A 65,802-nucleotide genomic window follows, 5' to 3' on the forward strand; every position below is an offset into this window, starting at 1 on the left:
AGATCAGATCTCTGTGTGGAGCACTGGCTGTTGTCAGACTCCTTGTGCAAACAAACATCTCACTGGATTATTACAATGAATGGCAAAATGAATGTTTGGAAATGCAAACTGATTTACTGACACACTACAGCAAAAGATAGAAATAACTGACTCAAAACCATTTTTTAGCTGGTGAAAATAGCTTCCATAAACACTTTTAAAGATAAAAAAAAGAAAACAAATCATCACATCACAGTATGAACTATGGCAGTATCAAACATCTTGATGCAGGGTTGAAGTGTGAATTACGTACTGACTCCAGTAGATGGAGACAAAATACCACAAATCTACTGTGCGTTCAACATTATTGTTACTGAAATTTTCCCAGCAGGCCAGCACTGAGCACTCCCAACAAGAGCTGCGTGTCATTCAACTCATGGCCAACCTGCTGCCATAAAAAAAGTAACACTTATTTTATATACTTTTACAACGCACAAATCTGTCTATGTTTGACCTTTAACAACTAATGTAAGTTTATTTTTCCTTTAAACACTCCTAACTTGCTTGAAGAACAAAACAGCTGGAGGGTTTTAGTGCAGCTTTACGGAAGCCGGTGTTACTTTGTTAAACATGGCTGACGACTTTGGCTTTTCGGCCTCCGACAACGGAGTTCATGCAGAAGAAGATCCGGCCGCGGCGTTTCTGGCCCAGCAGGAGAACGAGATCGCCGTGCTCGAGAACGAGATCGCCGTGCTCGAGAACGACAGCGCCGGGTTCGGTGCACTGGAGGACGGCGGACCTCCGCCCGCGAGCACCTACACGTCGTTCGGAGGTGAATGTGTCGCCGGCCTGTTGGCTTGCACTTCATCATTACTATTATTATACGATTTTTATTATACTGTTATACGATTATTCAAGTTTGTGTAAACGTAATGCAAATCTTACTGTATTCTTACATGTAAGAATACAGTAAGATTCTAATGGTAAATACCATGCTATACGAATATGGTAGCCTACTAAATGAGTGCCATATATCACTTGCCATAAAGTACCATGGTTTTTGACAATTTCTTACGAAAAGTAATGTGGCAGTATTGAACTTACTGTACCATGATATTTACAAGTACTTTTACGAATCCCATGATACATGTCCAAAACATATTATATTATATTATATTATATTATGATATTATATGTGACCCTGGTCCACAAAACCAGTCATAAGTAGCACGGGTATATTTGTAGCAATAGCCAACAATACATTGTATAGGTCAAAATTATCGATTTTTCTTTTATGCCAAAAATCATTAGAATATTAAGTAAAGATCATGTTCCATAAAGATATTTTGTAAATTTCCTACCATAAATATATCAAAACTTAATTTTTGATTAGTTATATGTACAATTTTATAGGTGATTTTCTCAATAGCCTATTTTGATTATTTTGCACCCTCAGATTCCAGATTTTCTAATAGTTGTATCTCAGCCAAATATTGTTATATCCTAACAAAAGCTTATTTATTCAGCTTTCAGATGATGTATAAATATATAAATAAAAAAAAACTGACCCTTATGACTGGTTTTGTGGTCTTGGGTCACACATTATATTATATTATATTATATTATATGGAAGTACAATAGTACTGCTACAATACTGTTTAGTAAAGAATAGTGCGCATTAATTCAATGACTTAAAACAAAAACAACCACAATTACAAGTTTACAAAATAATAACAATATAGCAAAGATCTAATATGAATTGTGTGGGAAGTGACCTAAACTCATCGTCATCATCATCATCAAAATTATCCATAAGCTGACAGTCGTGGAGAGAGATTAATCATGATTGACAACAACCATGAAGACTCTGATTTGAATAATTTATTGTTGTTAAGTGAATTTCAGTCTGATACCACCAAATCAATGTTTTTCAGTAGTCTAACATCACATATTCAGCTTTAATGCTGGAGTTAAAGTCACACATGCCACACTGTCAAATTAAGACAAGCAAGCAAACTGGAAAAGTGCACTAGTAAAGGCTATTTGTGTATGACAAAAGAGTAGAGACAATCAAGGTTGCTGAACTAAACCGCTTTGAAAAGTGAACACACCAGCCCACCTGCTGACTAGATCCAGAAATTGTGAGAGAGGTCTTTACGTACTCACAGTCCGACAAGGTGTGCTGCATTCCAGTGATGCTTGTAATGTTTCTATAGTCAACGTAGCGTAGAAACTGTTGCCTAACGAGTGCTTAAACTCGTGTTGTTTCTGCTATTTGAGTGCAGGTGACTTTGGAGACGAACCAGCTACTGCTGTAAACGGAGATATGTTTCAGGTGAGTGTGGTTAGAAAAACAACAAATTTTGTCGTATTAAATGTTCTTGTTTGTTTTTATGTACTACAACACAATTGGCAATTGTGCCAGGAACGGACGTTGTTAACATTACATCATTTGTAACATTAGGACACCAACGGCACAACTGACAGCTACTCAGCGATTGCCCAAGTCGACATGCAGAGACAAGAACCTGAGAGCCTGCGCAAATGGAGGGAGGAACAAAAGGCTCGTCTGGAGGAATTAGGTACTGAATTATTTCCTGTATAATTATAAATAACCTTCAATAGGAAATTGTGCTTTTTGTGTTTGTGTGTTACAAACTGGATAGACTGCCAAGTTCAATTAAGACAATTATCTGGCATGTCATAATTTTAGATGGGACAAATTTCTCAGGTAAAAGCCTTGGTTCTTAAAAGCTGGTTTAAATCTTTTCCATTTTATCAATTTAAAACCAGTCAATTAATAGTGCTTTTGACAAATATGTTTAAAATTATCCAGGCTATTCCACAAAAGGCTCGTCCCTTATTATGGTGGCCGACATGTTTAGATCACTTGGCCAGTTTAATTCTTGTTTTGTGAAACAAATGAATCATGGGCGATGAATATGGTGCTTCTACAGTGGCAGCAGTAATCGAAAACTCTTGAAGTTATGCTACAGCCACGTAATAGACATCAGTACATATAATTTTGCTAGCAAAACATAACCAAAAAGTTAGAAATGAGAAAAAGAACACTTTAATGGAAAAACAGTTTAAACACCTTTATTCAAATAGCTGATTTATAATAGAAATATGAATTTTAAAGACATAAATGAAAAAAGCCAAACGTATTGTGGTGTCAAATATGAGGATACATTTTGCTTGCTTGCTTATTGTTTATTACTTAAAAAAAAAAATAATTTGTGTGTTGGGTGTGAACTTTCTCTGTTTTTATGATGTGCAGATGCAGCCTCTAAAGCAGCTGAGGCTGTGTGGAGGGAAAAGGCCCGAAAGGAACTAGATGACTGGCATGTACACCAGAATGAACAGATGGAGAAGAATAAAGCCAACAACAGGTATTTTCACTCTAACATCCAGGCTTTATTGAGCTGTATGTATTTGTTAGTGAAAATTAGGATGCAGACAGTTGTGAACCACCAGTCCATACGAGAAAAGACATGTAATGGAGAACTTCTAATAAAATGGTTTGCCAAACTCTAAAATACAGGCTTACTACTGTCATTACTATAATTTTAGCAGATTTTAATTTCTGAAATTGTTTTTGTATTTATAATATGTTTTAGATGAGGTCTCATCTTTCTCATACGCATAAGTAAATGTAATTAATCCATTATAAGTCTTACTGCTGAGATACTAATGCCAGCCACCTCTTACACATCTCAACAGACACTTGCATGATGATATCTGATTGTCTCAGTTTTTTTACTGTATTTTTTCATGTGCACAGAGAAGACCAGTCCTAAAACTGTCTGTATGCGCTTTTAATTCTTGATAGAAATCACATGGACTTTGACTTGTCATATTGCAAATAGTTATAATTTTTTATTGGGTGTACCATCCCTTTTATTCACGTTACAGTGTTGTGTGTGTGTGTGTGAATTTATAGCAGAGAGAGATACAAAGACATGTCAGGTTAAATATTCAATGGAGGAATGTTCCTGGTTCAATGCAGGTTAAGCTCTTAAAAAATGTTGACTTTTTCCTCAGAAACAAGATCGTATTTACAGTAATGCATTTAGAATTTGTACTGAAGGGATGATCAAATTGATTTTCTATGGTAATCGACAGCATATGGTGTTGTATCTTTAGTCTTCTTGGTGTCATGAAAAACTGATTAATGTACTTTAACACTTCTTTTCATGTGCAGTTTGTGTGAGACTGACTTTCATCTTATGTATCTCTCTCTCTCTTTCACTCTCTGGCTCCCATTTTTCTCTTCCTTTCATTTATCCTCTTTTCTTTTCCTCTTCTACTGTCCTGCCTGTTTGTGCATTAGGATCGCTGATAAGGCTTTCTACAAACAGCCCAACTCTGATGCCATAGGCTTTGTGTATGTTTAATGCAAATCAGTGAAATTGCACATAATTGCACTCAGTTTCTTGCTTGCATCACATAGACAACCATTCAAAAGTTTGAGGTCAGTAAGAGTTTTTAAATGAAAAAGTGTCCCATGCTAACCAATGCTGCATTTATTTAATTTAAAAAAATACAGTAAAAACACACTGATGTTGTGAAATATTATTACAATTTAAAAGAGCTGTTTTCTATTTGAATATATTTTAAAATGCAATTTATTCCTGCGACGGCAAAGCTGAATTTTCTACAGCCATTATTTCAGTCTTCAATGTCACATTATCATTCGGAAATCATTCTAATATGCTGATTTGGTGCTTCAGAGACATTTGTCATTATTATCGGTTAAAAAGTTGTTGCTTAATATTTCTTTTAGAAATGCTTCTTTGATGAGTAGAAAGTTGAAAAGAACAGCATTTATTTAAAATAGAAATCTTTTGTAGCATTATAAATGTCTTTACTGTGACTTTTGATCAATTTAGTGCGTCCTTGCTGAATAAAAGTATCAATATTTTTCAAAAAAATCTTACTGACCCCAAAGTTTTGAACAGTGTAATTACATACATGCTTTATTTCTCATTTCATGTAGAGATAGACCAATGATCAGTTCCACCAACATTTTTAATGATGTTAATGCTTAATTTCTTATTAACAGGTCTGTAACTTCCACCTTTCATTCATTCTTAACAGTTAGACATGCCGACCCAAAAAGATGAAATATTAATATCAAATGACTTCTAAATTGGCTGTGATTGTCAATTAGTGTTTAGACCTGGTTAGGACAGAAAATAATGCTGGTCGATCTCTAATTTCATTTGATGTCTCAGATGATGACAAGTAACATGGCTCTTACCTAAGCGTCTGTGAAGTGCTGGTTCTCATGATTCTCTCCTCTCCGTCCATGTAGAGTGTCAGAGGAGGCCTTCCTCAAGGAGTGCGATGATGACAGTCCTGGAACAGAATGGGAGAAAGTGGCTCGTCTATGCGACTTTAACCCCAAAACCAGCCGTCAGACTAAAGACGTCTCTCGGATGCGCTCCGTTCTTATTTCTCTAAAACAGACGCCTCTGGTTCGCTAACGTAACTCCCTCTGGTATTTCCTAGGCTTTCTTTCTGATCCCTCTTGCACTTTATTTTAGTGAGGCTGAACACTTTAACAGATTTAAGCTTTTATGTTTTTCAAAAGGGTCATTGAATGTGTACGCTTTACTGTATTTAAACTTCCTATTTATGTACCCTGGTCTTCGGCTGTTCCATATGTTAAAGAACATATTGTAAGTGTGCCTCGATCCATTGAAAACAAGTCAAGTTTTTCCCTTAATCCCAAGCTACATGAAAGGCGGCAGATGTAGCCAAAAGTATTTTGGTTAGCTTGCGAGTTATTTTTGTGATTGTCACGACGTTTGCAGAGCCCACAAACCATTAGACAGCATTAATTCACTGGAACCAATAAGTGTCTTTATTGCCTCGTTACACAGGAAATGGAAGTGTTTGGTTACATTCTACACATGAACACAGTTTAGTTACCATCTCTCACCCTATATAGTATTTTTTTGACCATTTATTTGTCTTTCTAAGTTGAATGTTGTGTTGTAATCAGTATCTGGGTTTGGCATTATCTGCGTTTGTGTATTTCTGTTCACTGCCAAGAGGGACGTTACATTTCTGAGCTTGCTAAGGTTCTTGTTTTATTATCATTTACACATTACCACTTTTCAATATTCAAATAGTTATTAGTTAAGAGTGCAGTTTTCAATTCAATGTGCATGTTGCCCATAAAAGCTTCTATTAAACTTAAAATAGAATAAATATTTTACAGATGAAGGAGAAATACTCCCGATTTAACCTGCTAATATGCACAGAAATCCTTAATGGCACGTGCCTGTGCTTACATAGCGGTTAATGTTTTCTGTTATGTTACTATATACATAAGGGACTAATAAGAAGTTTGAACCATGTGCTTTTCTAGTGTACAGTTTGTAATTGTGGCCTCAGTCTACAGCAATGAATCATGTGCCTAAACCTTTTCTCACTGTGAGACTTACTGTCTATCTGTAGGCCTTCATCATTCAAAGCTGCCAAAACCACTAGAAATAGAACGTAGCACAATAAGATAATGCAGGTAGTTGTATTTTTACATAAACATGCTGGAATTAGAACAATACCGCTTTTTATAGACCAGATTTTAAATTTGTAATCCTACTTGTTACTTAATGGCACATATATACATGTTACAGATGTTAGGAGGCCTTTGTTCTATTGCAAATTAAATTTTAGTTGGCTTTTAAGATAACTTTCGATGCATATTACAACAAATGATGGTTAATAACCAAACAAATAATCTGTAACTTTGGGTTCTAATTCAACAATCTAGTGAAAATTCATTTGTAATTTAAAATTGGTTGGATTTCTCAGTCCCCCTTTTATAGATCTCTTAGCCCTTACCCTGACTCCAAAATGTGTGTGCACCAGTGCAGACCATGCAATAATTATTCTGTATTCAATAACACGTTAAATAAAATGAGTTCATTTGAAAACATATGCATTCAGACAATATTTATTGTGACTTTCAAAATGAGACTAATATTTATAACACTTTGAGATTTAAGTTAATATCAAGAATTCCCATTTTCTTTGCATACAATACGCAGCACCTTTAGTAGTCCATCTAAATACATACAGATAGGCCTGTTGCAATAATCAATATATCGACTTATCGCGCAATATATGTACATGACCTCAATTTTTGGTGACGCAATATATCGCCCATTATATTTACTTAAAAATGAATGTCACCATGTTTTGTACATTCCACTTGCGCCTGTGTCTTTTGCAGCTTCTCAAACATAATGTGGTGTAGTCATGAGGAGCTAGATCAAATTTAAAAAATGCTTCTACAAAAAAAAAGTTTCCCTTTCCCTAAAAATCCTTAATTTACAGAGAAAAGAAGATCAGGGAAAAAATCTGTAGATGGAAAAATCTCCATACAAGTTTTTTTTGCATTTTTCTTTTTTTCTACTTTACTACTTTTTAGTTACTTTGCACTTTTTGTTAGAAAATGTTTATTTATGTGTTATCGTGACAGGCCTACATACAGAAAATTGAGGTAAAAAAAAAAAAAAGCAATGCAATGTTTCAAGCAAAGGTCATCAACATGGAAAAACGGGTACTATGCCTGCAACCAGGCAATGTTGTGACTCTTTAAATTAAATAGTGGGTAGTTCACCTAAAAAATCAAGTTGTGCCAAACTTGTCCGAGTTTCTTTCTTCTGTTATGCACAAAAGATGATATTTTGAAGAATGTGTGTAGCCATGCAGTTGACGGTAGCCAATGACTTCCAATTTTTTTTCTATACTATAGAAGTCGATGGCAATCGCCAACTGTTTGGTTACCAACATTCTTCAAAATATCATCTTTTGTGCTTAACAGAAGAAAGAAACTCGTACAGGTTTGGCACAACTTGAGAGTGAGTAAATGATGACAGATTGTTTTCCTTTAAAGTGTGGCATATTGATAAAGTTTGCAAATAGTGCCATCTGCCAACAGTCGATCTATAATATGAGTTCTTACACTGGGCCTTTATCTAAAGAAAATAAAAATGCTAACAATTGGCATTTAATGTTCAGTACATTCCATGTTCACATCACATTCCACCCATGGACCGTATAAGGCGCTTGTCAGTGTGGTCAAACAGGGTCTGCTGTCTCGTCTTCACTGCTTGGGCTTCAGTGCTGTGGCGGCTACACCCACTAGAATAGCAACGACGGTGAAGCCTTGAGCGAAGATACGGGCTCTCATTAGCAGCTGCGACTGTCGAGTTTTGCCCCGTCTGAAGGCGCTGAGGCCGTAGATCAATGCTCCTGCTGTTCCCAAACAACCTGAGAAGGTAGACCACCAAAAAAATGATAGCTATACAACTTATCTTATACTACATACAACAAGAATTATGCATATACCATACATACACATTTATTATCAAGTGGTTTGCTCACATTGAATCTTTCTATGAAAGATGTTAACATATTAAGATGTAGTTTTATTTGTTCTGGCGCAACAGTCTTTCTGTGTAAGTCACATTGAAAGCTCACAGCTGGAGAGAAGGGTGAGTTCAGTGGAAAATCTACTGTGCACTGGGATTCTCGGTGATGCTTACAAATTTACTCAGTCAGTGACCAATGGAAGCAAAGAAAAGAATGTGATTTAATGTCACTTACTACCCACCCAAAACACTACCATTCAAACGTTTTTGATCAGTAGGGTTTTTTTTTTCTCAAAATAAATTATTTAATGGTGCATTAAACTGACCAAAAGTGACAGTTTAAGTAAAAAATTATTTCCATTTCATGTAAATACTGTCCTTTTAAACCTTCTATTCAACAAAAAAAATGATCATTAATATTAAGCAGCAGAACTCTTTTCGACACAGATAATAAATGTTTATTAAGCACCAAATCAGCATATTACAATGGTTTTTGAAATATCGTGACAGTAGGATTGCTGAAAATTCAGCTTTGCCATCACAGGAATAAATTATATTCTGAAATATATTAAAATAGATAATAGATAAATGTTTTTTTTTAATTATAATAGTATTATAATATTTAAAATATTTTTATTTGAACTATATTTTGATCAAATAAATGTAGCCTTGGTGAGCATAAGAGGCTTTAATAAACATTAAACAAAAATCTAATAAATCTTTCCAGCCCCAAGTGTTTGAACAGTAGTATATGTTTGACAAAATATGTTCTTTAACTTGCTATCAAGAAGGTAGCTATCAAAATGTACGAATATTTATTGTTATTGTTGTTTTGTTGTTGTAACAAACTTGTCAAAAGCGACAAATAACAGAGAGAAAGCGTTCTACTTTTTATGGTCTTAAACATTCAGCTTAAACACCAACAACGCGTTTAGTTTGAATCACTATTCCTCTGAAAAACACTAGCTGTTTTTGTTTGTTCCATCCTTTTTTCCCCCTTTCATTCTGGCTCTGACACAACAAAGAATGTACACTGCAGCACTTCCATAACACAGAGGAGGGAAATCAATTCAGTGTTTCAATTGCTTGTTACTTTGACAGGGGTAAACGAAAGTCAAACTCTGCACATTTAACTTTTGTCAGTGCAAAAATCTCAGCTGCATGGAACATGCCATATATGTTGCAAGATGATCACCTTGATCTAAAATGCATGACAAGGTTTCCATGCAATAACATTGTACGAATAAAATTATATTAAATCTATTCAAAACTCTCTGCATTCTATCTTCAAAGGCGTTTAATTGTTGGCAACCAAAATCATATGAAGCTGCATTTTGGTGAATCATAGAACTTAATTATGTTTTGCAAGTCACTGTTTACTGTTTTACGTAACTCACCTATAGGGACGAATGGATTGTCTTTGGTCTTTCTGATGAATTTGTCTTTAAAATTCTCCTCCTTTGCTCTGGGCAGCGGGGTGAATCCCTCGATAACCGGAGGCTGAGACAAATCAAACACGACGGGTGGAGGATCTGCTTTGGTCGGTTGATCTTGGCCAACCGGGGTCATTGCAGTTGCCATGCTTAGCTAGAACTTCAGTTAACAGGAAGTGGAATAAACAGAGAGAACAGGGCATTTCCGCCAGCTGTAAATCTTCTTCTTCTTCTTCTTGAAATTTTATTGGCGGTTGACAAACAACAAAATGGTGTATTTCCGCCACCAACTGGTATGGAGTTTTTTTAAATTTTTTTTTATTGAAGAAATAACATTCACAGGGGATACAGTCATAGCAATAAAATACATACACAACCAGAATACAAAACAATAAATACATAAAGAATAATAAAAATGAAATATAAACAGAACAAAAACAAATAAATAAAAAGTTAAACAACTTTTTTTTATTTTATTTTTTTTTTATAAATAAATAAATCATAAATTAATTAAAATAAAAAATACAACTGCTATGGAGTGTGGATCAAAAAAGTGACTTCCTTCCCCCTTTTTTTATTTTTTAAGTTCTCTCCCACAAATTGGTTATTTTAAGGAACTGAAAAATAAAACTATAGCATTCATTCCTTGAGTTATTTTGTCAAATATATCTCGGTGTAAAATGCATTTTTTATTTTTTCTAAATTTTGCATTAGAATCCTTCTTTCAGTCTCTTATTTCTGACAGTACAATATAACATGTTCCACTGTTTCTTCTTGTCCACAAAATTCACACCTTCCCGTACCATGTTTACCCATTTTAAAAAAGTGTACTATTTAATCTTGTGTGTCCAAATCTCATCCTCGATATTACTATCTCATCTCTCCTGTTTTTCCCTGCACTTCTCATCTCTCCCACTTTCCTTTGAATTCTGTAAAACCACCGACCTTTTTCTCCTTATTTAAAGTGAGTGACGTGACATGTGGCCAAGTATGACCCCATGGAATTAGTGCTCTGCATTTATCCCATCCAAAGTGCACACACACAGCAGTGAACACACACACACACCGTGAACACACACCCGGAGCAGTGGGCAGCCATTTATGCTGCGGCGCCCGGGGAGCAGTTGGGGGTTGCTCAAGGGCACCTCAGTCATGGTATTGAAGGTGGAAGAGAGCGCTGTACATTCACTCCCCCCACCTACAATCTATGCCGGTACGAGACTCGAACCCACAACCTTTGGGTTTCGAGTCCAACTCTCTAACCATTAGGCCACGACTTCCCAGTGAAAAAAAACAACTTATCCCATTGTTTTTGCCACCTTTCCTTCAGTCTTTTCTTAATAATACTCTTGATTTCATTCTTACTTAGATTAACAATTAAGTTCAGCTGTACATCACATTACATAACTGGTCTTTATATGTTTTAATTTTAGACGCTTTCTTGTAACATGTGTTTTTCTAATAACACACTAAATAATGTGTTTTCCCCGCAATACGATTGTATAACATATACATAATCTATCTAATCAATTGTGGTTACTAGCTGCACTTAATGTTCAATTAAAATTACAAGAACGCTGTTTATTGTTTATTTATATTATAAATTAATATTTTTATTTTTAACTAAAAACAAATGACGGTAAAACATGCGCCATACAACTCCTGCGCAGCAGGCGGCGCAAAAAAAGAAAGAAAGAAGCGTTCGTTCAACGTCGAACGTATTGGTCACGTCAGCACGCTTTAAACGTCATCGCGTTTTGTTAGGGCTCGGCGAGGTAAGATGGCGGCGCCAGAAGAACAGGAATTATCTCAGGCTCAAACTGAAAAACTCCTTCAGTTTCAGGTACCAACTAGATTGTCTGGTTAACACATACTGTTTGGATCTTTTATAGACTCAATTATCAGAAAAAATTGTGTTCGCGGTGTCCAGCTCAGCTGCTGTAAGTATAAATGACCAGTCAGCGAGCTAACTGCCGTAAAGAGCGTTACTGTTTACTCAACCAAAACCAGCGGTAGTTTATCTAATAAATGCAGACTTAATCTGAAAAATATCCTTTTGTTCTATGTCCATATAAAGACTTTCTCCTGTATACAAGTGTCGTTTGTTTTAGTTGAAATGGCAGCTGTCATTGCAGCGAGACATTGGTTGTGTCACAAAACCTAGAGAGCTGCCTACCTAGACAGCAGATTTGGTCAAAGTAAAGTGCGCCTATGATGCTCAAAGTGCTCTCTAGTTAGGCAGCATTCTAGGTTTTTGACGGCCATATGTGGAACAACCAGTCTTCTGGAACGGTACGTAAAATGCCATTTAGATAGACAGTATACTAGGTTTTGAGACGCAGTGCTAATCTGCCTCCAGTCTACCTGGCAATACTTCAACTTTTAACTTTACATTTAGGATTTTTTTTTTTGTCTTGTTTTAAACTGTTTGCAACAATCATTGGAGAAGATTACTTGTTCCTCATCTACTCCCGAGTCATACAGCAATATAAAAGAAAAAATATGCTCTTGAATGATGACTGATCTTGAAAACGCTTAATCTAGAATTTTAGAAACACACTGCCACCCAAATGTTTCATTCGTTATCAAAACTTGTCATATTTTATTAACATATCTGTCATGCAACAGGATATTTTAGTTTAACTTGTGATAACAATAAATTTCAGCGCTTTTCTTTTGTTTGTAAATAACGTGAGATCTGTCCTTATTATTCAGGACCTGACAGGCTTGGAGTCAATGGACCAGTGTCGGCGCACATTAGAACAACACAATTGGAACATTGAGGTGAGAGCTGGTAAACCAAATGAATGGATTCATTCTTTTGTATTGGGAACCTTATTATAATTATTGGAATTAATGGGAATCTTTTTTACAGGCCGCAGTACAAGACAGACTAAATGAGCAAGAAGGAGTTCCGAGTGTCTTCAACCCGCCGCCCGCCAGACCGTTACAGGTCAACACAACAGACCACAGAGTGTATAGCTATATTGTCTCAAGACCACAGCCTAGAGTAAGAAGGTCTTTTGGTGTTTATGTTATGTGTTCTGTTTTTTCCTTCATTCCCAGTGCTCATTTCTTTGTTCTAGTGTTTTCAATAAACATTTATATCTAGCTGTGGTAAATACTAAAATGCCAAGGAAAGGTTCTGGTTTCAACTGGTATGACATGCAGACAGTTTAGGGTAATTCCCTATTAAAATTGCAGCACTATGACAGACATTGCAACATGGTCCTCTATAAATATTAAATAAGCTGCTTATATCAATATTTTTTTCTCTTTTACAGGGCTTATTAGGTTGGAGTTACTACTTGATAATGCTTCCCTTCAGGTTTACGTATTATACACTTCTGGACATATTCAGGTATTAAAGCAGTTCATCTAATATAGACTCGTAATATTTCACACTACAGTAGTAACTAGTATTTCTATTGAGGTTTTTTCTTCTCTCAAATTCTTCAGATTCACCCTGAGATTCGTTCGACCGGATCCAAGGGGTCGTGTCACAGACCCTGTTGGAGATGTCATGTCCTTTATTCATAGTTTTGAGGAGAAATATGGTCGATCGCATCCTGTATTCTACCAGGGAACATATAGTCAGGTATGTTAATATAAAAAAGTACATTTAACTTTTCATGTATTTGACCTGTTTACCAGACAGACACCTGAAGACTGAAACATCTTGGGTTAAGTAAATCCAAAATTGTTCTTAATGTGTGTATCTGTTGAACTTGTTTTTTTCTTCTAGGCTCTGAATGATGCCAAGCGAGAACTTCGCTACTTGTTAGTTTATCTTCATGGAGATGATCACCAGGACACAGATGAGTTCTGCAGGTAGCTTTTAAGTTGGAACGTTCTCCTCTATGCACATTCACATCTGGTGAGCTTCTTATCTCATAACCAGAGCTCTTGTCTGTTTCTCAGAACCACGTTATGTTCAGAAGAGGTGCTGACCTTCATTAACACAAGGATGCTGTTTTGGGCATGTTCCACCAGCAAGCCAGAGGGTTACAGAGGTAACTAGCTTGACATCAACTTCACTTCCCAGTCTCTGATTGGAGTCATCGTTATCTCACAAGATGTTGTGTGTTCAGTCTCTCAGGCCCTGCGTGAGAACACCTATCCCTTCCTGGCTATGATCATGCTGAAGGACCGCAAAATGACAGTTGTTGGGAGACTGGAGGGGCTGATCCAGCCTGAGGATCTTATCAACCAGCTGACCTTCATCATGGAGGCAAACCAGACATATCTCATATCTGAACGACTAGAGAGGTGAGGTTATGTGGTTTGCTTTCTGAAGAATTGAAACTCACCCCGATGTGTAGGGCATTTAATTATAACATAAAAAGAAACTATATTTTATTAGGGTTGGGTACTGAAACCCAGTACCAATATGGCACCAGTACCCATGTAACCGGAATGTACTAGAACCGAATCCGAACGCAGATTTCGGTGCCATACCTGAGCGATCGATTGAAATATTTGTCCTCTGGTTATTTTTTTTAATAAGTATCGGTTTAGGCACCGGAACTGTTTTAAAAGTATCGATTTGGTATCAAAAAAAAAAAAAACGATACCCAACCCTATATTTTATATAATTTTATTTATATAATTTATTATTATTGATTGATAGTATTAATGATATGATGTTTTGGTTCTGTTATCTATCTATTTATCTATCTATCTATCTATCTATATTTGTCTGTCTATCTGTCTGTCTATCTGTCTATCTATCTCCAGGGAGGAGAGGAATCAGACGCAGGTACTGAGGCAGCAGCAAGATGAAGCTTACCTGGCATCCCTACGTGCAGACCAGGAAAAAGACCGAAAGAAAAGAGAAGAACAAGAGCTGAAACGTCAAGAGGAGGAGAAGGCACACCAGAGCATCCTTGCCGAAGAGAGGAGACGAAGAGTAAGCGATTTGATTTTATGTAACGAAAAATAAATTTAGAAATTCATTTGACAATTACCATTGCTGTCAGTCATTTAAAGAACATTGAATTACAAGATATTATTACCTTTTAAGTAACTGATCACAGTAAAATAAAATTGAATTGAAATTGAAATTAAATAAACAAAAATTTGACCGCAGTAAAAATTGTGACAAACGTATTTTGTAATTTCATGCTCTTGAGAACAGTTGCATATACTGTCTCTAACTTAAAACCTGCGGTCTCTTTCTTTGCACATCACAAGTAATTGTTCATGATGCCCGTCAGTTGACAAATTTCCGACGTAGCTGTAGCTATGACTAATCACACTTAATGACTTTCTAATGATTGTGTAATTACAGACACTGGAAGAAGAGAAGGAGCGCAAGTCTGAGTGTCTTCCTCCTGAGCCGCCCCTGGATGACCCAGACAGTGTCAAAATAGTGTTCAAATTGCCCAACGATACCCGCGTGGAGCGAAGATTCCTCTTCAGCCAGTCACTGACGGTAAACACCTTCATCTGCTTTCTTTTTTTTTTTTTCGTTTGTGCAGTGTTGAGTACCATAACAGTATGATATAAGTGTCTGTGATTAAAGATAAGAAAACAGGTTCAGGAGACCCACAGTTTTGAGTAAAAACAAGGCGTAGTCTTTTATTGTATTACGTGATGCCTAATTTTAAAAAACTGTATTTTGAAGTGGAAACCAGTGTCTAAAACGTCTCTCCCTCCCCCTCTAGGTAATACACGACTTCCTGTTTTCATTGAAAGAGACCCCTGAGAAATTCCAAATAGTAACGAATTTCCCACGCCGGGTCCTGCCTTGCCTGCCGACGGAAGAGCGGCCCAATCCCCCCACTCTGATGGAGGCCGGTCTGAGCCGGTCAGAAGTCCTCTTTGTGCAGGACCTCACAGACGATTGACATTTAGCTTAACCCCCTGCTCACTACTCGAGTCCCGCCTCCCCTCCAGTTTGTTCTTCTGTCTGATGGCCTGGACGAGGGGTCACTGAAATAAACCTTTTACCGAATTTAAAAAGGAAAAAAAAAATAACCCCATCCTTCCCTGCAGTGAAGTTTTGTTCCGAAAAATGAGTGCAAGGTGAACGGCCCTGTAAATATATGACCTAGATATTTAAGGACAAGCCTGGAAGCCACAACAGAGTTATCTTTTTCTTTTCTTTTTTTAATGCAAATCAAAGTCGACCATATAATGTATCTCATCTAACGACCAAAAGAGGGTTGTCGGCAAAGGATACGATGGGCTGCTTGCGGTTCAGGTGAATTCGAATAAGAAAACTAAAGGCCACAGTTTTTCCATGTGGCTTTGTCTATATAGAGTATAGTGCCAGTCTGCGCATAGTGTGCCTGTGGTAATTCATAGATGCCTATGTTGCCTGTCGTCCATCTGATGGGTCTGGTCATGTAAAGATGTAATTTTCCAATTCTAAATTAAACATTTTAAAATGTTGTTGTGGTTTGACTAAAGTTTTGGTTCAAGCTTGTTCAACATTTGCATTGCAGCCTACTGCACAAACCTGAAGCAATGACAATTTTAATATTTTTGTAGGTATGTGGAAATAAAATATGGTGCTAAATAATGACTTAAAACATTCATTGTAAAATTGTATAAAGTAATTGGAGAGGCAGTAACCCAGATTACCTCGTTTTATAGCATTAAGTCTGTTTGAATGTGAGTTTGAACTATTAGGATGAATCTCATAAAGCTGGTCAGAAGATGGGGTCACATCTCACTAAATCAAAATAGTCAAGAAATTTTTTTTTTTTTGCATTGTGACATTTTCACAGTATTTTAATGCAGAAAACATGTATAGTATTTATATACCATGGTAGTATGTTATACTGCCATTATTCTGACTGTAATTAATAAATCATGTCCACATTGCTTGGTTTTATATTACTGTATCATAGCAATTAACACTGAGAATATGAATTGATAATAATGTCTCAATGCAAAAAAGAAATATTAAAATATATAAATAGGGATGCATTGATATTCTAGCCAATACGATAATATCTGTATGACCAATAAATGGCTGATATTTTAAATATATACTTTAAATGTTTTTGTACGATAGAAGTGAATCATTATAATGTATGATAATATTGCATGAATGTTCATTTTGAAATCTGCTATAGAAAAAGCACACAGAAACAAGACCAATGAATTTGAATTATTTTTGGTAATGTTCCAGAGAGTTGTGTGTGTGTGTGATCTGAAATTCTTGTTTTTCCAAGAAAAGAAATCTATGGCTGTCCTAAATCATACTAAAACAATGTCTAATTTCTTCCTAAAACAAATTTAACAACAAAAGAGGCAGATACTGACCTATAACTGATATGGTGGCAATGTGAGTAATGTTTTATACAAAACATATTATAGAACTTGCTCAGAGTAGTGCACTATTTTTGACAGGAATGAAAACAAGGCTGTGAGTGACAGAAATACAGTGCGTTCAATGGATTGTCCTGTTTAACAAAGTAACGATTGTTCAGATGGCCATTGAAAAGACAGCCTTGTTTACATCCACATTCAATTCAATATGCCATCTAATCTGATTAAGGTTTATTGCTTTGGATTAAATGGGGAAAATGACCTGAACAATCTTTATGAGATTCACCTTTGAACTCTATTGAGAGACAGAAACCTTCAGACAAGTAACTGAACTGCAACACATCTGTATTGCGCAATACGTTTAAAGCAGTGATTACTTTAGTCAGTGTAGTATGAGTATACATCACACATTTATTAGTGAACAACCCTCTCCAATCAGCCACAATTAAAAAAAATATGATTGCACTACTCAGTAAAGCAGAACTAGCTACTTTCATTTAAAAAAAGTATAAATCTTAAAAATTTCAATCAGTATACAGATGTATTTATAATACACTATAACTAGTTATATGTTAAATGCTACAAACAATGATTCCAATGGAATGAAAAAATTATAGCAATACGAACCATTTCCTATATATAATATATATATATTAGCTTTTTTATTTCATTTTTTTTATTATTTTTTTTTTTTTTCAAATACAAACATGGCAAAAATGAGGTAACTGTAAATGTGCAAGTACCAAAGCAAAAAATCTTCCTAACACAGAACACATGCCCCTGGCCCTGTTGTTGGCTGGGTAGTCTGGAGTTCAGGCAATGACTGACCCCTAAAGGCCAGGAGGAGAATAGAACAGTAAACAATCCACTATCCCACCACAGCAAGAAATCATTGGTAAACAATCAGTGGCATCTATGGAGCAATCAACAAATCACAAATCCTAAAGTATTTAGCTGCTTATTGGAACACAATTTTCCACCACACAAGCTGTGAGATTATTTATTAGTTGAATCACAGAAAGACTACAAGATTCTATTTATCATCATAACTCATAGGTTTTTTTTTCTTTTTCTTTCTCTTTAGTAATTCAATACAGGTAACACTGAGGTTTTCAAGGAATCTTGGTTATTATGAAAAATTCCTTTATAAATCTAAATAATGATATATTAGAAATAGCCCACAGCCGGTTACCCCAAGCAAAAGTGCTTGCGTGTATATCAACAACTTATTTTTAAACCATAACAGTTACAGATGCTCAAGGTAGAGAGAACCGTACAACAGGTACATATATTTCTGACCGTTTTGGTGAATGAGTGATAACACCGTGTTTTTTAACCCACACAAAACCTCCTACTACTTCGATTTAAGGCAGATGTATTGAATCTGATCACTCGGGCAGTAAAATAATAATATCCTTTAAAACGGTCTACCAGCACATACAAGTAAAGCTAAATAGTTTTCTTTCTTTTTTCTGTTTGTTTTCTTAATTGAAACCCCTGTTGATAATGTTATTAACTGTTTCTGACCACCATGAGGGTACTAGTAGCACTGCATGCTGTATGAATAGAGACCCATAACAAACTATTGCATTCTCTTATGTGAATGTAGCGTTACACCTAAATATAGAATGAATATCTAGCACCTTTTTACTATATGGCTTTCCATTATCTAGATTCCAGGCAAGTGTGTCAGTAACTGAGGCAACAATAGAAGCACAAATGTGGTGAGGAGCCTATCAAATCACATTTTTCCGCTTCAAAAAGCCACTGTCTTCCCACTGGCATCAAGCTTAACGTTGTTATTTTAAACATCCTATATTATTAGCCTTTAATTTTTTTCTTCTTCTTTTGCAAGTACAAGCACAATAAAATATTGTAGTCATTCGGTTCTATTACAAATGTGTGCAGTACAGTGCATGGCAGTTATCAGCTGAGCAGAAAGTCCCCTACACCCAGAACCCAAGCCAACTAGATCTACCTAAAAACCAGTTGGGACCTGGTTAGACACGCATGCATATTGTGCACAATTAAATACTTGCCCACCCCTGTCTAGATATCTTTCACTGAAAATACAGATTTCATTTTTTGACTTTTTTTCTTTTTTTTTTTGAATCCTTAAATCATGCAAACACTGTAAGAATAGTCTTGGAAGTGGTCTAGGTAGGACAGTGTGCACCGTGGCACGTTTTTCAACGGGATTACAACCTTTATGTGTGGTTCAAGTACAAGAACACGGCAAAACGCAACGGCTGGAAAACAGGTTCGAGTAACATACGCTAATGATCGGCTGCAGTGACGAAAAGCCTATTCTCACTCGATACAACATGTCACTTCATCTTTTTTTTTTCTTTGCATGCCAGTCTTATAATGGAATAATATTCACCACTATTTATAAAAGGAATATTAGTTCAGTTGATTACATTTAAAATATGCATGGCCTGAGGAAAACAACCCAGAATACCCAAATATATCTCCATGGCGTCAATCCAATTTGAAATGGACTGTTTTCCTTTATTTTTCAATTACAGAGAGGCCCTGAGTGATTTTTTCCCCCCATTATACTCAAAATATATGCCAGTGAACAGATATGTATACATAGATTACTTATCAAAAGTGTGGATTAAATTCATTACAATGGCTTTTTTTAAAACCTGGCACGCAAACACAAGATACTCACATTCTCTTAAGAGAGTCCCTTTACCCGAGAAAGCCAGTGTGTCTATTGAGTTACAATGACTATTCAGTGGACAAACGACTCATGAATATATATATTTAAAAGTCCTATAATTAAAGTACTTAGGGAACCAAAAAAAAAACAAATAGTTCATAGTTTTCCCCCGAACAACGTTCAGGTTTGTTTTTGGAATCGAGTGAACCACGAGTTAAGCGTTTTACAGTGCATTTTTTTCTTTAAACGACCCTAACGCTCCGTCTCTGCCGTTTCGAATCCTATCCGGGATCTTCGTGGAACGACTAGTCAACTGTCACACAGGAGAGGGCGTAACTAGAAATACAGAGGGTTTCAACATTCTTTTGTCTTAAAAACAAGACGATAATTTGCAACCTTTCACACCAAGGCTATGCATACAATGTTTTTTTTTTTCGTTCTTTCACATCACTTTACACGGTGAACATGGCCTGAGACCTGACAACCGGAGGCAAACTAAAATGCGCTAAAGATGTTTTAGCATTCCGACCGAATCCTTCACAAACTCTCGCGAATGAAGAAATAAATAACACCACTTAAAAAAAAAAACGCATACTTTTAAAAGAGGAACTGACAAAGGATGTCTGAGGATTAGTAACAGGTTTGTGCTTGTCAAGGTCTTGAGAAGGCAGAGCTAAAATCTTGTAGAGTATATTGATTATTTGGCTCACGAATGAGGAAAAACAAAAAGCCTAGTCCTCCAAAATCAGGTCAAACGTTGCGTTCACTTCACACACTCATTGCACGTATTGCTTTCCGCAAAGTGTTCCACCCTTTCCCAAAAAGTCATTCTGGACAGGCGAATGCGAGCTCCTCGGCCTCCGGACGTGAGAATGGCGAGACGGAGGCCGTCCGATGTTCCTCTTGTGGCTGAAATGCGGTGGATCTCGTAAATTCAAATATTGCTAGTCTAAAAGAACAGTCAGCGCGAGGCCTGTGAGATGTTCTCCTGGATCTAGCGGAGTGTGAGGGAGCGGAATCCAGAATCGATGGGGGTTGTGCAGTGCAGCCAGGTGGAAGCTGGCAGAGGCAGTGTGCTGTCCTCGTCCCTGTGTTCTCATGGGCCAGTCCGATTGGCCTCGCCAGCAAACAGCAAAAGCGAAAAAACGCTACAGCTTCCTCAATGTCTCTACGACTGTGGTGAAAGCCCAGCGGGAGTTTTCCCGATGGATTCACGGCTGTCGTTTCGCAGTCCTTTTTGTCTACGTTTCCCTCTTTAACCTCAGGCCTTGGAACTCTGAACCACTGAAAGTCACACCTTCACAACAGCATTCGCAGATAAAAGAGAATCGGGATTAAGATATTCAAATGATCAATACATTATTGCAAAACATAGATTATTAACAAGTCCCTCAGCCCGTCACTTATACAGGCATGCATCTATGATGGTTGTTCACCGGCGGAGCGGCAGCGTCCTACGGACTCGTCTGATTGCACAGTAAAGCCAAAAACCACCATCATCCAGGCCCACTCCCCCAGTCCCTAACGACGCTGAAGCACGATTTTAATTATCTGTGATCAAACAACTAGAGAATATTCAATTGTGTAAACAAATATGCCAACACAACACGTATTACAGGTCAGTAGCTTTCATGAACCTCACACAATGACGAACAGCAGAGGTCAAACAGGTTCCGTACAAATTCCAAGATTGCTTATTGTAGAGGTGGGGTTGGGAGCGGGGTGGGGGGTAGATTTGCGTTTGGCTGGAGATCAGGTGTCCCCACTCACAGAACACACTCAAGGATTTGTGCCGTTTTCCAGTGAAGAACAAAAACCTGAACTCATTCCACATTGCGGTGAACTTCAGACGCGTCGGCTCGACAGATTGGACAGGTGCGATTGGCCTGCAAGACATGTTACGGATTAATTTCTACAAGCCAGAGATGTTTCCATACATTATTGATGGATCTATACATCGCCTGCCTATGCAATTAAAGACAGCATTAAAAACAAATGTCTTCATTTTTTCTTGAGCACCAAATCAGTATATTAGAATGACTTCTGAAAGATCATGTGACACTGAAGACTGGAGGAATGATGCTGAAAATTCAGCTTTGCCGTTACAGGAATAAATTACGTTTAAAATATATTCAAATAGAAAACAGTTGTTTAAAATTTTAATAATGTCACAATATGTGACCCTGGACCACAAAACCAGTCAAAAGGGTCAATTTTTTTAAATTGATATTTAGCATCTGAAAGCTGAATAAATAAGCTTTCAGTTGATGTATGGTTTGTTAGGATAGGACAATATTTGGCGGAGATAAAACTATTTGAAACTAATCTGGAATCTGAGGGTACAAAAGAATCTAAATATTGAGAAAATCGCTTTTAAATTTGTCCAAATGAAGTTCTTAGCAACGCATATTACTAACCAAAAATTAAGTTTTGATAATATTTACGATAAAAAATTTACAAAATATCTTCATGGAACATGATCTTTACTTAATATCCTAATGATTTTTGGCATAAAATAAATTTTTTTATTTTGTATTGTTGGCTATTGCTACAAATATATCCGTGCTACTTATGACTGGTTTTGTGGTCCAGGGTCACATATTATTGTTTTTACTGTATTTTTGATCAAATAAATGCAACACTGATTAGCATAAGAGACATCATTGTAAAATGTTCAAAAATCTTACTGATCTCATACTTTTAAACAATAGTCTACATAAGCATTTTGTAGACCGTAAGCCACTTAAAACCTGTATCGGTCGAACACTAATATTTACAGGGTTTCGCCGTTAGTTATTGCCGGTTTTGTGCATTAAAACATAATTCTTACCTTTAACCACTTGTCCACACATTTTGCATGAAATTCGTGGTTGCAGGGTAATACTCGAAGTAGCTGCCTTGACTCAAAATCACAAAAGCATACAACGCATCTGTAAGAAAATTAAATACAATGCATCATCAATACCAAGTCACAATCAAACCTTCAAGATTACATAACCGAGGGCACTTACAGAGTCTGTTCAGATTGGTGGTTTTCTAAACTGAACCTGTAGGACGGAAGTTGCTCTATATCAGCTTTCGTTAGTCCTCGGGGTTTCGCTTCTCCGAGTCTCTCAGCAAGGTTTAATAACGCCTGAAAGAAAAATCACAGGTGTTCAAAACTCTTCACCCAAACCGTAACAAGATAATGACATTATCTCTGTTACAAAATTAGCTTTAATTCTATAAAGCTAACCTTTTTCAACTTTGTTGCATCACTGCACATGCCCACAGAGTCATTCTTATTGAAAACAAATGACTTTTAGTTGCAAATATGTGTGTACAAACGTTAGAAGTTAGCTAGCTACAGACAGTAGATGGTGAGGCAGTTCACTAGGTTTTGGAACAGACATTACGTGAAAACCATCAAAGGCTTATTTTTGACAAGTCAGGTTATATAAACAGTAGGGCAACTCCATCACCCACCCTGGGAAAGATTTTCTATTTACCTCATAGTTTTCCATCTCCACATCATCTACATCCAAGTCCAGACTGATAGCAGGACCCACAGCAGTTGGAGGCACAGGAAGCATCGAGCTGTTTTCAGGTCACAAACACATAAATCGTTAACATACACACCTTTTGTGTCACTATAGTAGAAAAATATCACAAAGGCTTTATAAAATCAGAACCGTCCAATGTCCATTATTAGAATATTAAACATTCACAAAGCAAAATGCATTTGATTTGTATTATAAAGAGTAGAAGAGACTCTCACAGGAAGTATGGTAAGAAGCCAGGGTAGTAGGGCGGTGGAGGGGGAGGCAGAGGCTGCTGTAATCGATACCTCTGTCCAGTTATACGCCTCGGCAGCATGTGCGGATATGGCTAAGGAAACAGACGACAACACATGAGGAAAACCTTTTGAATTATTATTATTCATTTAGCAAATCTCATCCAAAGCTACTTTGGCAGGATTTATACTACAAGAACAATCCCCCTGGAGGAACCTGAGACTAAAGATGAAGTGTGCGAAATACACTCCCTTATTCATGTTTACTATGCAAAGTGGGCCAGACATAAGCCACCTGTGGGTTGATTTCCTGAAAAGAGTAAAACTGTGGCTATTTGGTAATTGATTAATATTATCCAATAGGGTGAGCATACGTCCACCTTTTCCCGGACATGTCCTGGCCGGGATTTCTAATTGGTTTTCCTATTGTTTTCGTACTTGATTCAAAAGTAGTTTGACCAATAGCATGCAGGCATTGTACATAATCAACCAATCATGGCATGTAAGCAGGTGGGATCTACAGAGAAAACTGTCAAGGCAATGCAAATATGCGTACTGTATATATAATATTATGAGCACTGTAGAGAGCATTTTAGTCAGAAAACAAAGCCAAAACCAGGCCAATTTAGGAAAAAAAGGGAAAATTAAGATGTATTATCCTATAGCCTGTGCATTTTAAATAACATCAATAGAAAGGCAAAGTAGGTTGATTCCAGGTGGTTACTTTTACCATTTAACCATCCACAATAAGACCAGGAACATACATTAAGTACATAAATTGGGCCAACTTTGCTTTTATGTTGACCAAACTAGGCACAGTCTTTCAACCTGTCCTGACTCGGGTTGTGCTGTATATTCTAACTGAATGGACCAACAGTTTTTGATAAAAATTGCCCATTTCCCATAGGCTTATACTGACCATTTTCTTTCTAAAGCTTTGAGTTATGGTTACCATTTCAGCACATCTTTCTGACTTAGTAAGCATAATTTTACCTAATTGGTTGAACTTACTGTTTTTCTGTAGCACACAATCAAAAATCCCATATTTCTCCAAGTGTCAACTGTCAGTTCAACTGTCAAACGGTTCAATTGTAAACACAAAGCTACATAACTTGAATATATTGCGTATAGGCCAACATTAAACAAATAATTTTTTTAACTTCTTGTTATCTGACAATGCTTTGTTTAGCCAAAATCCCCCCCAAAAAACATTTTAAATTACTATTCACCATTATTTGACACTAGTAGTACTACTGCAAACTTTAACTTTGCTTTCTGGAATTTTTACCTATTTTTGTCATGTCAAACCAGACCTATAACCACTATTCAACACCAGTAAACCTTCACTGTTCTCTACATTAAAGGGGTCATATGATGCTTTTTTAAAGATCATTATTTTGTGTATTTGGTGTAACAGAATATGTTGACATGCTTTAATGTTCAAAAAACACATTATTTTTCAAATACTGTACATACTGTACGGTCCTCTATGCCCCGCCTCTCTCAAACGCTTCGTTTTCTACAAAGCCCCCTCCTTTAACTTTGATAAAGAATATCTCTTTGGTTTTGAGACTTTAGTCTTTGCAACTTCAGGGATCTTATCTATGCACAATCAGCTTGTAACACTCCAAAGAGAAAGGAAAACTTGAAATCGCATCATATGACCCCTTTAAGAGCATATGTTTTCCTTAATGTTATTACCTGTTTATGCAAATGCTGCTCATTTTAATCAGTATATCAATTTTGACTTGATTACAGTGATTTCTATGCTTTGTTGACATTCAAAAGCAAAGACATCTCACCACTCCGTAGGGTAGCTCTTGATGGAGGGGCTCCTGGGGGAGGTACTGGAGGGGGACGGAGGGGGTCATTGCTGGTGGATGGTGGGCCGGAGGATAAGAGAATGTTCCTAACGGATGCTGGTCTCCTCGCAGATCCACTTCATTCTCCACCCTCTGCAGAGGCTGAACACACATGTATAAAAGTCATATCTCTAGCATACGATTACGACTATTAATACCATAAAATCATGTGCTATTTTAGAAAGAATTCATTTTGTCGCAGCAGTTTAACACTGTTTTTTTTATTATTATTTATTAAGATCACAATCAGTTGTGGGGACTAATCTGTCACTCATGACTAATTGTTTTCTCTAGATTGTAATGGGATTGCTTTACTAATAAGACTGTCTGAACTGTAATTACATTACTGTTGTGCACTACACTCAACACTGGGAATAATAAACTGGCTCATCCAATCACATAAATGCATATATGGTTTCGAGTCTTGTTTTTAAATAAGTATGACATAATGTGAACATTATTAAGAAAAAAATCTTTGGTTTGTATCTGTCAGGTAAGAAACTCATCTAATTATAAATAATCAAAAGAGTGAAGAATCAAAACTCAAGTGACATTGTTTTATTATATAAAAGAACAGCACTACTACTACTAAATAAATGTTTTATGTTGAATTACCACCAAAAGAAACTATTCACTACATTTTTTTTTAATGAAAAGCACTATGACTACTTAAGTGTTTTTGTGATGAATTTCCTGTAAAAATTATTTTATCACTACTTTTACAACTTAATATAAAATTACTCATGCAAAGATGATTTTGGTCATGCCACCCACCTATGTTGTCAACATAACTTACGTGAAATGCACAAAAAAAAAAGCTTTTTTCTGTAATTAAAAAAACAAATTATAAGAAAATAATATTTAATATATATTTACGTATTTTAATTATAGGGGGAAAAAAGAGAAAAAAATATATATATAAATAAATAAATAAATAAATAAATATATATATATATATATATAGGGCCAGGTAGGTTTGGACAGCTTTTTTCCCTTAATAAATGAAATTATCATTTAAAAACTACATTTTGTATTTACTTGCATTATCTTTGCGTAATATTAAAATTGGTTTGATGATCTGAATCTTTTAAGTGTGACAAATATGCAAAAAAGAAAAAAAACAGGAAGGGGGCAAAAACCTTTTCACGGCACTGTATATATACACACACACACACACACACACACACACACACATATTAGGGATATGCCGGTATCAAATTTTCATGTTGCGATTATTGCTCATGCTTTTATCACGGTATACGGTATTATCACGATATTGAAATTTAGTTGCAAAAAAGTGTTGTCATAATACAGTATAACAGGTTTATTAACTTTTTTCTTATAACAAAAATAACTGAACATTTAAATACAATAAAGCAATACACAAAAAATGTATAAAGTAAAAAATTTTACACAGATTAAAGTGCAAAAGAATTGTAAAGACCAATAGGCATCACTCAGAGTTGCCAAGTCCGCGTATTATACGCGACTTTCGGCTTCTTTTTTTGTAAAGTTGCGTGAAAAAATCCAGAGTTGCGGGTTGTGGTTTTTTGGGCTTATTTTAAAAAAATATGGTTGCTTGTTAGGGAAATCTGACTAGCAACTTCATTACTTTATTTATGTTCGTATTTTTTACCAGTATGTGTGTTCCCTGGGAATTGAACCCACGGCCTTTTGTGCTGCTAACGCAATGCTCTACCACTGAGCCACAGGAACACATAAATATGTGGCTATATTACAGCTCCCCTTTGAAGCTCTTGTGTTTTTCTCCTTTTCCATCTCGCCAATCCTATTTTGCTCACAGGTGATTGGAGATGAGTTTTGTTCCTGTTTTGTTGCAAATATAATATATATTTAATAAATAATATATTTAATATAAATAAATTATATAATAAATAATATTGATGATAATAAATCATCAAAAAATACTGGGCTTGTTTTTAAATCTGCGGTTGCTTATTTGTCTCACGAGAGTTGGCAACAGTGGTATCACTTTACAATAAGATCTCATTAGTTAACCTTAGTTAATGAATTAACATTCACAATGAGCAATAGCTACATTTGCTACAGAAGTTATTAATCTTTGTTATGTTAGCTCATTAAATAACAGCTGCAACTCTGGATTTTAACAACGTGTTATTAAATATTGGAATTACGTAAGATTAACAAATGTTTAGAAGAATTGTTCATTGGCAGTTTATGTTAACTAATGAATTTACTAATGTTAACTAATGAAGCCCTAATGTAAAGTGTGACCGAACAATAAAGAATCAAAACACTTTCAAACAGTATCTAGGGCATGTTGTAGTCCAGATTAAAATGTAAAAAAGTTTGAAAATAAATAGCCTATTAAGTCTAAATATTTAAGCATTTGGCGCTTTGATGAACACCATAGTGCATACACAAATCTGAATGCTGTTTAAATAATTTAAACATGTTTCAGAAACAGAAAGTAGTGCAGCTGCTTTGTTTACAGGGTTTTCCGGGCTGCGTTTCTGCTGTTCAGTGCCATCTGCTGTCGGAGAGTGAATGTGCGCTTTCATGTGCTTCTCATGCATGCTTGTTTACATCAGAGAGGGCATGCGTCTTTAACGCAGCATACAGCTGTGTTGTGCATTGTGACCAGTTTGTGGGAAAAGTATTCTTAAAATGCATGCATTCAAAAGATTTTATGATCTGCACTCACCATGCGCGGATGCTGGGGCTGTATGGGGACAAACTGGTTGAGTGGAGGCAGATGAGGCTGGTGGGGCGGCACTGGTGGGCTGGGGTGCAGGATAAAATGCTCACTGGAGATCAATGGTGGAAATGCCTGATAGGACACAGGCAGGTGCTGCATGGTGCAGGCCTGAATGAGCTGCAGACAGACAGACAGAAAGAGAAATAACAGACAACAAAGTGTCACTAACACACAAGACACACATTCATGAAGAAAGTGTATGGGCATTTGAATACTGAATTGCTGTGCAGTTTAAGAAATTACTGTTAATACTGGGAAAGCATACTCTGGAGTAAAGCACATCTAACGTTTTCACTATTCTGCACTATTTAGGAATCTGATAAACCATTTCTAAAGCATGGGGAAAACTTTGGGGGAAAAAAGTAATACATTTTTCTTTTATTGTTTTCTTTTTGTATAAACATTTAATATAATAGGAATAATAAAAGCAATAATAATCAAAATAATATTAATATATAACTATATACATTTATACAACTTCATTATTAAGCATATATAATGCAAAGAAGACTGAAAATACATATAGCCCTATTATAAAGCCCTGCACAAGACACTTTGAACTGTACATCACTGTGGCCACAAAAAATACAGGTGGGTATGTTGACACAAACGCAATGACTTGAGCAGATGGTACAATTAGCACAAAGTACACCTTTGCTATCCATGTCAAAGATAAAATACCCCAGACACTCGCAGTGGCAATACAAACTAAAATTAAGGGGGGTTGCACATTGCCCCTTAAAAGTTGCATCACAAAAAGGCCATTACACATTCTAGAGACACAGGAAAAGTCTGCATGAAAATCAAAAAGTGAAATGTAACTGTTTACCTATGCCTAATGTGTAAGCATGAGAGGGACATACAAAACAACACTCATAATAGAGTATCTTTGGCTAAGAGGTGGGCATGATGGCTGCCTGGGACATACATACATTGGCTAAAGTAAAGCTGGAGCGATGGGACATGTTAGGTGTGCTCTACACAAACTTCACTGACATTCCAGCTCTTCCTTTTCAAACTCACTGGAGGAGGAAGGCAGCAGAGCAGAGAGAGCTGTCCACTGAACATTACCGAGCATGCTGGGAGCTGCTGAGCATTGCAGGCTGGGATAGGTTGCCCGGTGTGGATGGGAAAACCATGGGTCGTCACCGTGGTAACTGTGTAAGATATCGGAACTGATCCTTGATGCATCTTGAAGGACAACACAAAAAGTTTAGGTTATTTGTAAAAAAAAAAGCTATTCATAATTACAGTCTACACATAGCACTTTCACATCAAAGCCTGAGTAATACAATTATTGTCTATATGCTAGTGGTCTCAAACTACCAGCTTCTGCTTAAATTTGATTCATGAATCAAGTTTCATGCTCTGCAGCTTGGTTTAGGGTCCGGACCGGATTTAGGATTTTTTTTTAAATAATTTTTCTAAATGTATTTATTTTTTTATTTATTAAAAGGCCTAAAATGCAAATTGCCCAAATGTAGCCCAACTAACAATGAAACTTGAAATTTATATTTATTTATATATTTAAATTAAAACATTTTTTTAATATTTATTAAAGGCCTGAAACACAAATATAAAAGCCCAGTTGCCTAAGTAACAATGAAAAATCTGTCAAAAAGTTTGATTTTATAGTTTTTATACAATTAAATGTTTTTATTTTCATAAATTTTCTTAATTTATTTTTATATTTATTGAAGGCCTGAAACACAAACATAAAAGCCCAATTGTCGCCTAAGTAACAATAAAAATCTGTCAAAATGTGATTTTATAGTTTTAATTAATACATTTATACCTTTTATAAAAAAAATATATATTTTTATAATCAAGGCCTGAAAACCCAATTGTAGCCTAAGTAACAATGAAATATACATTAAAAATTATTTTATAGTGTTTATACATTTAAATTGATATTTATTATACTTTGTACATTTATTTTATACATATTAAAGGACTGAAATGCAAATACTGGCAAAAGTAACTGGCCTAAGTAACAACAACAAAAAATTGTCAATAAATGTATTATTCAAAAAATGTATACATTTACATTTGTATTATATTCATTCAAGGCCTGAGATTAAAATGTAAATGCCCACTTGTAGCCTAAGAAACAGCACAAAAAATTTGATTGTATTGTTATTTTAGTTTATACTGATATTACTTTTTCATAATTTTATTTTTTGTACACTTCTTAAACATAGTGAACATCAAATAGTGCATTATATAAGGAACAGGAAATGAATGCTTCTAGTGGAGAACAACACCTAGATGGAAATGTGTGTTTGAGACCCCTGTTGAACTAATACCTGTTCGTGAAGATCCACCATGATGGAGCTCTGTTGGGGGGGTTGTGTGGCAGTATGCAGCATGCGTGGAGGTGCACCGGTGTGGCTATATTGCCTGGACTCATCTAAAGGAATCTGCTGATGCTGGGAGAAGACAGGGTGGTGGAAGTTCTCATCCTGATGTAGGGAAGTGTGCACAGGAGGTATATCTCGCTGTCCCCACTGACGTCGCACTGGAGGACTAGGACATAAACACACAGATCGTAAGTACATACTCGAGTCGGCATATGATTTTAATGAACTCAAAATGATAATGGCCACCTCACCTTCTCCTGAGGTGCAGAGGTGTGATGCAAGGCTCCCCGAAGACCCTCCTCTGGTTTAAGGGGGCTGTTGATGGCCGCCTACTCACTGCTACTTCCCATGGTCGCATTTGTGACGTCGTACGAACGAGTCACACCTGCCTGGGGTGGGGGGACCAGTAGTGCAAGAGGCACTTGTGTCTAACAGCCTCAGATTGTCAGAACTCTGAAACAAGAAATATGGGTTTTGTGAATTGAATGATGATTTTGAGAAAATCAGCAGAACCCTTTGTAGTCGTTACATGTGCATTTCAACTTATGTTATATTAACTTAATATTACCAAAGTTCTGTCATTATTTACTCACCATCATGTCATTTCAAACCAGTATGCTCTTTTTTTAAATGATTTTTCCCCATACATTGACTGTGAATAGTAACCATGTCTGTCAAGCTCCACAAAGAACACCTTTAAAGTAGCCCTCATAACTTCAGACAGCTTTAAATGAGGAACAGGCTTAACTGCAACTGACTTTGACTGCCAGTGATCAATGTGTTGCATGGGGGAAAAACAATATATAATATAATGCAATATATTATGTTCACAGATCCTTTTGTTCTAGACAGTATAACAAGCAAATGCATGTCAAATGATGTTTGAAAACAAATCATTAGTGAAAATGACTTTCAGTTTGTTTTTCTCCAAGGTGCTTTTTGGAGCTTGTCAGCTGTGGCCACTATATATGTTGTACGGAAAAAAGAAGCCTTTGCATTCTTCAAATTTTCTCCTTTTGTAGACAACTAAAAATCAACAACACACGCAAGCTAACAACACATTTCTGGTGAATTATTCCTTAGTACTACTTTCAATGGAAAAAATACATATAGGTAATTTTCCAAGAAATTAAGACAAAATACGCCAATAATAACCTACTGTAGTGTATTAATTTATGGATTGTGATATTATTTCATTAGACGTAATCTTTGAATTACAAGTAGACTGGGGGAGCTTAAAATACACAAAACCAGACTTTTCAGGGCACAAACATTGAAATGCATCAGAATTAATAACAAAATATATATTTATAAAGATTTCAAATACATTTTATTACATTTCTCTTTTCAAAATCAGTGGAGTGTGCATTAATTCACGCTAGCACGTCTAAACTTCTCATCGTGCTACACATGACATTCAAATGTAGGCTACAGTGCCATGTGTAAAATAAAAAAAAACAAACACCAACAAATCTTCACACACTGGAAGCGTAAACCGTGTTTAATGGAAAGCCTGGGCTGATTTGCCACAAAGAGGGGGGGCTGTAACTTGAACAACAAAAGCGTGGAGGGCCATGTGCTCCCACACAGACAAAGCAATAACAAAGGAGCGCCACCAAACCTCGCCTGCCTCACTTTATCAAAAATAATCACTCAAAAGGGCTTGTGGGTATGATTTAAACATTATTCATGCTTCAGATAAGGACAGTGCACATTTCCCATGAATAAAACACTTATAAGTGTCACCGTGGCCCAGCAGTGGACATCAACAATAGCACAAAGAAGTCGCCAGGCCGAAGTTTTACAGGAGCTCCCGCAAACATCCGCAGTTGCCCTCGTGCTCTTTAAACAGGTTCTCAATGCTACACGGAGGTTGTACATTGCATAAAAATGATTAAACAAATCGCATGCACTTTCCAAGCCCTTAGCTGCTATCGCTAGCATACAGACCGAGCAGATGAAGCCCCAAACAGGAAATGCAGGGATGCACCCCTGACAAAAGACACACGGTTTAGCTTTAACGACACATTAACACAGTCTGCACATCATGCATGCAAACGTCTGAATACATAGAGTGTTCTCGTTTTTATTTTACGTGGAATATGACAGCTTTTTGTCCAATAAGCAAAGTATGATCGCACTAACCGAGCCGAGCTTACTTGTTTTCAATGGCGCTCGAGTTTCCGACTCGTCCACGCGCTGCTTTTAGCCGACTAAAACGATGCAGGATGTCTCGTTTGGTGATTTTACAGACTAATCCAGAAGAAATCGTCCAGGAAAACTAGCAGACGGTCATGGTTAACACAGAGGTATCGGCCGTTTCCTAGTTCACGTCCACGAGTTTGTTGTTGTTGAACAGGCGTTGATCTTCAGCATAGAAAGAAAAACTGCATATTCCTCTGCTGCCTAACATCGGATAACTTAGCTCCAACAAACTTGTTATAGCGTGCACTTGTTGTTTCCTTTAATATTATGTCCGATGCATTCAAACTGGGTTTGATCTGTGACATGGGTGCAGTTCAATATTGTTGTGTGCCTGTAGTCACGCCTTCTTCCTCTAAAAACTACCACGCAAGAGACAGAGACAGCCAGTCACTTTTTAGATGCTGATGTTTGGTCGAATCGCTCCAAGCTGATCCCAACTTTAAGGATGTTTTCACACTTCCTCTTTACTAAAAACAAGCACAGACCCCTTTAAGTGATCCAAAAAGTGAATTGAATCGAAAAGGTACCTAGTTCTTGCATTCACACTCGTGCCTAACATCGGATAACTTAGCTCCAACAAACTTGTTATAGCGTGCACTTGTTGTTTCCTTTAATATTATGTCCGATGCATTCAAACTGGGTTTGATCTGTGACATGGGTGCAGTTCAATATTGTTGTGTGCCTGTAGTCACGCCTTCTTCCTCTAAAAACTACCACGCAAGAGACAGAGACAGCCAGTCACTTTTTAGATGCTGATGTTTGGTCGAATCGCTCCAAGCTGATCCCAACTTTAAGGATGTTTTCACACTTCCTCTTTACTAAAAACAAGCACAGACCCCTTTAAGTGATCCAAAAAGTGAATTGAATCGAAAAGGTACCTAGTTCTTGCATTCACACTCGTTTTGGTTCACTTTAGCTGCAGTCCATTAACAATTTACATTGTTTTTCAAGAAAACAACCAAACTAAAGATTATTACTGAAAATAATTACTTAGTTATGTTTAACACCGCTTAAGAAAAAAATTGCACAGGCCAGAGGTTCATGTAACTGCTTTTTTTATAAAACATATGGATTTACGGATCTTTCACATCAAAATATATTACATATAGTTTTATTTTCTGTAACTTAAAAGAATAAAATTAATGCAATAAAATATATATTTAGGGGCAAATTTCAGCAAATTCAGTCATTATAAAATAATATTACATTATAGTTATGTCATAGTTTAGTATAGTTTAGTAACTTTCATGCAAATGTGAAGCCTGCAGTGCTTTTTTGTTTCCGATGGTTTACTTTCTCCTTTTGGAGCATTCAAATATATGTCAAAATCCATGCAAATCGCTAGATCGCAAAAACCAAACCAAGTGGGAAAACATTAAAAAAAGTACATTTCAGCTCCCAAAAGGGTTTTGCAATCCAACAAATGGAGTCAGATGATTTGTGTTGTACAGAAGTCAAAACATTAAACATAAGCATAGCAGACAGAGCATGTTATCGGTGATGATTTATTACACCACTGACATTCATTTTGAGGTTGCATGGGTAGTCCCAGATAAAGGGGATGTTGTTTGTCACAAGGGATAGGCCTATGTTGCAGTTATCAAACAAGGGTGATGCAACAATCATGTTGTATATTAGAATTCAGCAAGACAGCATCTAATTATTTAATTCCTTTAACACAACGCAATTCACAAGGTAAATATAATCTTAAATCAGTTCAAACAGCATGTCAAACAATCAGAGCAATACTTCAAGAACAAACAAATACAAACGTAAGTCATTGCAAGTGGAAGTCCTTTTCTCCACTTCCTGAACTTCTGATTACCCACAATGATAACTCATAGTTCTCTTAAATGTTTTCTTATAAAAATTGACCATCTCCTATATGTTAATGTTTCATAGCTCTTATAAATGGAATGAAGAAAGAGTCAAATAGAATGTATAGTTTTTACAGAACTGTTAGAGTAATTCACTAAACCACTGCAATATGCAAACGACTATATTATACACAATTTATGTTGCAAATAATGTACAAGTTAAATGTTTCATCATCCTACTACAAAGTTTAACATTTCTTTTTAAAATGTTATTTTACAGTATGATGATGGTGATAATGATTAGAAAATAAAATCGAAGAGTAAGAGTGAAATAGAAATTCTTTACATTTAGAAGTGTTCATGCTTCAGCTGTTTTTGTGATTTTATGTAGCCTATGATACAAAATGTCATTGCAAAGCATTGTTTTAAATTATGGCATAATAACAATTTTATTTATTATTATTATTATTGGTGGTGTTGTTGTTATTATTGTGGACTAAATGAAAAGCAGGAAAGAACATCATGTTGTGGAGCATCTAACTGTGTTCTCTAGCATGTCTCATCCGCCTCTCCATCAGAGACAGTGTGACACAGCCCAGTCTGTTACATAAGCCTTGCGCCAAATGGCGAGCCGGCGGACAGAAACATATATAGGCGTCTGTACTTGAGGGGCGGTCGAAGTAACATCTTTATTCCATGCACTTTCTAGTTCATGAACTGACATCTTAAAAAATACGGATTTGATTTGCTCTAGAATAATGCATCATACAACGCATGAAGCAGACTGTATAAGAACTATGAGGGCAAAGTGTAGCATTTCTTTTTCTTTACAATAATCTGAGTTTAATTCGTCTGAGTACGCATAGGTCAGAATGATTTTTGCAGCATTTTCAAAGGGTCTCTCGACTGGCTTCACTGCAGAGAAAACACCGCAATGTAACCTTCCTTGCTACGGTTTAACTCACGGGAAAATAACTAAAATAAATCAGATTCTAGCGTAACCTGCGCTGCGCGTGCACACGATCACGCACATCCTGAAGCAAGCGCGAGACAAGCAAACCAAGCGGCCCATCCATCCATGCACTTCCAATCCAATGTAAACATTACAGCGTTACAGCAACAAAACAAGGAGGGGCTCAAGGCTTTAGGGGGACAACGCATAAAAACACGCCGATACCTCTGTGCGATGCATTCGAGACCGTGAAAACCCACGGAAATCAACGCCATCAACACGAAGACGCAGGCGCGTGCGTTACCTGCTTGTTAATTTGTGAGCATCTCAGTCGCGGACATTTCTCCTTGTAATCCTGCACATCTCTCCCATATTCGGTGCGGCATGATCCTCAGCTGTTCCTGTTAATGGCACATTCCGTGGATTTCACCACTGAATTGGGAAAAAGGTACAAACTGGAGCTCGAGCGAGGAAAAAAAGGCAGAATATGGCATTACTCTTCGCATCTCGCGCAAAACAACCACTCTCTGAATACATTAGACTTCGGAGAAATCAATGCACTCGGTTGAACCCAGCATCATCCGCCGCCTATTTGCGTGCTTTTGTGACACCCCTATGAGGGGCATTTAGAGGCCGCTGATTTATGGCAAGCCGTTTGAACATCATTCCGTAGAAATAATTTAATGATACTTTTGTGTGCTACTTTGTGGAAACCTGTTTTCACGGGAAGGGGGGCATACTTTTCATAACCTTTGGTTAGCAAGATGGCTGCACTGTTGACAGCAATAAATGAGCAAAACACTTTAGTATCATGGAAAGCTATTAGATCTAAATGTGCAATTCTGAAAAAAAAAAATCAGAATTGTGAGATAAAAAGTCACAATTATCTTTTTATTTTTCAGTCCATGTTGGGGGAAAAAGAATCACAGGAAGTAACCTAGTCTATGAGAAAAAAATTCAGAATTTCGAGATATAAACTCAGAATTGTGAGGGGAAATTACGGTGGCCAAGAGAGCTCAACGCGCTGCAAATAGAAAAAACACCTGCAAATTAAGAAAACAACCTCATCAATTTGTCAACACACGCGCTGCAAATGCTCACAACACAACCAAATAAAGAAACACACTGCAAATAGAAAAAACACCTGCAAATTAAGAAAACAACCTAATCAATTTGCCAACACACGCACTGCAAATGCTCACAACACAGCCCAATAAAGAAATACACTGCAAATAGAAAAAAGCGCATGCAAATTAAGAAAACAACTACATCAATTTGCCAACACACACACTGCAAATGCTCACAACACAACCCAATAAAGAAACGCTCTGCAAATAGAAAAAAGCACCTGCAAATTAAGAAAACAACTTCATCAATTTGACAACACACGCGCTGCAAATACTCACAACACAGCCAAACAAAGAAACGCGCTGCAAATACAATTATTTATTTGGTTGTGTTGTGAACATTTGCAGTGTGTTTCTTTATTTGTTTGCGTTGTGAGAATTTGCAGCACCTCCTGTCAAACTGATGAAGATGTTTTCTTGATTTGCTGTTGCTTTTTCTATTTGCATGTGTTTTCTGAAGTTGCAGCGTGTTTAGCTCTCTCGGCCACCGTAGAAAATAGTCAGAATCTGCAAATCAGATTTTGTTTTCTTCTAAGAACTGCAAGTTTATATATCTGAGAAAATTATAAGGGAAAAAAAGAATTGCAAGAAAAAAGTATGAAAATGTCAGAAAGACTACCATTACATTTATTTGATTTTTTTTATTTATCTGGTGGTGGGGGCTGGCTTCCAAAGCTGCTTATTGTTAGTGAATAACAATTATCCAACTATCTTTTTCAGTGTCACTAACTGTCCATTAAATACTAGTAGGCCTACTTACTGATTGGAAACTAGTATTTCAGTAATTACTATTAATAAGCCACTGTTATACAGTATTGACAAGTATCTATTGAATTAGTGACTATTCATTAGCTTCAACGACCTGTACCTTTCCTAGCAGTCACTTTTATAGTGATAATACAAACAAATCACGCAATTTGCAGGTAAGTCCTACTGAAATAGGGACTAGTTTTAATTCTTTAGTTACTTGTAACAGTTAAAATAGTACAGTCTTTTTTTATTATTAGACACTAGTTTGTATTCCAGTTGTTAACTAATATGATTTTGTAACAAAAGTATCCATTCTGACTTGTCAGAGACATGTAAAAAAATAATTGCAATTAGTGATGTTACAAAGAAATGTTAAACAATTGGAGTAGATACTATTTCATAATTAGGTTCTATTATTTAACAAATAGGTACTAGTAAAATGAAATTGATACTATTGGGACTGTTAGCCTAATGTTAATTAAAAAGCACTAGTAGCTTAGTCTTCTTTCCTCAACATTGAATCTCTTTTCTGTCTGGATGATTTTATAATTTTATGTATGATTTTACCTATATAGGTATACTGAATGAACAATTAGTGTATGTGATATTATGATATTCAACCATGCCAGGTAAAACCAGATACTAAAAACAGACACTAGTTAGTAGCCTAAGGAATGAATGTTAAAACGGCTTGCCACAGTTGTCTTGCTCTACCGTAAACACTGTACGAGTTTGTCCTCATGAGCTCCCAATGTCAAGTCTCGGTTAACAAGATCACAGGGCTACGATTAGGTCATTGCATAGACTGTCCTATTATCCTGTTCTCCACATTGAATAAAAACGCTTAAATCCTCGTCGGGCATCTTCAATGACAAAAATAGATAGCTGACTGGATTATTTTTTACTTCATAATGATGATGATGACATTACATCTGTGCTCTGTTTTCTTGTTAAAGCTGTTTGCATCATGAGGGAGGCATATGTCATCATCAATTTGATTCTTTGCATCCATTATGGAAAAACTAATCAGGGTTACATTACGTAAATTCCAGTCTATGATTAGAATGTGCTTTGCTTTGTCTCCTTCTACTGGCCAGACGAGGAACTAGAGAGACTACCTGGGATGACGCGGTAAGCGTGATTTGACCAAGTACAACATGTTCCTGAATTAACATCCTCGTTGATCCTGGAACGTCATTCCAATCAACCAATCAGAATTGAGGGTTAACTTTATATATATTAGTGAGGGTCTTTCTTTTTTATAAATCATATAAAAACACCATCTAGAATGTAGGGTAGAGTGGGGGAAAACGCCCCCCTTATAAGGACTGTGTAATTTTTTTTCTGTAAAACAAAGGTTAAATGTGTTCAGAAAATGTATCATAGTTTTAGTGACACTGACATAAATTATAAACCACGTATGAAAAAAGTCCAGAGTTTTCATGTTATTAGATTTTTAACAAAAATTAAATTTGTACCAAGGGGGTGTTACCCTGGGGCAGAACGCCCCCATGGGTGGGGTACAATGCCCCCCAATCAAAGAAAGCAATTTGCTGTAAACATTTACAGCAAAATCAGAGTACATGCAGTTTTAGCTTAAAATGTAAAAAACAAAAAGAATATAATCAATAATTATGGATTACAAAATTATAATAGCCTATTTGAAAAAAAATTTGTTAGCTGATGCTAACTGGCTAGCTGACTAGCTACTTGATGCTAACTTGAGGTAATTTTTAAATATAAAGTCCGAATATTTTGATTCAACCAACTAGGTAGAATACATTTGATGGAAAAACTAAGGATTTGATGTTCAGAACAGAATAACTACAGTAGGGGCCGTTTTACCCCACAGACTGTTTGAGAAAAAATTAGCCTATGTCATTCTGAAAATATAATTATATTTGTATTAAATAACACATACTCCCTATCTACAGGCCCAACTGTTCTCTTATATATAACTGTGATGTTCTACAAAACAACAAGCTTTAAAACTTTTTTTCTTACAGCTGAAAATGAGATCATTTACTGTTAAATCCGTTTTCTCTCCGGTACATCACCAGTGTAAGCTTCATCATGAAAACTTCTACATCACTCTTGGCAACTTAGTCCATAGTTACAATAAAAATTTATCTCGACTTTATCTTGTGGTTATTTTGGGAAAAACAGTTGGGGGCATTTTCCCCCACTCTACCCTATATGTTCATGCAGGTCTAACAAGTTTTTTGAGCCTGGCATACTGTGTGTTTGTTTGTTTATTTTATGCATATTTTTAACCAGGCCCATACTTTTCATAACCTTTGGTTAGCAAGATGGCTGCACTGTTGACAGCAATAAATGAGCAAAACACTTTAGTGTCATGGAAAGCTATTAGATCTATTAATTATTAACTAGACAGTGGTTATAGCCTATGTATAATAATCAAACCAAAACTTATCGCCGATTACTGTTATTACAGTGAACGTTATGACATGACGCCTTTAAATGTTATTTCATTTCCCAGCATAGTTACACAATATGCATCTCAATAAAGACTCGTCTTGTGCTTTAAGATGGGTCATGATCATTGGGCCTCACCCATTTCACATCATTGCACTAAATCATAAACCAAAGTCTAAAACGATAAGATTAGGGTGGCATATTGGTGTACTGTAATACATGTGGCACGAACAGGTCACATTTTACAATATAAGTTCCAGTAAACAGATTTATGATAGATGTATGTATTTTTATTCTAACACATCCAGATTCACACTGACACCTGAATCGCAGATCCCCATAGAATATTTATATAGAAATATATTTTTGTTAATTTCTGCATATACATGATTGTCATCTTTAGATATATTTGCTTAATATTATTTCACTCTATTTTGACTTTATACAATGTCGAAAGATGCACACAGAACTTGCCACAGATTAATCTTTAAATACTTATAAATATTTAAATGTACATCTTTTTTATTTAGTATATATTTAATTTTAATACTTAATAGTACATGCTTTTCGTTTATAGTTTATTTGTATTTTGTATTTATTGTATGAAGTCTGTATCATTGTATATAATATTATACAAGTCTTTGTATAAATTTTTTTTGCTATTTACACACTTGACATACATACATACATACATACACACACATATATATATATATATATATATATATATATATATTATAAATAGTATAAAGTCATAATATTGCATATGTTGCTTCTGTTGCTGCTAATAAAATTGACTTTAGTATTAGTTGATCTTCAGGCCTCTAGTGGCTTTATTTTGATCCCTCCACAGCATGTCCAGTATGATCAACACCAAACAATTAGATACAAACAAACACAAGCTCTTCTGTCAGTCTCGGGAGAAAGTTCCTCCATTGTTTTTGTTTGGTAGCAGTAAAGATTCTCCGCAGGGGAGAGTAATCTTTTGTCCATCTCTCGTTAATTATGAAGGCCCATGAGGGAAGCGGGCTCATTAGAGCTGGGCAGAGGGTAGGTAGGTTCTTGAATATCGAATGAGCTCATTTGCTCCAGGAATCTCTCAGACCACATTATGTCCAGCTCACTGGGGATATGCCAAGAAATAGCCAGAAAATAAAAACTGGATCCAAAGACACATGGTTGTAAATGCCTTCTAAACTCCATGCCTTTGTCAAGTGGTTTCTTAGCTTTTATGATCTCATCTAATCAGGTATAATAAATCTTTTCTTTTCTTTTTTTTCCATTTTTCATTTTATAATTAGGAAAAATAAACATATCTTTAACCCTAGTTCTATCCATGTTATTTCTGTGTTCTCTATTCCAGTCTCCATTAATCTTGTGTCTTTTGAGTTTGCTCAGGAGTTGCTGAATGAATTTGTGAATTGGCCGGATTATTCTGGACATAATCTGTTGTGACATTTGTTTGCCTACCCACACTTGTTGTTCTGCTAAACCATTCTCTGAACACTGTTTTAGGATCTGATTTTGTGGTGCCACTAAGCAGCTTTGTCGTCTACCTACAGGGTGAGAAGACTGTATTGAGCATGCAGTCTTTTCTCCGCTGCAACGTTAAAGATTAACGTTTACAACTAAAGGACAGTAATAGCCAGTGATGCACTAGCCAAAGGTCTCATATATTATATATTGTTCCCTCATTTGAAGAACGCCACTTGTTGGAATAGTACAAAGAGCAGACTGGGCACGGTAAGTCTTCATCAGCCTTATATCATGTTCGACTTAGTGACTGCATGTAGATCAAGAGCCTATACCCAGATTAATCTTTACTTTTTGGAGATTATTCTTTTGTGAATGATAGGTTTGTAAATTTTGATTGTAGACATTGATGACATTCAACCATTCCAGGGCTTGAAAAAAAAATAAGGCAGATTGATTTGATACTATTAATTATTGTTCCAAATTGCAGCATTGGATTGATCTTTCTTTTCTAGATTTGTGTCCATGTGTGTTTCATAACATTTGAAAAAAATAAACCATTATAGTAAAGTTATCAGTGTTTTATCACCTAATTTTGGAGGTGGAAATGTTCTGCATGTAATGGTGATTTTGTGTTCTGTTTCTTTGATATTTCAGCTTTACAGACAAACATGGGGAAGATGGGGAAACCTTTACTTCTCCTTTTTGCTTTTTTAGCTTCTTGTGAGTATCTGAGAATTAGTCAGTGTCCATATCATCGATCAAAAGTTGTGGCTTGTTACACTGTACTAGCTCAAAGTCCAAATCCAATAATGGTACAGTCTTAAGTGGACAGCAGCCAATGGAATTAAGCTTTACTGTCATTTACAGAGGAGAATTCACAAATGTATTTAGTTTTAAATAAGAGTTTTGTCTTAGAATTGCTTTCTTTTGACTCACATGCTGGTTCATGTTTGTGTTTTCTGCAGCGTACTGTAATTCTGTCCCTGCGATTAACATGGCTGTAGTAGATGTGAGAGAAGATCGTCCAGTAGGTCTGTACATCAGCCCAAATTTCAGTCTCAACTATATGCTCAATCCCATATTGCATTTATGATATGCATGAATTTTCCTAATTATGCATTTCCCCGGCAGGTGAATTTGCGTTTCAAATCGAAGCATCTGATCCAGATGGTGACCCTCTAACATATGGTATCACTGGGACATACTCTAGTCATTTTGAAGTCAACAGGGAGACTGGTGAAGTCACAATGAAGAGTATGCTGGACAGAGAGGTATTTTGTTGGGATTTTAAAAGTCTGCCTTCTATTCTTGAATTGAGAAGAAGGAACAACAGTTGGAAATTATGAATTTTAAATCATTTCCACAACAATTTGTATTACAGTTACTCTACATAATAGATAGTCGGTTAACTTTGTGTATGTTTATGTGTTTTATTTTTTCAGACAAAAGACCTCTTAAACATAGAGGTTGTGGTGAATGATGGCGTTCATGCGGATGTAAGTTGGATCTACTGGATGTATTACCATGCTCAGAAAATTAACTCTCCTGAGTCCTAACATGTCTTTCTGTCATTGTAGGTGACAAAAACCGTTTATATTGCTGTTTTAGATGCTAATGATAATGCTCCAGTATTCCAAAATCTGCCCTACAGTGAAGAGGTTCCAGAGGTGAGTGAGCCTGTTATCATTAAGGATGTAAATATGGATTCTGTAACTGCTCAACACCTTACAGTTGTTACACTAAAGGAATAATTCACCTAAACCCAATAATTGTGTTGTTTACTCACCTCCTGTCTTTCAGAACAGGGCTTTTGCTAAGGCTCAGTTTTTTTTAAAGAAGTAAAAATGGCACATGAATGACAAAATAGGCTATATATGGCATTGTATTTATTTGATTTCCCCAGAAATATAGACTAACTTTACAAGGTCACACTGTAAACTCTGCATAGTTGTTAGCATAGACGTTAGACATAGGATCTCTATTTCACCAAACAGTTTTATTATTAGGCCTAATCAGCTGAAACCTTCTGATTGACAATAGCCCACCTATTGGCTGAATAAGGTACTGTTTTAAAAACGCGGCGCTCATGCGACAGGGGAAAAAAAGCAAAACAGCGAGTCGCCAAAAAAATAAATAATAAAAATAATAAAAAAATAAAAAAATAAAGCAGCGAGTCTGTTTAATGATCATTGAGTCAGTGTGTTGAACTTGAGAACTGTAGCCTATCTGTCTGCTATGTAAATGAGTCATTATTTTGTGAACTGGATCTGGTTGATCCATGATTCAGTCATAAATCCTGTTCTCCAGTCAGGTTAACTGACTCAATGATCTGATTGCAGAGGTTTAAAAATAAAAAAAGAAAGAAACTTCCTTTGAATGTAGAACTTAAATCTAGTTGTTTTTTTCTTCTTTTTTTCACACAAAGCTATCGTATGGCATGGCAGAATACAGACTTGGACTATAACGCACAAGTCATACTTTTTATGGGTGCTATTGTGTCCCTTTTGAAGATTGAAAGTTTCGATTTCCATTCACTGTAATTGCATTAAAAAAAAGTAACAAGTGCGTTGTTGTACAAAATTCTACGTCTTACGGAAGAAAGGAACAAATGGCTTTAGGACAACATGAATAATATGAGTAAATGGGTTATTTTGGGTGAACTAATCATTTAAGAGGCGTTAAGATCTACAAGCTGTGATGAATGCAATGATCCTGTGTGAATGTGAGCTTGGTTAATTCTGTCTGTAATCTGCTCCCATTTAACTTTATACTCTCAGTCTGAGCGGTTTAGCACAGAGAACGCTTCAAGAAGTGACAGTGTGTGTGTGTGTTTGTTTATTTTTTCAGGATAGTTTGAGTTGTTTCTTCACATTTATTTATTTCTTATTCCCTCCTACAGAATGAACCTGTTGGCAGTACACTGTTCACAGCAAACGCCATTGATAGGGATTCTGGCATGGCTTCTATTGTGACTTACAAAATTGATCATGTATGTTCCCTTCATGTCATAAATTACATTTTCACATTGACATCTCACTTTAATTGTATTCATAATACAGTACGTTTGTCTTAGGTGGCACCAAATGAAGGGACTAGCCTATTTTCAATATCTGAGACTTCTGGAATTGTTGTCCTGGAGGGAACTTTGAGCTTCACTGACAAAAGTCCTTTCTATCAGATACAAGTGATTGCATCTGTGAGTATTTATTTATGAAGTAATCATATTCAGATAAGCAATGGGCTGCTTTTTGAATGAGGGAAAATATCTGTGTGGAATGGGATGTACAATTAAAAATATATGCATAAAAACATTGCAGTATTTCATTACTTAAAAAAAAAAAAAAAAAAGCAAAAAGAAATCTAAAAATCTACAAACAACCCATTTACTGTGTAATTTTCTAAGTGTTCATTGGTTTCGCCAGGATGGTGGTGGGCCACTGAATGATCAAGAAAACGTGGTTCAATCCTCATCAACATTTGCATTCATTACGGTTAAGGATATGCCAAATCTCGACCCACAGTTTCTGAATTTACCAAACCTTGCTGCTATTGACGAGAATTCAGCTGTGGTGAGTGGTGCATTTTTCTTTTCTTTTTTTAAATTAATTTTGAATTGCCCTACTTTTCTCCTGGCGAGTCACAATGCAAAAACCAATGCTAAATGATACAAATATTTTATATTTTAGCTTTTTATATATATTTTAGTTTATTGTAATATTAATACATTTCAGTATTTCTTTTTAAGGATATAGTGTAACTTTGTAAACTAAACAGTTTTGGTACTGTGGTATACTGTTTGGGCATCGCTTGGTGTCAAATGTAAAATATATATAATATATAAAAATATATATATAATGACCTCTCACCTTTGAATCTCTCTCTGTACGCTCCATCTCAGGATACGTCAATCTTTACTGTGAGAGCCAGAGATCCAGACACTGGGGTCAATGACCAGATCCTCTACAGTATTGAAAGTCAGTCAATTGGAAATTTTATTTTAACATTACTCTTTGTAATGTTTACAATTGTAAACATAGTCTCTAAAATCTCAAAAGTCATAATCAATTCACTTTGTCACCAATGTTTAGGATATAGTAAGTAATATTCGGCTGGTCATGTGATCTTAATGTGGCAGCCACCATGAGAAGAGACCACTCTTATGTAGAATAAAACTACTTTTTCTAGGCCACTTATGCCTTTTTGTCCTGTTGCACAGGTACTAATGCACCAGACCTGTTCCAAATCGATGACGTGACTGGTCAAATATCTATCAAAACTGTATTTGACCGTGAAAAATTACTGGATATAGATGCTGTTGTAATTTTGCAAATAAAGGTGAGTTTACTGAATTTAATTGTATCCTGTTATTATGATATCAGATTGATTACAATTTAACGGCAATGATATTTGGCGGCAAACCAATGTCACTGTGTACTTTTAACTTATGTAGTAACTATCATAATCTATGAATTTTATGAATGTTACTTGATTTTTTCCCCCTGATTTTTTCTTCCTGTACTTCAGGCAAGTGAAACAAATCTTAATGTGGATGGAATTATTGCAAGCACAGTAGTAGAACTACAGATTTCTATTGGAGATTTGAATGACAATGGCCCTGAATTTTATGAGTGTGAAGGTGAAACTGAAAGCTGCACACAGAAAAACAGCTTCATAGGCCAAGTTGATGAGCATTCATCTGCAGGACTGTCAGTAAATGAACTAAATATTAGAGTCAGAGATCCAGACCAGGTCTGTAGTTACAATATTTGCATGGTTTCTTCTGAGGAGATTTTTTTATGATGATTAAGTTTTTTTCCCCCATGTGTTGATGATTAACTTATTTATGATCCAGGGGCAAAACAGCAGGTTCAATCTCCGTCTTGAGGGACCTGATAAGGATGCGTTCGCTGTCAGTCCCAGCACTGGGGTGGGAGAAAGTTTTGTACAAGTGATAATAAAAGATCCATCTGCTGTTGATTATGAGAAGAATACAGTAATGTCTGTTCAGGTTTGTATATTTGGGTGTGTCTCTGGAGATTTACACACGTTAACCGGTCCAGTAGTTTGGACAATGCCAAAATTATCCTATCTATCTATCTATCTATCTATCTATCTAGAAAACTTGTTTGAAACCTTTTTGCAGTAGACAAAATTATAATCAAAAGCATTTTTAATACTTTGTTATATCTCACCAGATTATTGCTGAAGATGCTAGTGCAGACTTCACCTCTACGGCCTCTGTCATCATTAACATCAATGATGTAAATGACAACTTTCCTGAGTTTGAGGAGGATGCTTATGAGTTTTCTGTTGATGAACACTGTGATGATGGAACTGTTGTGGGCATCATTACTGTAAGCAAAATATCTTCTATTTGCTCACTTTTCCTTTTCGTGGTGACTAAACAATACAGACACAATCTGTATTGTTAAAAGCACTATATAAATAAAGGTGACTTGACTAAGATTGATTGATCTGACACTCACTAATGTTCTGGTTTGACAGGCAACAGATGAAGATGCCTTGGATGAAGGCAAACTCACTTACAAATTGATGCCCGAAAACATGTATGTTGAATATTCAGTCTGCTATCATTTGGTTAGGACAAAATTACTCAGTTAGTTAGTCATTGCAAGTTTGCCATAAAAAGACCTAAGATGTAATTTTCTCTCCATCCCCCCACCCCCCCAAAATTAACATCAGGCGGGAGTTTTTCGATGTTCTTCCAGAATCTGGAACTATCTTCGTAAAAAACGGACAGCTTCTTGACAGAGAAGGCACCAATTCCTACTCACCCACCCTGCAGGCCATAGATTCAGATGGCAAGATTGGTACCACTGTTGTGATGATCAACATTCTGGATATTAATGATCAGACACCAGAAATGAACAGAGAAGTTTATGAGGCCTATGTACAAGAGAACCAAATGTTAGAGCTTACAATCCAGGTAACTTTATGGATGTAATAGTGATTGAGAAAGCACCATAGACATCTGAAATGATGAAGAGAGATTGTGTGAATGCTTTGCATGCCACTCTTACTCATGTAAGTAGTAGAGCATGGTGCTGGCAACACCTAGGTCGTGGACTTGATTTTCAGGGAACACAGAAAAAACTGTATACCTTAAGTTCACTGTGAGTTGCTTTGCCAAGTAAATAAATGTAACGGAAGTATCTATGTCTCTAATTATTTATCTTTGATAGGCTAGAGACGGAGACGACCCAGGTACACCAAACAGCAAAATCCAGTATCACATTGACGACAGCCCGTTCAGTAGTAACTTTACCATAGACAAAGACACTGGTTTGCTTAAAAACAGTGGTCTATTGGACCGTGAGGCTATTGACCTTGCCCCAGATGGTGTGATTGAGTTGGTGGTGATCGCTTCAGATATGGGCACACCATCCCTGTCCTCCACAGCCAAAGTGACCATCAACATTGGGGTGAGATGCAGCATTTTTATAGCTACAGATTAATTTTAAGACCACTTATTGATGTCTTCGCAATTATATGTATACATTTAAATGTATATAAATGTGCATATATTTATTTAAATCGATTTAGACATATATTTAAGTATAATTCATTAACTTAAGTAACTAATTTTTTCTTTCTATTTTTCCCAGGATGAAAATGACAATTCTCCAAGGTACCTTGATCCTGCTCCCTACGAATTTAAAGTAAAGGAAAGTGAAAGGGGCAAGTAACTTGTGCTTTTTCTGAACAAATTTCAGTATGATTTTAAGTAATTGTTTAGTACATTTCCAGAACTGTATAATTATTTTTTTTTAAATATGAACATTTTGCAAAAACTGACAACTTTTTGTCCCCCCTCTATAGGCATATGGGTTGGCTCTTTGCGGGCTCACGATGCCGACCAATCAGACTTCAATAACCGTATCTTCTTTAGCATTACTGATGGCAGTTTTGGAAGTTTCATATTATTTTCTGAGGCCATCAGTGGAGGTTACAGGGGAAACATCACTGTTGATCCTGCTGTTGAGCTGGACTACGAAAGTGAACGGAAGACATACGATCTAATGGTAGAGGCCTCAGACTTGGGTCAGCAAAAGGTTAAGACTACAGTCAAAGTAATAGTGGTTGATGTGAACGACACTCCGCCTGAATTCCCATCCGACATGGTCCTGAATGTAAAAGAGAACAGCACCTTGTCAATGCCTCTGGGCACAATCAAAGGCAAAGATGTGGACACTGAACACTTTCTAGAATATGAGCTTGATTCTACTGAATGCCAGTGCAATGGCAGCAGAGGTCCATGTCCCGAAGAGTGGTTCAAAGTTGAGCTTAACGGTGAAGTAATAACTAATACCATCTATGTTATTGACTACGAGAAATGTGATAAAGTGTTCTTGAATGCCAAGGTGGTGGATGTTTTAACTGAGAAGAGGAGTGACAGTACTGAAGGTGCGTTCTATTGCTTCATATGGTCCATTAAAAAGTGCTTTCTTCATTTCTTTCATTGTATGTTCTGTTGTTAAAGGCATAGCTCATCCCAAAAATGTTCCAATTCATATAATTTTCTTTCGTGAATGGAGCACAACAGGTGTTTCTTTTTTTTTTATAAAAAAAAATGGGACGGTCCTTTCCAATTACAATTTTACATTTCTGGACACATATAGTCAAACACAATCATTTATGTGACAAGCATTAGGTATAAGTGATTTCACATTTGAATTGAACACTTAAAAAATGAAGAAAAACACAGGACATGAGGATGAATTGTTATTTTTAGGTGCACAATTCCTTTAACTTTAATGTATCTCATTGAGATTTGTTTTGTATTTTCCCATTTCCTCACTCACATTAACCAGTACCTTTAATCATTTTGGTCTTTATTGAGTGCACTGAATATTAATAAAATATTGTTCGCTTGCTTGTAGGAGTTGTCACTATTAATATTGTGGATATCAATGACAACGCCCCAGAATTTGTCGTCTTGCAGGACTTCTATGGTAAACAAAAATTATATTTAAAAAACAAAAAAAAACTAAGAAATGATTGTCATATAAGCAAATGTATATTGTTTATGCAAAAAGTTTTAACATATTTCTGTTTCTCTAGTTGTAGTCATTGAGAAAGTTGAGGTGGGCTCATCTGTCGGCAGAGTTTATGTAAGTGTGATAGTTTACTTATTGACAATTTGAGGTCATTTGAGTACTTTTTTATGTTACAATATAATGTCTTTGAATCTCCATAAAGTATTTTCCCGGGTTTGTTTCCTCTTACCATTTTAAGGCCACAGACAGAGACACAGGAGAGAACAAGAAAACCAAATTTGAAGTTACCAAGGTGGACTTTGTCGGCAGTGAAGGGAGTTCCTCAGAGAGTTTGTTTCTCTACGCTGACTCTGCTGATCAGGAAGATGCTGATGGAAGGTTCAGTGCACATATAAGGTGAGAAATTAAAATTCCTAACCTGTTTGTAACTCACAAATCAGAAGAAATAGAAACTACTCAATTGGCAACAGTCAAAATGAACTAAACTGGAGGTAAACAAGCAAATGTCTCTTCATAATGTCCAGGTCCCAGAAGGCAATGGATAATAATAAAAGAGGAAAGTTCATAGTGCAGGTGAAGGCGTTTAACCCTGATGATCTCAGTTCCACCTCTGTGGTTGAGGTAAGACATTCTCACCCCTACAATTTATTATTCATTCATTCTGTCTTGTTTATTTTGGTCATTTTCTAATTGCGTTGTTTTGCAGCTTCTCACAGTTGACAGCTCCTACAGAGTCAGTCTCAGATTTAGTGCATCTGTGTCTGAAGTCAATGAGAATTTGCCTCACATCAGAGCGTAAGAGATGCTGTTTAAGATTGATTTGAATCTATTGATTTGTGAAGAAGTGTTATTTTAAAGGACACTTGGAGTATGATTCATTATTATTATTTATTTGATGCTTTTTTAAAATTCAGGTCAAAAGGAGTAAATGTGTTTGATATTTTTTTTACAGGATTCTGATAAGTGCTACAAAAGCAACAGTTGAATTCTTCAATGTGTTTAGTGAGACAGTTACCCGGTAAGCTTCAATCACCCACGTCCCCACGTATACATATACATACACATACAGAAAACTAAACTGAATCTCACCAAACTCATGTAAACCTGAAATATCTGGATTTTTTCCCCCCTGTTATAATATGTATAATCCAGCAGGTGGCATATGCATCATAGACTAAATCCAAGTCCGTTTGTATTTTCTCTCCCAAAGAGACTCAAAATTCCCTGTAGATTTCCTGTCTTGTCAGTACTACTGTTATTAAGCAAACATTCCCTTTATATGGCATAATTACAGAAAATTCTGGATTTAAGCTGCAAGAGACCAGCAAAACTTTATCTACACTGTAAAGAAATTCCATCTATTTCAATTCAAAAGTCAGCAACTGAACTTAAGTTTTTAAGTTTAATAAGTTTAATCGTATAAGTCATTTTAACTTAAATGATATTAAACTGACTCTTAAAAAATCAAGTTGAATTTGTTGAATTTCCATACGATCTAATGGTAGAGGCCTCAGACTTGGGTCAGCAAAAGGTTAAGACTACAGTCAAAGTAATAGTGGTTGATGTGAACGACACTCCGCCTGAATTCCCATCCGACATGGTCCTGAATGTAAAAGAGAACAGCACCTTGTCAATGCCTCTGGGCACAATCAAAGGCAAAGATGTGGACACTGAACACTTTCTAGAATATGAGCTTGATTCTACTGAATGCCAGTGCAATGGCAGCAGAGGTCCATGTCCCGAAGAGTGGTTCAAAGTTGAGCTTAACGGTGAAGTAATAACTAATACCATCTATGTTATTGACTACGAGAAATGTGATAAAGTGTTCTTGAATGCCAAGGTGGTGGATGTTTTAACTGAGAAGAGGAGTGACAGTACTGAAGGTGCGTTCTATTGCTTCATATGGTCCATTAAAAAGTGCTTTCTTCATTTCTTTCATTGTATGTTCTGTTGTTAAAGGCATAGCTCATCCCAAAAATGTTCCAATTCATATAATTTTCTTTCGTGAATGGAGCACAACAGGTGTTTCTTTTTTTTTTATAAAAAAAAATGGGACGGTCCTTTCCAATTACAATTTTACATTTCTGGACACATATAGTCAAACACAATCATTTATGTGACAAGCATTAGGTATAAGTGATTTCACATTTGAATTGAACACTTAAAAAATGAAGAAAAACACAGGACATGAGGATGAATTGTTATTTTTAGGTGCACAATTCCTTTAACTTTAATGTATCTCATTGAGATTTGTTTTGTATTTTCCCATTTCCTCACTCACATTAACCAGTACCTTTAATCATTTTGGTCTTTATTGAGTGCACTGAATATTAATAAAATATTGTTCGCTTGCTTGTAGGAGTTGTCACTATTAATATTGTGGATATCAATGACAACGCCCCAGAATTTGTCGTCTTGCAGGACTTCTATGGTAAACAAAAATTATATTTAAAAAACAAAAAAAAACTAAGAAATGATTGTCATATAAGCAAATGTATATTGTTTATGCAAAAAGTTTTAACATATTTCTGTTTCTCTAGTTGTAGTCATTGAGAAAGTTGAGGTGGGCTCATCTGTCGGCAGAGTTTATGTAAGTGTGATAGTTTACTTATTGACAATTTGAGGTCATTTGAGGACTTTTTTATGTTACAATATAATGTCTTTGAATCTCGATAAAGTATTTTCCCGGGTTTGTTTCCTCTTACCATTTTAAGGCCACAGACAGAGACACAGGAGAGAACAAGAAAACCAAATTTGAAGTTACCAAGGTGGACTTTGTCGGCAGTGAAGGGAGTTCCTCAGAGAGTTTGTTTCTCTACGCTGACTCTGCTGATCAGGAAGATGCTGATGGAAGGTTCAGTGCACATATAAGGTGAGAAATTAAAATTCCTAACCTGTTTGTAACTCACAAATCAGAAGAAATAGAAACTACTCAATTGGCAACAGTCAAAATGAACTAAACTGGAGGTAAACAAGCAAATGTCTCTTCATAATGTCCAGGTCCCAGAAGGCAATGGATAATAATAAAAGAGGAAAGTTCATAGTGCAGGTGAAGGCGTTTAACCCTGATGATCTCAGTTCCACCTCTGTGGTTGAGGTAAGACATTCTCACCCCTACAATTTATTATTCATTCATTCTGTCTTGTTTATTTTGGTCATTTTCTAATTGCGTTGTTTTGCAGCTTCTCACAGTTGACAGCTCCTACAGAGTCAGTCTCAGATTTAGTGCATCTGTGTCTGAAGTCAATGAGAATTTGCCTCACATCAGAGCGTAAGAGATGCTGTTTAAGATTGATTTGAATCTATTGATTTGTGAAGAAGTGTTATTTTAAAGGACACTTGGAGTATGATTCATTATTATTATTTATTTGATGCTTTTTTAAAATTCAGGTCAAAAGGAGTAAATGTGTTTGATATTTTTTTTACAGGATTCTGATAAGTGCTACAAAAGCAACAGTTGAATTCTTCAATGTGTTTAGTGAGACAGTTACCCGGTAAGCTTCAATCACCCACGTCCCCACGTATACATATACATACACATACAGAAAACTAAACTGAATCTCACCAAACTCATGTAAACCTGAAATATCTGGATTTTTTCCCCCCTGTTATAATATGTATAATCCAGCAGGTGGCATATGCATCATAGACTAAATCCAAGTCCGTTTGTATTTTCTCTCCCAAAGAGACTCAAAATTCCCTGTAGATTTCCTGTCTTGTCAGTACTACTGTTATTAAGCAAACATTCCCTTTATATGGCATAATTACAGAAAATTCTGGATTTAAGCTGCAAGAGACCAGCAAAACTTTATCTACACTGTAAAGAAATTCCATCTATTTCAATTCAAAAGTCAGCAACTGAACTTAAGTTTTTAAGTTTAATCAGCTTAGACGTATAAGTCATTTTAACTTAAATGATATTAAACTGACTCTTAAAAAATCAAGTTGAATTTCATGTAACTTATAAAAACTTAAATAAAAAATTATTTTGATGAGTTTATGTAAAAACATAAGCTGCCATGACTCACTGACACTGATTATATCGGTTTTTACAGTGTATTTACACTATATTTCTATTACTGCTCAAGGGACCCCAAAATTGTCCGAATTTACTCCCCCAAACCTGTATAACTTTATTTCCTCTGTGGAATATAAAAGGAGACATTTAAAAAAATATTCAGTGTTGTTATTGTTAACTAAAACTATATAAAAAAATTTAATACATTATTTAAAATACATTTAAATTTGCATTGTGTTTATGCATATATCAGATGCTTTTATCCAAAGCGACTTACAAAAGAGGGAAAAAAATGCTTTGTAATATACAATGCCAGATTTATTTGACAACCAGATTAGGAATAAGTACATAAATATTAGATGAAAACCTTAAAAATGACTTTAAAAATGAAAATCAGGAATGTTGCCTTGGCAACTAACTGAAATAAAATAAGCTGAAGATTAATTATTATTAATTAGCTGAAGATTGAAATTAATTAAAGCTAAATTAAAAATTTTAAAAAGAAACTAATAGAAAAGACAGAAGCACATAACAAAATTACTAAAAGTAAAATGAAAACTTAATATATAAAAATGCTAATTAAATATATAAATAAATGCTATAATAGCATATAAATCATACAAAAATTATGTCATTTGCAGATCTGAAGAGACAACCGTTTTGGAGGCTTATTTTGTGTTCCCAAATGGCACAGCTCTTAACTATGATGCAGTGACCTCAATCCTGAATTCAGAGGAGGTCTATAAGGAATATGGAGCCCAACTAACTCAGCTTGGATTTACTGGCATTGTGAGTGACCAAAAAACAAAGCAAAACAAAACAAAACAAAAACTAAAGTCGTTGTTCAACACATTAAGCTTGACATTTTTTCAAATTTCTTTTTTAATTTCCTTAACAGTCAACAACTGTTACCGAGTCTACAGAAGTGAAGGCAGAGGTATTCATCATGATTGGTTTGATGGCTGCACTGGCGATCGTTCTTGTTGTAACAACCACCTCTCTCGTGTGCATCAGAAGAAAGTAAGAACTACTGAATTACCCATATTGTTTGGTTTGCATGGTGCTCTTGGCACAGCTTATCAGTCTCTGTATTATACCATTCATTTGTATTTCCCTTTTTAAATAATGTGTAATATTTAAAGGTCTAGAATTAGCCACCATGCCTCTGAAGTTGGATGGGAAGGCATTGCAGGTCATGTAGGGTGTATATACTATGAAGTCAACTTGCATGATCCTGCCTGTCAGGCCTGTTCCCAACATCAGGCATGGAGCCAATACAATGGCATTATGGAAGACCCTCTAACCTCAGTCTGGGTCACACACATTATAAATTTGCTAACCAGATTCAGCAGATTTAAAATAGCTCTTCTTGATGTGCACCCACACATATGCACAAGTTTCTTCATCCTGTCTGATGTGTGTCGGATTTGCAACTTATCGCTGCTGGTCTCTTTCTAACCTTTAGTTACAAGAGGAAACTAAAGGCAGCCAAAGCCATGAATTCAGCAGCCTCAGTGGTCATAAAGAATCAGAAGACCGGCCCTGTTGTTCCTGGAACCAACAAATACACCAAAGAAGGGTAAGACAGACATCATGGGCTGCCTAAAATGTTGACCCATTGTATAATTTTGAACAGGAATTCAGCAGCAGGCTGGTGTGTGAGATTGTCTGATATGTATTCCACAGAGCAAACCCAGTGCTGAATATGAATATTGACACGGCTACAGACCTAGGCTTTGATGAAGATGGCTCCAGCGCAGACAGAGAGAGGTATCATGACTGTACACTATAAACACTATTGAAAAGAAATTATGAAAAGATGTTCATACTGTTGTACTGCTCAGTCCATTAATGAAGATTTTATAGACTCACCAACAAACATGTCTCATTTGATATCGTCACTGTCATTCTATTTTAAAACTGTGCTAAATTACCAAATGTATTGAATTACTAGGATATCAATTTATTAAAATGGCAGTTTGGGGTCAGTAAGATTTTGAAAAAAGGGGTTTGAAAGAAGTTTTTGAAAGAAGTGTTTTATGCTTATTTAACATAAACAGTAATACGATTTAAAATAACGTTTTTATTTTTTATAAAATGTAATTTGTTCATGTGACAGCAAAACTGAAGACTGGAGTAATGGCTGCTGAAAATTCAGAGTCACATGATCCTACAGAAATCATTCCTGCATTTGGTGCTCAAGAAATAGTTCTTATTATCATCAGTGTTGAAAACATTTGTGCTACAAAAGAACAGCTTTTATATTCAAATAAAACCTTTTGTAGCATTATAATGTTTTTACTGTCACTTTTGATTAAATTAATATATTCTTGCTGAATAAAAATATTAATTTCTTTAAAAAAAAAGACCTCAAACTTTTGATTTGTTGTGTATAGATCAAGGGGCATGTGACACTTATTATTAATCCTACTAAATTATCAAACACTAAATCAACGGTCCTATTAGTTACATAATGCATCGTAATTGTCTGGTCTTTTCCGGAGGCGGTTTGTGATTTCATGTAATTACATTGGACAGTGAGAGGTAAAATTTGATCTTACTTGCTCTGAAATTACCTAAACAAGATGATATCAGATTGCACATTCAAAAACTGACTTCACTGTAAAAGATGGAAGCCACTGACCTACAATGGAAGTATTTGAAAGCATGTTTATCTTGACATGGAAGCCCACATTCTGCCAATGAACTTAAATGGCTTCTACAAAATCTATTTAAGATACAGTATGCCATATCCATGACAGATAGCATCTGTTTGCACTGATCTGTGGGTAATGGTAGATTATTAGTTTCAGTAGCAGTAGTTTTAGTTAAATGATGTTGTGATGTTGGTGACCCCATATTTCTCAGAATCACACTAAGCTGTACTACATGCTAAATGAAGCATGTTTTTGATTTTATTTCAAGCTACATAACTGGTCCGAAATGTCTCTACTGGGAACATTTTTCCCCATAATGCCCCTCAAGTATTTATACAGAAGAGTGCAACTTTGTGAGATTCTGAATATGTGTGTATGCTGTGTGTTTGTTCTGTTTTAGCCTTGATTCCCTGGACTACAGCATTGATATGACCATGACAGAGAAAGACACTATGCCAATGATGGTAAATGTATTATTAAAATAAAGATAATATACAGTGGGGAGCAAAAGTCTGAGACCACTAGTGAAAGTCAACATAATTTGTGAAACAATGAACTGAAAAAATAACATGAATTGAAGGATTTCTTATCATTTGTCGTGTCACCTTTTTGCTTTAATAACAGCAGCACTCGAGCTGCATGAATTCCATTCCAAGTTTGTGTAAAACTTGATAATCATGTTCTCCAGCATGATTTGAGGCATTCCCGTTGTCACTAATTTGCTTATTTGATTAGTGACAGATCTAAAATATTTCTTATTCCATTTTACTAAAAAAAAAAAAAGTTTTTTAAATTGAAAAACTAAATTAAATTAAATTAAAGAATTAAATTAAATTTTAAACTCAGTCACAGATTTTCAATGTGATGGCAGACATTTGAATTCCACAGTATTTCAAGCATATTTCCAATTTCTCTTATTGTGCAAAAAACATATTTTTCTATAAATGCTGGGGACACAACAGCAGAAAGACTTCATAAGTTCTTTAACTGAGTATGTTTTGAGTACTTATGTTTTGTTGTGCGGTAGGTAATTCAGGAGGAAGAGGAGGAGGATGAAAGGAGTGAATCTCCATACATTGAGCCTCTGGGTGCTGCACTTGCCCAGCGAGAAAAGAGGAGAAGTGCAGACAGTCCCGGTCTCACTTTTGCAAACCCTTCCATAGACACCACTGATCTCTAAGATTCAGTCTCTGACCTCCACCTATTTGCCATTTTTTATATGTGATCCTGCCAAAAAAGGAGAAAAGACTCACAGTATATTCCATTTGGACAAACTTTAACTTTAAAGTTAACCCACTTTAAATCACCAATGCACTTTGAAATGTAAGAGAGAAAAAAAATCTCAGTGCACTAAAAACAAGCAGTAATTCAAACAGTATTTGAAGTTAAATTGTAGGCCTACTTACATTATTCTCTATTATTTTCCATCATTCTTTTTTCATATTCTGAACTTTTGGATTCTCCAATATGTAATACCTGTTCCTTGATTGTATTGTTTTGTCATACAGAAGAATCGAACTCTCTTAAAAAAATATTATTTTCTGTCTCTAAACAAAAAAACTAAGCTGCATCAACAGAAACTAAACTAAAACTGCTTGTGTATCCTGCCAAATATTACCTGGCACTAGTCTGCTAGTTTAAGTCTGAGTCAAATCAAATCAAATCAAATAAAAAAAACTCATATCTTGCTATGCCAGATTGGTGACCAGGGTGTATATATATATCGTAAACTGTCTATATATGGTGTATTGTTATATGTTCTAAGTGCAATCATTCGATAGCATGTTCTGTGAATTAAAAAAAAAATAGTTAGGTATTTTTCTCTAATAAAATTGATCATATTATTAAAGTGAGTCACAAATCAAGTTTGCTTTTCCCTTGTAGACATGATTTAATTTCAAAACTATTCACTTTACAGTTCTCACAACAGTCACAAAACATCACAGGGAATGTAAGGCTTGAAGGTGGGCTTGTTATGGGTGTGCTGAGCTGAACTGAAAATACAAGACAAATCCATTGAATATTTACGAGGTTATAGAAAAGCCAATAGAAAAAGAAGAGTCTGAAACTCAAAGAACACCAAACATTTTACTGTTGAAAAAATCAGAGACATCATCTATTACTTGTTGCCTGAAACACCAAGAATTTCTAGGGTCATTTTTGCCTAATACACAGTACTTGGTACTGGCACTCTATAAATGTATTCTACCGTTCCTTAAATATACAAGATGAATTCATATATACATATTTGAAATATATAAATATTAAAGGTAAAATTATTAGTGTAAAATATTGTAAAAGGGCACTTTAAAAGTGATCCTCACTGACCACAACAACATCAGGGTAGCACGGTCTCGACAGAAGCAAGCAAAAACACACTCAAAGCAACAAAGCTGGTATAGGAGCCATTTTAAAATCAAGAGCGAGGAGAAATCAAGACGACTGTATTTGTGTGCAGTGTATCAAACCAAACCAAAATTGATGATTATCCATATAGGGGCTTCTTGTGACGCAGTGTCAATACAAGTCATTTTCAATGTCTTAAAGGGGCGTATCATCGAACAAAACCCAATCCTGTGCACATCCAAAGTGCACAAAATTTGGAAAGATTGTCTATTAAAATGGTTTGGACCACCATGCCTTCCTTAGTTTTCCTCATCTTGACATGGTCTTGAACAACAACTTGGCCGCCAGATGTTCCTGAACCACTGGCGAAAATTATTCTGCCGACGCCTGCCACTCTGCACCATCTTTTCCTCACTTTGTCCTTTGGCCAGGCTGCTTTCACCAAGGTCTGATGTGGGGGGAGGACTGGAAGGCATCGACATAGATGTTTCGGTTGGGTTTGCTGGCAGAGCATCTGTAGGAGAGGGCAAGGCCAAAGGCTGTTTCTTCTGCTTCTTTACCTGTTTCTCCAGGTGCTTCTGGATGGCCGAGCCCAGCACTGCCACCTCCATCACCGCACCATACACCTCCCAAGTCATTCCCTTTTCGTCCCAGCTCACCTCCTGCACAGGTTCTGGCACTTCTTCTGGTGTCACCCTGATCCGTGGTTCCGGCTCGGGAAAAACCTCAGGTGCGGTCAGAATGATCGGGGTCATAGGAGCAGTGGCGACGGAACGGAATTCCACCTGAGAGCTCACCTGCATCTCGGCATGTTTGGTCTGTGCCGCATCTGTACTACACTTGTTGGCGAGTTTTCCAAAGGTGCTTGGAAAAAGGAACGCTGCGGAGCCCTCTGGAGGAGTCATGGGGCTGGTGGCCACTGACTGGAACATCACCTCCAGGCTAACCTGGGTTTGCACAGTCTGTGTGCGTCCAGGCGACCGAGTCAAGGTGAGTGTTTCTTGCGAAGGCCGTCCGGAATCCTTGGACTCAGTTGATTCGGTTTTCTTCAGTTTTACCTCCACATCTTCAGGCTTTGTGGGCTGATCTTTCAGACTGCAAATGTTCACTCCCATGCCTGTGCTATGTGCATCTGTTTTCTGTGGGGTTCTTGAACCTTTGCTTCCAGAGTTTGTCTCATTGCTACTATCCCCTGGATCTCCAGGCAATCTTGGTTCTTCATTGTTGGTATTCTGCTCAGTTGATTCATGGCTTATGACGCTGGTCTTCTGGACTTGACTGACTTCAATCACATTCGCCACAACGATGGAACCATCGAGACTCTCTTCCTCAGTCACTCCTTCACCTTTACCCGAAGAGACAGTCTCGGGTTCAGCAGGGCAGCTGGAAGTCTTCTGCTCCCCAAACTCCACGTCCTCCTCGTCCTCTAAAGTACAATCATGGTTGGTCACCAATATGGTAATCTCCTGGTCCAGGTTTCGTTGGCCAGATGCCAAGCACATCTTATCTGCTGGTTCCTCTGCTTGGTTAACACTCCTCTCTTGTTTGCATGCTGCCGCAGGTGGTTCATCGCTTTCGACTGCTGTTTGAGTGGAAGATAATTCTTCTTCTAATCGCTGCTCATGTGGAATTGCTGACTTGATCTGATCTGATGTAACCTCTTGGTCAGGTTGCTCCTGGATGCTGCCACAGATCTCCTTTTGGACTGCAGTCCCTGGGTTTTCATCAGTTACGTTGTCGTTCATAAGGGGTGAATAGTCATTGGTGTTTATACTTGTGCTGGTCCCCGAGCCAACTTTCCAAACTTCACTTTCTGTCAGAACAGGACCCTCCATGGGTTCAGAGATGGGTTTGTGTTGATCTGGAAGAGGGGGAGTAGAACGTCTGAGCTTCACGGTCTCACGCCACTGATGGTTTTGCTGGAAAAAAATTCACATAAATGCATTAGTGCATTAATGCAGGTGCAATGAAAAAATGAGCACTTGACATTCATTTATGATGGCACACACACAAAAAGTCACTTTTAATTAATTTCAAATCTGATTGTTTTGTAATGATCTCAGGCACTGAAAAACAATCATGATTTATGTTCTTGAAATAATTATAACATAAAATTACACACAAACTTCAGTCTTACAATACTTACAGGAAGAATAGTATCGATTGCCAATAAACTGATTCCTCTTTTATCCCCCAAAACAGAGATCCAATTATATCATGGCAGCTGTCTGCTTCAGTTCATCCACACACACACACACACACACACAGACAGACACAAAACTTGTTTAAAAAAAAAAAAAGTACCCTCTAAAAACAAAACTACGACGGCACACAGTGAGACCACAATTGAAAAACACCCCAACGACACATACCTCAGTTGCACGACAGATCAAACGCTCTATCCATGTTTTCAAAGATTTCACAGCCAAAGCATATCTTCACACTCCAAGCTCCTCTTTTAGGTGCTGGTAATGAATAGAGGCAGGCTGTAGATGGTTTGTTTTCCAGAAGAATCTCAGTGGATGGATTTCACTGTGGCTGAGAGTACTGAAAGCTTCTGATTTTTAGTTTCCCTGGAAACCAGACTCAACCTGGCAGTGAGTGGTAATGAAATGACAAAGTATCTGTAGCTTTTTAATCAGAAGCTAATGATGGTGATTAAAATCCATGTGTCAAAAAAAACATTTTTTTAAAAAAGTAAAATAAAAAACCCCCAAAAAACAATGCTCTTATGTAATAAAACATCAGATGAAATACATTTACTTTGGCAGACAAGATACTAAAAGGGTGCACCAGTAATGTCTTTGTGAGCTCTGGAACAAAAATTTTTTATACAGTTTAGTTTTTCTTATATAACAGAATCAATATATAGCCTATAGAATGAATTCACATTTTCATCATTTTTTTTTCCACATGAGACAAATAAGCTCGTTGAACGTTGAATGATCTGACATTTTCATCTTTTTTTTTTTCATGAGAGAACAAAATTAGTGTAAAGTGGTGGACGATGTAGGTCAATATACTGCTGCAATTATGTAAAAGACCATCTAATTAATATTCTTTCTGAATTGTATTGAATTGCAGGCTGAATGGTAACTATAACATGGCTTTTTGGATTCATGCATGTGCTCGCACACTGGTCCATTGCACCTCACCATGCCATGGAGTGTGTTTTGGAGAGCTGTATTCTATCGCCTATGTTCTCACCATAAAAATCGAGGGCTTTTGCCAATCGCACGCTCCCACAGAATATTTGTTGCCTAGCAACCAGCCATTTTTTCATGCATCGGCCAATTTTGAGATTTGGGCTTATATATATATATATATATATGTGTGTGTGTGTGTGTGTGTGTGTATGTATGTATATAAATGTTTTTTTTTCTGGCTGATTTACAGTATTTTCTGATTTACAGAGAGATAAAGAGTGGTAAAGACTTTCATATGTCAACAGTGAAAAAAATAATTTTGAGACTGGCTTCATCCAGTGTTCAGATTTTTGTTCTTAAAATGCAAATGAGTGCATATTTGATTATATAATGTCTCATTTGCATATTATATTATTTACACACACACACACACACACACACACACACACACATATATATATAAGTTTCAGAAAACTTGTAATAAAAAATGTTTGCAATTCTCAATGTAATCGGTCTATTAGTTATTTTTTAACCCTATTCACTGGGGATGTCTTGCTTTTAAAAAAAGAGTTTGGGATATTTGTTTCCATTTAATAGCTTAACACACATTCTGGCATCATATGAGGATTTTTCTCAATTTTACATGCCATAAATATAGATTATACTTGCAGCTGCCTGAAATCATACCAAGTCTGTTCAACACCTTAGACAGCACATGCAATAAGGTATTAAGGGCTCAGCAGCTGCTCTTATGGCAGGTTTGACAAAGTTCCTGACACCAAGCATATCTGCTCCTGAACTTTCAGGAATTATTCGACACATTGATTTTAAGGGTGAGAGCAGCTTATTCTCAGCAAGGTTTCCATGCATGAAATGTACAGCGAGTTAATCTATAGGACTAATGCATCCATAATGAAAATGTTAGCTATGCTTGTTACATTCTGAGTACTCTTTATATTTCAACTATATATTGAACTTGATGCCCACTGTAATTCTTTGTTGCAGTTCCTCTGAATTTAACTACACTGGATTGATAAAGACTGATTTTAAGCTGTGGAACACATTTGAAACAGGATGCACAAGTAGGTGAGTAGCAGCCAACATGTGGCAAGTTATTTAAAGGGTTATTGTTCGTAATCAAAAGCATCATCTCTTGACATCCACAGGAATACTGAATAGCAGGATCTGCCCTAAGGCACTTTTGAATGAAAGTTCTGTCACTGTGGTCTCTCTGTGTTATGTTGCCATAGCAGTGACGTGGGAGCTGAGCAAAATGATAATAATAATAGAAGGGGTTTTTACTAAGAAAGTGGACGTGTTCTTGCATACTCTATATCCTCACACCGTATTTCACTAGAATAGAAAAGCATGTAGGATGGCCATAAAGAGACACTGCAGCAGCTGAACGGAATGTATCGTGTATTTTCAAAGCACAAGCATCTTTGAACAGACTTTGGAATATAGGATGATCAACAATTCAACTGAAATTAAATCTTTCTGAAATAATCTGCATTGGAAGTGCAGATGAAATCGAGCTGGTACATTTACAAAGTTGCTAGTACATTTTTTTTTTTACGATTCAGTTCACAAGGTTCAGGTTGAATCTATTCTGATAACAAGGAGTGCCGGATTGTTTGGGCAGTGCAGCATTTATTTGGAACTCAATTTGTGTCCAAAATCCTTAATGGTGTCTGATGCTTTCTCTGCAGCTGTGCCTATAGCAGACTGTGTTTGCCTGGATGCCTCCTCAGCAGCTGTTTGTATATATACACATACACAGAAACAGAGACAGAGACAGAGAGAGAGTTCCTTTAGGGATGTATTTGCATATTCTTCATGGTGCAACATACAAATAAACTGATAGAGATAACAAAAAACAATGCAATCAAACAATTTAGATTAAATACATGAAGACAATGCATACACTAAAATGCATACACTAATATACACTTTAAAAAGTTGTGAAATCATGCACATCCACACTTAAGTGCATCTTTATTTCTGTACAGCTGTATTTAACAGACTCTCTCTCTCACCTGCACTGGTGGTTTCTTTGGAGGACTCTGCCACCTGCTGCACGGCATCTTGCGCTGCCCGAACTGAAATAACATTATCAAACACACTGCTTGTTTTTCACACACATTGACTAAGGTCTCTAAAAAGCAGAATAAAAAATTGTGTTAATGCATGGTGAAATGGACTACACTCACTCACTCACTCAAATAAATAAAAACATAAATAAATGAATAATATTTAATTAAATAGTATATATAGTTTAATTATTTAAATATGCTTTGTCAAGTGTAAAATTAGTTAAATGCCAAAGTGAAGATAGTGTTTCTGCCATTTATCACACTGTATAGTTTAAAACTCAAGTTATATACATATAAACATCACACCTAATATTTACAAATATATTACAACTTGTAATACTATTACATGTACGCTGCAATACAATAAATATTACATCTAAAATGCACAAGTGTAAATATATAAATAATACACTGCAATACAATAAATACTATTACATTTAAAATGCACAAGTGTAAATATATAAATAATACACTGCAATACAATAAATACTATTACATTTAAAATGCACAAGTGTAAATATATAAATAATACACTGCAATACAATAAATACTATTACATTTAAAATGCACAAGTGTAAATATATAAATAATACACTGCAATACAATAAATACTATTACATTTAAAATGCACAAGTGTAAATATATAAATAATAAATTAATTAATTAAAAAGTGTTTTCAGTGATCAAATATTTGGCTCATCTTCAGTCATCTTTCAGTTTTAACATTAATAAATTGGTAATAGTACTTTAAAATTAACTTTAATGGAATAATTCATTTTGAATTCACAATATGTATACAAGTTACTTGATTAGTATTATTATTTACTCATTTACTTGATTTAATTTGATGTAAATTTTGAAAGAAATAAAATCTTAAAAATAGACAACATCTATTTTGTCTATGTAAAACATATTAAAACCAAATCAACTAGCCAAAAAAATAAAAATATGTAATAAATATTATTTTGAAATACAAAATAAAAATATTAATAATTTAAAAACATCAAACAATTCAGCCAATATAAGATAAAATGATGAAGTGTATTTAATGTTAAAATAAATTAAAACGCTTTACTGGACAAAGTTCTTTAAAATCAGTCCATGGCACAATAATAAAAGGCAGACAGCTGTTCCTTCCTAAACTAAAAAATATTTGACCAAATATACAAATGCAAGCCCATATGAGCAGTGTGTAACCATTAGTACCTGCACTGTCAGTGATGCCTTTAGTGGCTGACTGTGTTGTGTTCTTCAGCCCCTCCAGAGACTTCTTAAAGGAAGCCATGATACTGAGCACATACACCCACAGTCCTACCGGCCCGGCGTAAGCGGGACACTGCCAGCGGGGGCCCTTAAATACCCACTGCTGCAGGAGGGCACCGCATTCCCGTGACTGCACATGCTAATCCATCAATGGTGCCTGGCTTATGCAGGTATGCCAGCTACTGAGCCACGGAACCGCACTCATTCTGCTGTGCTCAGCATGTCTGTAGACAGAGCACTGTGTTCTGCTCTGGAGACACAGCCAGACATCCTGTTGATAAGAGTCACTCCCTCCGTTAGTCTCTGTGCGTAATATTTGTCTGGATGCCAAAAGATGGACACATTTAAAATAGATGCATGTCTTTGTATTGTACTGTGTAACAAAACAGCAAACTACAGTAAGTGGTAGATAATTATTATAAGCACTTGTTTTGACATTTTGTTAGTGAATGCCAAAATGTTCTTATGCGTTTATGTATGATTTTTATGTTGTGCTGTAAATCTAGTACATAATAGTGTTGCATAGACTTACCTTTTAGGGAAAGAAAGAAAAAGAGGACTACGCATGGAGATTTTTTGTTTGTTTTCTTTATTTACAGAGGATTCACTTGTCTTGAATGACACAGAAACCTTAATATTGACATTTCCAGCATTGTAAAGCACATATTGACCTGACATCCATAAACTTTTCAAGACACATTTACACTAACCTTAAAATCTCTCTCACACAAACGCATACATACACACAGATACAAATTGCCCAATCCTAACAAATAATCCACTGGAATGATATCACAAGCAACTATAAAGTTACAACGTATAAAACTCTTACTTCAAAAACATTAAAGAAATAGCTTGCTTCAATATTAAATTGAAAATGAAAGTAAAATCCCACAAACAGGCATTGCACACAGCTATATATAATATCATATTTACCCGAAGATATTTTAACCCCCAATATGCTATTGGAAGATATGAAACATCTATTACACATATAGAAATGCAGGTACACA

At 36.1% G+C, this 65,802-nt stretch overlaps 7 protein-coding genes across 13 annotated transcripts in view; 3 read left to right on the forward strand and 4 right to left on the reverse strand.

The window, feature by feature from the left end:
- Positions 1 to 357: 357 nt before the first annotated feature.
- LOC107750349 (clathrin light chain B-like) lies at positions 358 to 5,937 on the forward strand. Of its 3 annotated transcripts, XM_016565696.1 has the most exons (7): positions 358 to 441; positions 550 to 811; positions 2,265 to 2,314; positions 2,444 to 2,561; positions 3,260 to 3,371; positions 4,313 to 4,366; positions 5,297 to 5,937. In XM_016565696.1, exons 2-7 carry the CDS (start codon positions 610 to 612, stop codon positions 5,466 to 5,468), a joined length of 708 nt encoding a protein of 235 aa, XP_016421182.1. In that variant the 5' UTR covers positions 358 to 441; positions 550 to 609; the 3' UTR covers positions 5,469 to 5,937. The 3 variants fall into 3 exon arrangements, with proteins under 3 accessions (XP_016421182.1, XP_016421181.1, XP_016421183.1); XM_016565695.1 differs by having other exon boundaries at positions 371 to 811; XM_016565697.1 differs by lacking the exon at positions 4,313 to 4,366 and having other exon boundaries at positions 371 to 811.
- A 1,963-nt stretch (positions 5,938 to 7,900) lies between these two features.
- On the reverse strand, positions 7,901 to 10,006 carry LOC107750386 (HIG1 domain family member 2A-like). Its single transcript, XM_016565750.1, has 2 exons — positions 9,767 to 10,006; positions 7,901 to 8,268 (listed from the first exon to the last, which is right to left on the reverse strand). Exons 1-2 carry the CDS (start codon positions 9,948 to 9,950, stop codon positions 8,102 to 8,104), a joined length of 351 nt encoding a protein of 116 aa, XP_016421236.1. The 5' UTR covers positions 9,951 to 10,006; the 3' UTR covers positions 7,901 to 8,101.
- A 1,518-nt stretch (positions 10,007 to 11,524) lies between these two features.
- LOC107750351 (FAS-associated factor 2) lies at positions 11,525 to 16,197 on the forward strand. The gene is made up of 11 exons (XM_016565698.1): positions 11,525 to 11,645; positions 12,518 to 12,586; positions 12,678 to 12,812; positions 13,087 to 13,163; positions 13,262 to 13,400; positions 13,548 to 13,633; positions 13,724 to 13,815; positions 13,894 to 14,071; positions 14,540 to 14,711; positions 15,093 to 15,236; positions 15,469 to 16,197. Exons 1-11 carry the CDS (start codon positions 11,583 to 11,585, stop codon positions 15,649 to 15,651), a joined length of 1,338 nt encoding a protein of 445 aa, XP_016421184.1. The 5' UTR covers positions 11,525 to 11,582; the 3' UTR covers positions 15,652 to 16,197.
- A 1,582-nt stretch (positions 16,198 to 17,779) lies between these two features.
- On the reverse strand, positions 17,780 to 36,060 carry LOC107750352 (RING finger protein 44). 3 transcript variants are annotated; one of them, XM_016565702.1, is made up of 12 exons: positions 35,764 to 36,060; positions 30,737 to 30,938; positions 30,432 to 30,651; positions 29,197 to 29,316; positions 28,072 to 28,242; positions 25,326 to 25,487; positions 23,509 to 23,618; positions 23,240 to 23,327; positions 22,763 to 22,884; positions 22,582 to 22,681; positions 21,394 to 21,637; positions 17,780 to 21,048 (listed from the first exon to the last, which is right to left on the reverse strand). In XM_016565702.1, the coding sequence occupies exons 2-11, from the start codon at positions 30,841 to 30,843 to the stop codon at positions 21,575 to 21,577; spliced, it is 1,263 nt and encodes a 420-aa protein (XP_016421188.1). In that variant the 5' UTR covers positions 30,844 to 30,938; positions 35,764 to 36,060; the 3' UTR covers positions 17,780 to 21,048; positions 21,394 to 21,574. The 3 variants fall into 3 exon arrangements, with proteins under 3 accessions (XP_016421188.1, XP_016421185.1, XP_016421186.1); XM_016565699.1 differs by having other exon boundaries at positions 29,149 to 29,316; XM_016565700.1 differs by lacking the exon at positions 35,764 to 36,060 and adding an exon at positions 32,645 to 33,123 and having other exon boundaries at positions 29,149 to 29,316.
- Positions 36,061 to 41,282: 5,222 nt separating this feature from the next.
- cdhr2 (cadherin related family member 2) lies at positions 41,283 to 57,473 on the forward strand. 3 transcript variants are annotated; one of them, XM_016565703.1, is made up of 32 exons: positions 41,288 to 41,515; positions 41,903 to 41,968; positions 42,214 to 42,279; positions 42,380 to 42,519; positions 42,691 to 42,744; positions 42,826 to 42,915; positions 44,148 to 44,237; positions 44,322 to 44,444; positions 44,671 to 44,817; positions 45,147 to 45,222; positions 45,465 to 45,583; positions 45,773 to 45,997; positions 46,101 to 46,256; positions 46,444 to 46,602; positions 46,754 to 46,815; positions 46,952 to 47,195; positions 47,452 to 47,691; positions 47,875 to 47,947; positions 48,089 to 48,291; positions 50,768 to 51,149; positions 51,626 to 51,697; positions 51,807 to 51,856; positions 51,981 to 52,138; positions 52,267 to 52,363; positions 52,449 to 52,537; positions 52,695 to 52,760; positions 53,926 to 54,073; positions 54,183 to 54,304; positions 54,750 to 54,863; positions 54,971 to 55,054; positions 56,342 to 56,405; positions 56,969 to 57,473. In XM_016565703.1, the coding sequence occupies exons 2-32, from the start codon at positions 41,917 to 41,919 to the stop codon at positions 57,119 to 57,121; spliced, it is 3,918 nt and encodes a 1,305-aa protein (XP_016421189.1). In that variant the 5' UTR covers positions 41,288 to 41,515; positions 41,903 to 41,916; the 3' UTR covers positions 57,122 to 57,473. The 3 variants fall into 3 exon arrangements, with proteins under 3 accessions (XP_016421191.1, XP_016421189.1, XP_016421190.1); XM_016565705.1 differs by lacking the exon at positions 56,342 to 56,405 and having other exon boundaries at positions 41,283 to 41,515; positions 56,969 to 57,006; XM_016565704.1 differs by lacking the exons at positions 50,768 to 51,149; positions 51,626 to 51,697; positions 51,807 to 51,856; ... (2 more) ...; positions 52,449 to 52,537; positions 52,695 to 52,760 and adding exons at positions 49,150 to 49,221; positions 49,331 to 49,380; positions 49,505 to 49,662; ... (1 more) ...; positions 49,973 to 50,061; positions 50,219 to 50,284 and having other exon boundaries at positions 48,089 to 48,673.
- A 749-nt stretch (positions 57,474 to 58,222) lies between these two features.
- Positions 58,223 to 60,708, reverse strand: LOC107750354 (G protein-regulated inducer of neurite outgrowth 1-like). Its single transcript, XM_016565706.1, has 2 exons — positions 60,660 to 60,708; positions 58,223 to 60,206 (listed from the first exon to the last, which is right to left on the reverse strand). Exon 2 carries the CDS (start codon positions 60,120 to 60,122, stop codon positions 58,587 to 58,589), a length of 1,536 nt encoding a protein of 511 aa, XP_016421192.1. The 5' UTR covers positions 60,123 to 60,206; positions 60,660 to 60,708; the 3' UTR covers positions 58,223 to 58,586.
- A 4,651-nt stretch (positions 60,709 to 65,359) lies between these two features.
- The window catches only part of LOC107750355 (beta-synuclein-like), a 15,702-nt gene continuing 15,259 nt past the window's right edge, over positions 65,360 to 65,802 (reverse strand). Inside the window, exon 7 of the transcript XR_001641133.1 lies at positions 65,360 to 65,499. The gene's annotated coding sequence lies outside the window, so the exon portion shown is untranslated. The remainder of the gene's footprint in view (positions 65,500 to 65,802) is intronic.

Source organism: Sinocyclocheilus rhinocerous, unplaced genomic scaffold, assembly GCF_001515625.1.
Source record: "Sinocyclocheilus rhinocerous isolate Xijiao unplaced genomic scaffold, SAMN03320098_v1.1 scaffold1053, whole genome shotgun sequence".
In the NCBI taxonomy this organism is placed as follows: domain Eukaryota; kingdom Metazoa; phylum Chordata; class Actinopteri; order Cypriniformes; family Cyprinidae; genus Sinocyclocheilus; species Sinocyclocheilus rhinocerous.

Excerpts from the sequence above, each read along its gene's own strand:
- LOC107750349 (XM_016565696.1), top strand. The coding sequence starts at position 610 with ATGGCTGACGACTTTGGCTTTTCGGCCTCCGACAACGGAGTTCATGCA. Across the intron at positions 812-2,264 it reads CACCTACACGTCGTTCGGAG|GTGACTTTGGAGACGAACCA; the intron begins GTGAATGTGTCG and ends ATTTGAGTGCAG. Across the intron at positions 2,562-3,259 it reads GGCTCGTCTGGAGGAATTAG|ATGCAGCCTCTAAAGCAGCT; the intron begins GTACTGAATTAT and ends TATGATGTGCAG.
- LOC107750386 (XM_016565750.1), bottom strand. The coding sequence starts at position 9,950 with ATGGCAACTGCAATGACCCCGGTTGGCCAAGATCAACCGACCAAAGCA. Across the intron at positions 8,269-9,766 it reads CAATCCATTCGTCCCTATAG|GTTGTTTGGGAACAGCAGGA; the intron begins GTGAGTTACGTA and ends CTACCTTCTCAG.
- LOC107750351 (XM_016565698.1), top strand. The coding sequence starts at position 11,583 with ATGGCGGCGCCAGAAGAACAGGAATTATCTCAGGCTCAAACTGAAAAA. Across the intron at positions 12,813-13,086 it reads TCTCAAGACCACAGCCTAGA|GGCTTATTAGGTTGGAGTTA; the intron begins GTAAGAAGGTCT and ends TCTCTTTTACAG. Across the intron at positions 13,634-13,723 it reads GACACAGATGAGTTCTGCAG|AACCACGTTATGTTCAGAAG; the intron begins GTAGCTTTTAAG and ends TCTGTTTCTCAG.
- LOC107750352 (XM_016565699.1), bottom strand. The coding sequence starts at position 30,843 with ATGCGACCATGGGAAGTAGCAGTGAGTAGGCGGCCATCAACAGCCCCC. Across the intron at positions 23,619-25,325 it reads AAGAGCTACCCTACGGAGTG|CCATATCCGCACATGCTGCC; the intron begins GTGAGATGTCTT and ends CTGTTTCCTTAG. Across the intron at positions 22,682-22,762 it reads CACCAATCTGAACAGACTCT|ATGCGTTGTATGCTTTTGTG; the intron begins GTAAGTGCCCTC and ends ATTTTCTTACAG.
- cdhr2 (XM_016565704.1), top strand. The coding sequence starts at position 41,917 with ATGGGGAAGATGGGGAAACCTTTACTTCTCCTTTTTGCTTTTTTAGCT. Across the intron at positions 42,280-42,379 it reads GAGAGAAGATCGTCCAGTAG|GTGAATTTGCGTTTCAAATC; the intron begins GTCTGTACATCA and ends TTTCCCCGGCAG. Across the intron at positions 47,196-47,451 it reads TGTTAGAGCTTACAATCCAG|GCTAGAGACGGAGACGACCC; the intron begins GTAACTTTATGG and ends TATCTTTGATAG.
- LOC107750354 (XM_016565706.1), bottom strand. The coding sequence starts at position 60,122 with ATGGAGGGTCCTGTTCTGACAGAAAGTGAAGTTTGGAAAGTTGGCTCG.